Below are 62,877 nucleotides of genomic sequence, written 5' to 3' on the forward strand. Positions count from 1 at the left end.
GGAGGAATCTTGTCGAGAAGAATTAGAAAGGGCCATTTAAATGGCCGAGTGCATATATGACCTAGATGGGCCAGACGACTTACCCGAGAGCCCGGAGCTAGTTGAATTTTTGTGTGTAGAACCTGATAAGCCACCACCAGAGGTCCAAGATCCTTTGGAAGTTATTGAGCTAGGAACAAAAGAGGATCCAAGACCAATAAAAATCAGTGGTTTATTGGAGAGTGAGGATCGGGCAAAAATTATCTGTCTCTTGCAAGAATTCAGAGATTGTTTTGCTTGGCATTACATTGAGATGCCAGGTTTAGATGCAACCTTGGTGGAACACATAATGCCCATCAAGGAAAGATATAAGCCGGTTAAGCAAGCACCACGAAGGATGTCGAAGGAGATAGAAGAGAAGGTCAAATAAGAGATTGAGAGGCTAGTAAAAGCCGGATTTATCAGGCCAGCCAAATATGTGGAGTGGTTAGCCAACATTGTACCCATTTTAAAAGCCATAACAAAAGCAATACGATGTTGTGTTGATTACAGAAATATTAATGGCGCTACACCGAAAGATGAGTATCCCATGCCCATGGGAGATTTATCCATAGATGCAGTAGCAAAACACAAAGTCTTATCTTTTATGGATGGAAATGCCGGGTATAATCAGATAAAGATGGCTCCAGAGGATATACATAAAACAGCTTTTAGGTGCCCTGGGCATGTGGGGGCATATGAATATCTGGTCATGCTATTCGGGCTCAAGAATGTTGGTGCAACCTACCAAAGGGCAATGAATGCCATCTTTCATGATCTGATTGGCCATAATATGGAGGTGTATATTGATGACATCATGGTGAAATCCAAGACAGAAAAGCAGCATCTGATAGACCTCAGGCAGGCATTGACAAGAATGAGGATCCACAAATTGAAGATGAATCCAAAGAAGTGTACGTTTGGAGTGAGAGCATGCAACTTATTGGGATTCCTGGTTCATCAAAGAGGTGTAGAAGTGGACAAAAACAAAGCGCGGGCAATATTGGAGTCGCCTTCACCCACCAACAAAGTGCAACTCCAGAGGCTGCTGTGCCAAATTAATTTCTTGAGAAGATTCATTACTAATCTAGCAGGCAAGATCCAGCCGCTGACTCCTTTACTAAGACTAAAAGATAAGAAGATTTCGAGTGGGGACCACCACACCAAGAGGCTTTCGATAGTATCAAAGCTTATTTGACTTCTCCGCCAGTATTGGTACCACCTCAAAGGGGAAACCCCTTAAAGCTACATATCTCCGCTTCAGATAAATCAATCGGGAGTTTGCTAGCTCAAAATAATGAAGGCGGGAAAGAGCAGGCAGTGTACTACCTCAGTAGAATCCTGACCGAGGTAGAAACAAGGTATTCCCCAGTAGAAAGATTGTGCTTAGCTCTGTATTTTACTGCCAATAAGCTGAGGCATTACATGTTACCTTGTCACGTGCACATCATCGCCAAGACAGATGTGATAAAGTACATGTTGTCAAAGCCAATGTTAACAGGAAGGATTGGGAAGTGGATTATAGCATTATCAGAATTCAGCTTTCAGTATGTCCCTTAAAGGGCAGTAAAAGGCCAAGCAATTGCTGACTTCTTGGCGGAGCATCAAGAATCTCAAGATGAGATAATCAATATACCAGGAACCCTGGAGGTTACTAATGTTTGGATCCCGCCAGGCAAATGGATCTCGGGCAAAGAGGAGTGAATCCAGCAGGAGATAAGAAGAGTGGCTGGTTTGTGGATTACTCTTTGGAAGCTATATTTTGATGGTTCCTATACTCAAAAGGCTTTAGGAGCTGGGATTGTAATTATCAACCTTCAAGGGATTTATCATTATTACTCATTTCTCTTAGATTACCAAGGGAATACCAACAATCGGGCAGAGTATGAGGCTTTAATAATTGGGTTGGAAATCTTGATAGATCTGGAGGCAATAGAGGTAGAGGTGTTTGGTGATTCAGAATTGGTAATAAACCAGCTGAATGGGGAGTTCAAGTGCAGACATATCACCATGGTCGGATATTACTTGGTAGGCCATGCATTTGCTGAGTTATTAGGATTCTGAGATATCAATTAGTCATGTTCCCAAAGGAGCCAACCTAGCAGCCGACGAGATTGCGCAATTAGCCTCAGGCATGCCAATACAGGAAAGAAAATATGGGTTGGATGTGGAGATTCAAAGAAGAAATCTTCCTTCTATCCTGGAAAGAGGATTCAGTCTGGATGTAATGGTTCTAGAAACTGAGATAGAAGATTGGAGGTCACCCATCATCCATCATTTAAAAGATCCCTCTTCGCCCACCAGCAAGAAAAATAGACAGCAAGCAACTAAGTATGTCTTATGGGCAAAAGACCTGCTAAGGAAAACTCCAAACGGGTTATTATTAAAATGCTTAGGCCAAGAGGAATCCATGAGAGTGATGGCCGAAGTACATGAAAGAGTATGTGGAACACATCAGGCTGAAACGAAGATGAGGTGGTTACTTAGGAGGTATGGTTATTTCTAGCCCGACATGGAAAAAGATTGCAATTCCTATGCCCGAGGGTGTGAGGAATGTCAAAGGCACGGTCCTCTCCAACATGTACCCTCAGTACCTTTAAATCCAATAGTCAAGCCTTGGCCCTTCAGAGGATGGGCAATGGACTTCATCGGGCAGATCTACCCAGCTTCTAGCAAGGGCCACACTTTCATAATTGTAGCAACGGATTACTTTACCAAATAGGTAGAGGTCTCGCTGTAAAATCCATAACCTCAGCTGCAGTAAAAAAATTTATTGAGACCAAGATTCTGTATAAATTTGGGGTGCCCGAAACCATAGTGATGGATCGAGGACCATCTTTTATTTCAAAAGAAGTTGAAGAATTTGCAAGCAGATACAAAATAAAGATGATCCAGTCCAGTCCTTACTACCCACAATCAAATGGCCAGGCAGAATCCAGCAACAATATTTTGGCAAACATTATCAAAAGAATGGTGATAAATAGTCCAGAAAAGTGGCATGAAAAGCTGGGGAATACTTTGTGGGCATACAAAACTTCCAAAAGGGCAGGAACATGGACAACTCCTTATGCTTTAACTTTCGGGCAAGATGCAGTGCTTCCCATGGAGATCAATGTAAGTTCTGTCAGAATTCAAAATCAGTTTGGGTTACACAGCGAAGAGTATATCGAAGCCATGTGTCAAGGGATTGAAGACTTAGACGTAGCCCGAATTGAAGCCCTGAACTAGATTCAGGAAGGAAAGAAAGCTGTTGCCCGAGCTTATAACAAAAAGGTGAAAGCAAAGTCTTTCAAGGAAGGAGATTTGGTGTGGAAGACAGTCCTTCCTCTAGGAGCTCAGCTTAGGGGCTTTGGAAAATAGAGCCCGACATGGGAAGGTCCTTTCATGATTAGTTGAGTGTTAGACAAAGGGGGATATTACTTGGCGGACCTCGAAGGGAATTGGCAGAAACATCCCATTAATGTTAAATTCTTGAAAAAGTATTGTCCTACATTATGGGATGTTAGAGATTGTTATATTGAAGAGGATGCAAAGTAAAGCAGGTTTCAGGATGCTAAAGTGCAGTGTATATTCATCAGTCATTTAAGAAGACAGAAAGACATAAGACTGTTAAGATAATGTTTATTTCATTTCGACAAATTGGTGAAATTTACAAGAAATTCAATTCAATTCCGATGTGCTACGTTCGCCTTCTTCGAGGTGCAATGGCGTCTCAGTTGGTTTTCTGATGTCTTCATGGATAGAATCCGATCAGGTGATCAGGTTGTGCGGGCAAGATGAGCTTGGTAGAGGATCATCAGGCAGATTCATCACCATGTATGATGGTGAAGCCTGATTTATCATGACAACGAGCAGGAAGGCAAGTCTTCATAAGGAAACCATCTGACCAAGGGTGTTGGAGATAGCGGGGTGTCTGACCAAAGGTGTTGGGGATAGTGGTTATCTGATGAAAACTTTTTTTTTTCCTCACGAAAAGGGAGTTTTAGGAAACCCCACTTGAATCCTGAAGAACTCATTTCTCAGTTTTGGGAAGAAAACTAATAAGGCAGAAGTACTCAGGGTTAATAAAAGCGAAGGCTGGAGGAGGTTTGTTGGCTGAACAAAAGCAAATTCAAGCCTGAATTTATAGAAACCTCAGAGGATAACCCAAAGGTCGTGAGAAGAGCAAGAGACGCAGGATCGTAGGCATCCTGTCTAAAAAACACAAGTTCCAAGAGCGGGTATACAAGCATGCGGATATTCAATCAATATTGGCGCCTGGAATTCCAGTCTGAATATTGATTGAAGGGGGCATTGTTTGGGTTAAAACTTAAACTTTGGGCTCAGAAGGGAGTTGGCCCAAAAAAAGGAGAAAAGCCCGAAGCACAACCCAAGCCCAGAAGGTAGAAAAAGGCTTTCCCGACTAGGTGCAGATCATTTGCACCACTTGCTCACCTACCCAAGGGCCAAGTGGTATAGACCAGTCAACTAATCAGCCCAAAAGTACTTTACAGTGGCAGTACAAGTAAATAGTTGATTAGTCATTATCATTTAAACTGCATTCGGGCAAGATTGTTGCTACAGGAGGCCAAGCCAAAGTGTCTATTAAAGAAGAAAGAGAAATCAGAGTTAAGGACACTCAAACAAACCAACAAATACAAGCACAAACTCTACTCAAAGCTAGATTTGCCTTCAAAACGAAGCTGTAGTCAGCCCAAGCCTTCATCCCTTTCGGGATAAACCCTTTGTAATAGCTCTGCTACCCTGTTCAACTCTTGCTGTAGTATCGATTTCTTTCTGTAAACTCATCTCCCAACCCCTTTTCTAAGCTTTCAAACCTCCTGATAAACCACAAAGATAGGAAGTTGCAAGACAATCAGCCTTGTCTGACAAGGTTAAACCTTGCCCGACCCTCTTTGTTTTTGTCTTTTCATTCATTAGCCTAGCAATATGTTGCATATTACAAGTTGTATTCAAGTTATTTCTAGTAATATGGCTATTAAAAAACTCTCTCAGCGCTTGAATCCGATTTGAATATGTCTTCACAATTCAAGCCGGATCTAAGTTCTAAGCCCCCGGGCATGTAAGATTTGATCACTCAAAAGTCCTTGGCCTCAAGGCATAAAAAAAGAACCTTATGTGGACTTAACCCATCCACGACAAGCTTTGATAAACAAGAAGTCCGAAGTTACTTGAGGCGCAAGTAATCGACCAGTCACTTAGTTTTATTTCTATTATATTATGATTACCATAAAACGTTTGAGTACGGAATGAATTCTTATTGGAAGCCTCAAGGCCTTTATCTAAGGCCCCACAAAGGCACCTATTTGGATTCATTCTGTTCCTTGGGCTAGAACGTTGAGTATAAAAGGAGTTCTGATGGGAAACCTCAAGGCCTATCTAAGGCCCTACAAAGGCACCTATTTGGATTCATTCTGCTCTTCGGGCTCAGGTAATCAGAAGTATAATAGTTATAAGACTCATATAACCAAGAAAATGAACCTTATATATTCGAGTACTAAAGTTAGTTATTAATGGGAAGCCTCAAGGCCTACACCTAAGGCCCTACAAAGGCACCTGTCATAACTAATATAGTCTCTCGGGTATATATATATATATATAATTAAAACCCAAACATCCGTTTTACATCTGTCATGCTGAAGATGGCAGTGGCACGCCTGAGCACTTAAAAGTTAATCTTGATTGTGAGCCTCAAGGCCTACACATAAGGCCCCACAAAGGCACCTTTCAAAGTTAACTCTGTCCTTCTCTTTCAGCCTTGCCCGACAAGCCCGCCAGTAAAGCAGAAGCCCGGCAGAAAGCATCAACCGACACCGACCTCTCGGGGAGCTGTGTGCTCGTCGGCTAGGAAACATCCCCAATGGAAATTCCTGCCACGAACATATATAATTTGTATTCATTTTATATGATGTGTTCATTTGCATCTGTGTTCATTTAGTTTCTTGGTTGTTTTTGGAAGTTGACAATCTATCTGATCATAATTAACTACCGTTTGGTTCCTGAGAAATCAAAGGAATTTTTTTTTTTTTTTTAAATTCTAACAGGTGGTTCTCTATCTTAGCTAATGGATTCCTTGATTCAGATGTGGAGAAATTAGTCATTACCAATTCTTTTGTTGTTCACAGGTTGCCCTTGTTGCAAATTATCCATGGGATGGCACTCAGGATAAAAGATAATCAATTTACATCCATAAAAGTTCTGCACTGAACTATGCTGTTGTATATATTTCTCGTTCTTCGTTTTTCTTTTGCCTTTTATAAGCTAGAAATCTTGTGCGCTTAATGGAAAAACCTGTCAACCTTTAGCTCTCTTGGAACATCTTTGACAGCAAAGGAAAAAGCAAACGATTAGTTTGTTGAACATTTGTCCAGAATAATTGTCTTCATTCATTTCCATTAGACTTCTTCCTGCTGTACGTTGGCCTCAGTGTGAGTGTAGGTTTTGATCATTATTCAATTTTACCTATGATGCTCAATGTGTTCAGGTTTTTAAATGTTTCTTTTATAGTGTGAAACAAGCATGGTGATGTCAATAGTAGGTCTGAAAGTGTTACTGTAATGTTATGAACAGTGCCGATTACTCCTAATATGATTATGGATTTTCGTATGGTGCCTAACAATATGTGTAAGGTCAAAATAACACTATCCCAGAATTTATATTCTAATGCTTATAAATTTTTATTTTGCACATACTTGGCTTTTGATCTAAATTAAAGTACAGGAAAGATTATTTTGCATGTCCGGATGACGAGACATTCCGGTTCTTAGCAAGCGTATAAAGTCGCTCTCACTACAATATGTCATTGAGCAAGGAAATTGAGGGAGGCATTACAAATGGAGCTTTCTGGTATGATGGCTTGAAACATTACGACTTATTATAGGTATATTTTCTTTGGTTTGATATTCATCTATTGTTTCTTAAGATACCTGTTGTAGGTACCCTATATATGGAGGCATGCAAGACTGTAACTACATAATGGTGGCTGTTTTGAATTGACCTTGGAGATTAGTGATAATAAATGGCCTGCTGCTAATGAGGTCAGGCATCAGTTAGGCGAGTGTTTGCAACCTTGATATAAAATACTATTTTCTTTAGCCAAGTTTATCTTGTATATGGGATACGGTTACGCCCTTGGTGTAGCCATAGGTCTAATGGACCTTAGGGGGGTGGGGACGGAACTTTGCATGGTGCTGGCTGTTCCTAGTCGAGAACTGAAAAGATAAAAGTTTCCATAGGGTTAGAAGTGTTAGTTTAGTTAACCTTGTTCGTGCTCCATTAAAAACAGAATGCAAATAAATCAAGTATATACATCAGCAGAAACCCTCTTCCTCAAATATCATGTTAAGTTTCTTGGTCCTTGCTTCAAGTCGGTATCCTAACATGGCTGATTATTTTCTCTGTCCTTGCTTCAAGTTGGTTAACTTTGGGTTACTCGGTATCCTAACATGTCTAATTATTTTCTCTCTGTCCATGCTACCAGTCTTGATATTATTCTAATATCATGTTAAGTTTCTTGTTCCTCACCTATACACGAGGCACAATGTTAGTTATATGTTTTTTGCCTGTTTCTTGCTTCCTATTAACATAAGCTTTGCATTCTTGCTTGTTTACACGTTCTAGTTGATTTGTGATATGGGAATTTTTGGTAGTTTTATATCCATTTAGTTAATAAGACTCAAGGGCTTTTATTGGATGATCAATTGGCACAAGTGACTTTTATTGGCCTGGGAGATTATTTCCCTTTCATTTTAACTTACTATCATTTAGCTGTTTGACGTGTTGTCTTTAATGCATATAAACATGCAGCTTCTGACTCTTTGGGGATGCAACAAAATGAGCATGCTTAATCTCGTTGCAACTGTAGCCAAGGTATGTTATGGCTGCCTATCAATATGTTATTAGATGGTCTTACCACAGGGACTGAATGTTTACTTATTTTAGCTTGTGGTCTGTTGATTGATTCCATGGTACTTGCTTCACATGTTGTTTTGATCATGAGAAGAGTAATCATAAGTGAATAGCATTTTAAGTATTCTTGAAATAACTTTCTCTGTGTGAAACATTTGAGATTTAGAGCGAAAATTCTCACATGACACCATTTCCAATATTTCAAACGTTTAATTTTAGATGGGTGTGATATCGTTTAATTACACTAAACTTATACCCTCTAGATAGGGAATGCATTGAATTATGCTCCACAAGTTGTTAGGGAAACGAAAGAGAGCAACAGGGTTGTGATTAAGGCTGGTGAGTCCAACGGGTTTGTGGGAGGAGATTTTATACTAATGAAAAGCTTGTGAATGATTTTAGGCAGATTCATGAGAGGGAACGTGTGAAAAGGTTGAATCAGTTTGAGACTGCTAGAGGGAGTTCGGGGGTGAAATTGGTGGGCAAGTATTCAATGAAGATGGACAAGTGAAAGAATGCTTCAAGGGATGTCTTGACACCCAAGATTGGGCGTGGTTTAGCAGACAAGGTGAGGCGGCAGGGGTTTTAGATGTGTTGGATACACCACAGGGGATGGATGTTGCATTGAGAAATCATAGGAGAGTTGAGTGTGTGATGCTTTTGTCGGATAATTAAGGTATTGTGGATGTTGTGATGGAGGCAAAGTTGAGATGTATGTTTGAAGATGGTTGTTGTGGTGGATTCTAGCTTTTATTGGAATGAAATGTTGAGTAGAAAGGTTAAGAAGGAGGCTGATTTCGGTTGTGGGGAAATGGAAAGACCATCACGTGTTGAAGATATTGGACTGGACATACAAGCCAGAGGAAGAACAAAGTTTGCATAACTGGAATGGTGAGGTTGATGCTGCGAGTGAGGACGAGGAAATCAAAGTTTTTGTTGGTGTGTTTTTGCGCGCGTGCGTGCATGTGAATGAAAATTTGCGAAGGATGATACTGGCAGATGGTGGGAGCTTGACTCGGATGCTGAGGCCATTTCACCACAATCATGTCGATGACACGAATCCTTCTGAATCCTGGTTGGCGATCATGTATGCTACTGAGCCTGTGATTTTGGTCAGTCAGGTAAGTTCGCTTTCCTCTCCTTGGCTAGTGTACTAGTGCTTCATGTTAATGTCATCACAACTACTGTCCTTGAAGAAAATGGAGCATGTATATGTTATTTACCTTATTTTGCGCACATTAAAACACAGACGAAAGGCACAAGGAAAATTTACATTATGGAGCTTGCCATTTGCGTTACACGGTAAATATGCACCATATGTTTGTAGAACTTCAAAGTGACAAAGGTTGTGTACTGATCTCATTATATACTTTGATTAATTTCGTGGCATGTTCAGGGCACTAAAATGTTGACAGAACTGAGGAATTCTGTTTAAGAGAGTTGCAGGAAAAAAAAAATGCTCACAAAGATTGTGAGGTAGTTATTTTGCGATCAATTGGTTTACATATGGTTTGTTGGCTTTGTTTTTCTTACGAGACTAAATGGTGACCGCTACATATAGACGTACAAAAGGGAGCACAAGTAGTGCTCTCCTATATTTCTACAAACGTACATAAGGGAGCACGAGTAGTGCTCTACTAAATTTCTGCAATGTTTCTCTGTAGCAGATTATGTCACGTATTGACCCCCTACTTGAGAAGAAATAATTATTTTGCTCTTACTTTCATCCAGGACCAATTGGTTGAGTCGCTGAAGCAATAAATCAAAATCATCTTGGGTCCTTAAGAGGGTGAGACGAACATATCGATCTTCAGCTCCAAATTCAGCACCTGGACGACCATTAACATTCGCTTCTTGTTTCAGAACTTCATAGCAATCTTTATCCTCTTCCCTCTCGCACTTCACCCATGCATAGGCTGCAAATTCATTTGATCGTCAAAACATAATTTTCACTTTTTCTGTCACCAAATTGATAAATCATTACACGCAGACACTTGCGCACTTCTGTACGGTGTTTACAATAAAATATGTCATCATGAACATTAAACTCTCATTAACTTTGAAAGGTGCAACGTCCTATGTTTATACAGGAATTCTTAAATTAAGTAACCTACACACACGTACTCTAGCATGTTTCGAAAATCACAGGATGAGTTATAGTACATTACCTGGTGAAGGCTCTCTAATATTCTTGAAGAAGTTGCAGTATTTGGGTTCAAACTTTTGAAGAGTAAAGCGGTTTGACAGAGACAGGATGTTTGTCAAATTTTACCAGCGTTTCTTCAAAGTGTGGTATCCGAACTAAAGATTTCCCTGCCTCCGGTTTCAAGGACGACATTTAGAAGCTTCAAAGCTCTTAGCTGAGCATCTCGAGAAATACCTAAGCTACTCATGAGTATATGCTGGGTGATCCTTTGGTACACAGACTCATCCTTTACCAATGCCCACCTGCACAAGGCAAAACATTAATATGATTTGCCTAAAGGGGCTTTACTTAGGGTTTAGGGTGATAAAATTCAAGCAGAATATCTCCCTATAAAATTCAATGGATGTGGAAGAATATGTTTTTGTTTTATACAACGATATATTTACATTAAGGGTGGGGAGAATGTGGAAGAAAATGTTGGTTAGTATGTTAAGTACCCGAATCTAGTACCGGCATGGCCAGTGAGTTTAGAAATTGTAAATATCATGAGATCGTCATCTGCTGGAGCAGGAATTGCTGTAAAATGTGGCCAGTAGTATACACGATCATAGATTGCCTTAGCATTCGGGCCTTGAAAAATTGCCTTCTTCAGCTGCCCATCTGGATTGTTTGGTGAGGTTACAAACTCAACAACATTTTTAGTAGCATCCGAAGTATTCTGCAGCAAGGCAGCATCTCCTTGAAACATATAGTCCATTGATCGGAAAAACTCCGTTTGCATTTGGTAAAGCTGTGAAAATTCACATCGAAATCATGTATATCAATATTAAATAGTTTTAGTCATTGCTGTAAAGTCAGAAGTCGGATCTTACACTGTAATAAGGAATTGAAGCTACAACACTTGAAGGTGAAGAGTTGAAGTTATTGGAAGTCGACAGTGCGTTAACTGCAGCTGTTCGTGGCAAGAATTTCTGTCGGGGATGTTTCCTGGCCGACGAGCACACAGCTCCCCGAGAGGTTGGCGCTGGTTGATACTTTCTATCAGGCTTCTGCTTTACTGGCGGGCTTGTCGGGCAAGGCCTGTCGGGCAAGGCTTGTCGGGTAAGGCTGAAAGAGAAGGACAGAATTAACTTTGAAATGTGCCTTTGTGAGGCCTTAGGTGTAGGCCTTGAGGCTCACAATCAAGATTAACTTTTGAGTGCTCAGGCGTGCCACTGCCATCTTCAGCATGGCAGATGTAAAACGGATGTTGAATTTTAATTGTATATATACTCAAGAGACTATTTTAGTTATAACAGGTGCCTTTGTAGGGCCTTAGGTGTAGGCCTTGAGGCTTCCTGTTAATAACTAACTTAATATTTGAATATATACATATAATTCGTTTCATTGGTTATATAAATCTTATAACCATTATACTTCTGATTACCCGAACCCGAAGGACAGAATAAATCCAAATAGGTGCCTTTGTGGTGCCTTAGATAGGCCTTGAGGCTTTCCATCAGAATTCCTTCCATACTCATCGTTCTAGCCCGAATGACAGAATGAATCCAAATAGGTGCCTTTGTGGGGCCTTAGGTGTAGGCCTTGAAGCTTCCCATCAGGATTCATTCTATACTCAACGTTCTATGATAATCATAATATAATAGAAATAAAACTAGGTGATAGATCGATTACTTGCGCCCCAAGTAACTTCGAACTTCTTGTTTATCAAAGCTTGTCGTGGATGGGTTAAGTCCACATAAGGTCTTTTTTTATGCCTTGAGGCCAAGGACTTTTGGATGATCAAATCTTACATGCCCGAGGGTTTAGAACTTAGATCTGGTTTGAACTGTGAAGATATATTCAAACCGGATTCAAGTGCTGATAGAAACTTTTAATAGCCATATTACTATAAATAACTTGAATACAATTTGTAGTATACAACATATTGCTAGGCTAATGAATGAAAAGACAAAAACAAAGAGGGTCGGGCAAGGTTTAACCTTGTCGGGCAAGGCTGATCGGCTTGCAACTTCCTATCTTTGTGGTTTATCAAGGGGGTTGAGAGCATTTTAGAAAAGGGGTAGGGAGATGAGTTTACAAAAGAAATCGATACTACGACGGGTTCTTGACCAGGTAGCAGAGCTATTACAAAGGTTTATCCGGAGAAGGATGAAGGTTTGGGCTGACTACAGATTCGTTTTGAAGGCAAATATGGTTTTGAGCAGAGTTTGTGCTTGTATTTGTTTGGTTGTTTGAGTGTCCTGAGCTTTGATTCCTCTCTCCTCTTTTATAGACATTTTGACTTAGCCTCCTGTAGCGACAACCTTGCCCGAATGTGGTTTGAAGGATAGTGACTCATCAGCTATTTTACTTGTATTGCCACTATAAAATACTTTTGGGCTGATTAGCTGGCAGGTCTATACCACTTGGCCCTTGGGTAGGTGAGCAAGTGGTGCAAATGATCTGCACCTAGTCGGGAAAGACCATTTCTGCCTTCTGGACTTGGGCTGGTCTCCGGGCTTTTCTCTTCTTTGTTGGGCCAACTTCCTTTGGAGCCCAAAGTTTAAGTTTTAACCCAAACAGCAGCATTGAGAAGTTGGGTTGAGCCAGCACCAAAAACAATGTATCTCCCTTCAGTGACCGCATTTCCGACAATGGTATGAATTTCGCGGATGTGCCTCTCAAGCTCTGCTGAGATGCGAGATTGATCAGGGAAGACATAGTTCATTAGATGCCATCCTGCTACTAAAAAATCAGCTTAATGAAATCCCGTAAGAACTGAGCTATTTTGCGTAAATAAAGATTTGATTCACTTGAAAGCCTTTCCCAAATTTCTACTTTGTAGGTGTGATATATGCTTGTGAAAATAAGGCTGGCCAAAGCTCCACACAACACAAAGAAGCCGAATTAGATGATAGAATTGGGAGTTGGGTGCGCGACGCTAATATTAATTAGACCGAACAAGCCTAAGACCATGCACAACCCTTTTCTTTGGTTAAACCTTAAAAAATTAAGCCACAAATTTTAAAGCCATAACCTAGAAACAATTGTTTTTCTTCCATTGATTATGGCTTAAAATTTAAGCCACACATAATTAAAGAATAATTCTAGTCTAATTTTTTTTCGTTAACTTTTAAAAAAATAAGATTTATGTCGATTATTCTAATTTATTTTTATGAACATTTTTACCTAAAAATATTTAAATTCTAAAAAGGTGTATGCTCTATTGATAATCTTCTACCGACCGTAAACACCTTTATAGGGTTGTTTGGTGTTGGAGGTGGAATTAAAATTTTAACAATACGAGCCCGCAACTCCTTAGCATTTTTGTTTGTACTTATAGCATCATCTTTGCTAATAAAAATTCATACCAAATAACAAGCAATATTTTCATCACTTGACCAATCAGGTCCTCTCACATGATCTTTTGGCAATTTGAAAAATTTAGAAATAGGATGAAGTACTTTTGGGAAGTGGGTAGAAAGATAAAAAAAAACCGAAAAAAATGTATGAGGAAAGTGGTATGTGTTTGGATGTTTGACCATATACATATATAATTATAAAGTTTTAAGGTGAAATTTGAGTTAAATATTTTTTAATTGTTTTAACAGTTAAATTTAAAATTAGGCCATCAGAATTATTATTTTTTATTTTTTACTGTTGTATATACTCATATTCAATTACATCTATTGAATTTAATGTAATTATAAATATTTTTTAAATCTAGATGGTTGGATTAATCAACAACCCATTGGTTATAGCTGTTGGATGGCCGAAAGAGTTGTTAGACTCATGATTAGTGGCCGACAAGACTGTAGGACAAAGCTGCAGTGCTGGGTCCCAGTGACGGCTTTGTCGCGTACATTTCAAACTTAGTACTGATTTGGTATTGATGTGCATTGAAAAAAAATTATTTTTGCTGTGCGTGAGAATAAGCAGCTGTGAAATAAAGCTGTAAAGTGTTTGGTAAACTTTTTTGTAAAAATGCTTTTGAAAAAAAAAAACAGTATTATAGTGTTTGGTAAACTTTTATGTTAAATAAATGTGAAAAAAAAACCGACTTTTCAAAGCTGGGTTTTGCAGCTTCTTGTTTTCTGTTTTTTTTCACCCAAAACTGTAAAAAAAAAACTGAAGTTGAATGTTTACCAAAGACAAAAAAACTTCCAACTTTTTTTATACCAACTTTTTTTAATTACCTCAATCTTAAACTGCACCTTAGTCATTACCAATTCTTTTGTTGTTCACAGGTTGCCCTTGTTGCAAATTATCATGGGATGGCACGCAGGATAAAAGGTAATCAATTTACATCCATAAAAGCTCTTCACGGACCAATGCTGATTGATAACTTGATACTGCGGTCTTACCTTTTTGATATGCTGTTGTATATATATTTCTCGTTCTTTGTTTTTCTTTTGCCTTTTATAAGCTGGAAACCTTGTCCTCTTAATGGAAAAACCTGTCAACCTTTAGCTCTCTTGGAACATCTTTGACAGCAATGGAAAAAGCAAACCGATTTGTTTGTTGAACATTTGTCCTGAATAATTGTCATCATTCATTTCCATTACTCTTCTTCAATTTTGTACGTTGACGTCAGTGAGAGTGTAGGTTTTGATCATTATTCAATTTTACCTATGATGCCCAATGTGTTCAGGTTTTTAAATGTTTCTTTTGTAGTGTGAAACAAGCATGGTGATGTAAATAGTAGGTCTTACAGTGTTACCGTAATGTTATGAACATTGCCGATTACTTCTAATTTGATTATGGATTTTCGGATGGTGCCTAACAATATGTGTAAGTTCATAATAACACTATCCCAGAATTTATGCCAATGCTTATTAATTTTTATTTTGCACATATGCTCGTCTTTTGATCTAAATTAAATTACAGGAAAGATTATTTTGCATGTCCAAACAACAAGACATTCCGGTTCTTAGCAAGTGTATATAGTTGCTCTCACTACAATATGTCATTGCGCAAGGAATTTGAGGGAGAGATTACGAATCAAGCTTTCTGGTATGATGGCTTGAAACATTACAAATTATTACAGGTATATTTTTCTTCTGTTTGATATTCATCTATTGTTTCTTAAGACACCTGTTGTAGGTACCCTATATATGGAGGCATGCAAGATTGGAACTACAAAAATGGTGGCTGTCTTGAATTGACCTTGGAGATTAGTGGTAACAAATGGCCTACTGCTAATGAGGTCAGGCATCAGTTAGGGCGAGTGTTTGCAACCTTTAGGTATCGTTTGGTATGCAGACGGGATGGGACGAAACAGAATGGGATGGAACGGGACGGGACGGAACGGAGAGGGAGCAAAGATGCCCTCGGATGGAAACAAGGAAGAAGAAGGAGACGAAGAGTTTATAATTTTGTGTTCCACGGATGTGGAACGAGTCGTTCCAGGGGGTGAGGCGGAATGAAAATTCATCCAAAATTCGTCACATGGAACAACGCGTTCCACTGGTTTTAGGCGTACCAAACGTGGGACAGAACACCTCGTCCCACTCCATTCCGTCCCGTCCCACGTACCAAACGGTACCTTAAATATAAAACGATATTCTTTAGCCAAGTTTATCATGTATATGAGGATACGGTTACGCCCTTGGTGTAGCCATAGGTCCAATGGAACTTAGGGGGGGTGGGGACAGAACTTTGCATGGTACTGGCTGTTCATATTTTGAGTGGCAATATAAAACCACGAATTGTCAATCCATAGCTTGCCTTGCCTTAATTTTTGCACAACAGGACACGTGATTTAAGTCCTTGCTTTCCATATTGTGAATGGCAATATAAAAGCAAGCAGCAGAACACCTGAGAAGTATTTAAGGATATAGAGAATGCCTGATCCATCCAAAATTTATATAACATCTCTAATGTAGCTCTTTAGTTTATACCCTACTTTTCTTTGTAATTTATGGCAATTTTAAGTTACTTCATTCTTAGATTTTGGTCGTTTCCTGTGTTGAATGTTTTCCCTCATTGCCCTTATTTTCATCTATTGTTCCTGTTTTGACATATCCGCTTTGCAAATAAAAGTATGTTCGGACTTGTTAACGGAAAAGAAGAAAACTATTTTCAGACTACTCCTGGAAGTTTTCCTCTGTTTGCTAGTCATTTGTGAATTTTTTACGCTTTGATTGTGATGTGTAAAGGCTTGGTTGTTGTTATAGGATTCACCCCACTTAATGGTGTTCTAGGATGCATACAGCCAACCCTACTTAGTGGGATAAGGCTTGGTTGTTGTTGTTGTTGATTGTGATGTGTGATTTTTAGTGGACTATAGGAAATTTAAAGATGTGTTGCATTCAGTTTGATCCCCCAGAGTGCTTCAGAACTTAGAAGAAACCATCATTTCATGAATGCTTGTGTCTTCTGAAAAAATAAAATTGATATCGTGCCAAATTAATTGTAAATCTTAATAGGGTGGAAGAAAGAATTCCTTTCCGTGAGACATAAGCATCCATCTCCTCCTCTGACCATCTTTTTTAATTTTATTTTCGAATTTACTATTATTAGGGGGAGGGGGGAGATTTTCTGATTTCTTGCTTCAATTGGGATTTCAAGAATCCAAGTGTGATTAAATTTTGTTTGTGTTTAATCAAAGAGGAGTATATCTCATCTTACTAATCTATGTGGATAATAAATCGCTCACAGGAAACAATACTTATCAAATGGCTCAGTTGACAAAGAGATTGGGCACTTTATTTTCCATGAAGGACTTGGGTCGTCTCAACTACTTCCTAGGTGTTGAAGTAACCTGCTCGGGTGATCAAATGCATCTCACAGAGTCCAGGTATGCCCTGGACTTGCTGGAATGTACTAAATTTATCAATGCCAAGCCATTCTCGACTCCAGTTTCTTCTGGACAGAAACTGAGTGCTTTTGGGGGTGAATCATATAGTAACCCTGAATTATACCGAAGTGTTGTAGGCGCCCTACATTATATGACAATTACGAGACCTGATTCTTATGTTGTGAACCAAGTGTGTCAGTTCATGCATTCATCCAACAACACTCATTGGAGGGCAGTTAAAGAGGATCCTACGTTATTTGAAGGCTACCTATGATCAGGGTCTTGTTTATAGACCTCGAGGTGTACAATTGACTGGAGGCTTCTGTATATACTTGGGTAAAAACTTAATATCGTGGAGTTCGAAGAAACAGAAAACAGTTTCTGTTAGTTGATTAAGGTCTAAACTGTATTTTCCTTACTTTAGCAAGTGTAAATAAATCAGTTAGTGATCAAGGGCTGAGATTAGATGATATTGTGCTAGGCTTGGATGTAAACATGTGTCAAGATCTCATAGGGTCTTGTAATGAATGGTATGATGAGCTCATAGGCTATGTAGCTTCTCTCTCCCTAGTAGTCATGTAAATGTTGAGGAAAGAAGGAATATATGCAGCAGAGCATTCTTTGGCTCTCTCTGAGATTTTTGAGAACTCTCTCTGTCTTTTCATTTTCTCTCTAAAAACTTCTTCTTCTTATGCACATTTCTAAATACATCACTACATAACAGGAAAGTCCAACATGGTATCCAGAGCCTAGGTTCGATTTCGGACTGGGCGTTGAATTCTGTGAAATTGTGTGAGAGAATCCAACGTGAAATCTCTCCATTTCATTCCGATTCAAGCTAAATGGCTGGATCTGGAAGCGGTGATTTACGAGCTCCCGTTTTTGATGGAACGGAGTTCGAGTTCTGGAAAGTGAGAATGGTCACCATTTTCAAATCGTATGGGATATGGAAATTGGTTGACAAAGGGATTGTTATTCCAGATTCGAAGAAGAAAGGAGAAAAGAAGAAAACAAAGAAGGAGAAAGACGAGGAAGATTCATCCTCATCGGATGATGATGAAGGAGATGATGACGAGTTGGACGCACACATGGAAGATCAGCTCATGAAAGATGCTAAGGCACTGGGCATTATTCAAAGTGCTGTCTCGAAGGAGATCTTCCCTCGGATTGTGAATCAAGAGACCTCAAAGGGTGCCTGGGATCTACTCCAGGAGGAGTTTCGCGGCGATGAACAGGCAAGATCTGTTAAACTTCAAAGTTTACGTCGTGAATTTGAGTATATGAGAATGAAGGAGAATGAATCTCTATCTGTCTATCTTACTAGACTATTTGAATTAATTAATCAAATGAAATCTTATGGTGAGAACCTCACTCATCAAAGAGAAGTTCAAAAGGTTTTGATTAGTTTGTCCAGTAAATATGATCCAATCTGTGTTGTGATTGAAAGAACTTCTTATTTGAATACTGTGACTGTGCAAGAAGTGGTAGGATCTCTTAAGAGTTATGAGCTTAGATTGAGTAGACATGTTGATGAAATTACAAGCACGGAGCATGCTTTCTCCACTATGGGTCTTGTACCTAAAGCACAGAATAGGCCACTCACACAGGGAAATCACAGTAAGGGAAAGAAGAATTGGAAGTCTATGTCTAGGAAGTGGGAAAACAACACTCGACAGCCTGAAAGACAGGGCGAGATCACTGAGGGTGTTAAACAAAAGTGCAAGATCTGTGATAAGGCTCATCATGGAGAGTGTTGGTTCAAAGGAAAACCTAAGTGTCATAACTGCAACAGATTTGGACATGTAGTGAGAGATTGTCACCAACCAAAGAAAAATCATACTGCAAATTATTTGAATCATGTTCAAGATAATGCAATGATGTTCTATGCCTGTCATAAGGCCTCTGTGCAAGAAAACAATGGTGTTTGGTATTTGGACAGTGGTTGCAGTAACCACATGACCAGTACTGAATCATTGATGATCAATATTGACAGAAGTATAAGGTGTAAGGTGAAAATGGGCACAGGGGAATTGGTTGACTCAGTTGGCAAAGGCACACTGATTGTGGAGACCAAAAGAGGCACTCGGTTCATACCAGAAGTAATGATTGTACCTGGTTTGGATGAAAATCTTCTCAGTGTAGGACAAATGGTTGAACATGGCTATTGGTTGTTGTTTGGTAATTTCATGGCCTGCATATTTGGAGATCGTGAATTGCAAGATCATATAGCCACTGTGAAAATGAAGGGAAATAGATGCTTTCCACTAATGTTTAATCATGTGGATCATATTGTAGCAAATATTGCTACCACTGAAGGTAACACATGGAAATGGCACAGAAGATTTGGGCACCTAAACTATGACAGCCTGAGAATGTTACAAGAAAGGAGTATGGTGTATGGTCTGCCATATCTAAAGGAGTACAATCAGGTATGTGAAGGGTGTGCTACTGGAAAGGCTCACAGAGAGGCTTTTAGCAAAGAACAGAAATGGAGAGCAAAGTTGCCATTAGAACTTGTACACACAGATGTGTGTGGACCCATGAGTGAAACACTTGGAGGTAGCAGGTATTTTCTCACCTTCATAGATGACAAGTCCAGAATGTGTTGGGTCTATTTTCTGAAGTGCAAATCTAAGGTATTCAGAATTTTTAAAATGTTCAAGGCCATGACTGAATTACAAACTGGTTACAAACTGAAGAAAATCAGAAGTGACAGATGAGGAGAGTACACATCTCTAGAATTTGAAAGATTTTGTGAAGATGTTGGTATTGAAAAGCAACTCACTGTTGCTTATTCTCCCCAGCAAAATGGTATTGCTGAAAGGAAGAATCGTACCATAGTTGAGATGGCAAGAACCATGCTCTATGAAAAAAAATTACCACTCAAGTTCTGGGGTGAAGCAGTTCACACTGCTGTCTACTTGCTTAACAGGTGTCCTACCAAAGCACTAGAGAACAAGACTCCTTTTGAAGAATTCTGTGGTAGAAAACCAGGGGTAAAACACTTGAGAATCTTTGGTTCTGTTTGCTACACTCATGTGCCAACCCAGTTAAGACAAAAACTGGACAGAAATGTGTATTTGTTGGATATGGGACAAGAGAAAAGGGTTACAGGGTGTATGATCTGAAACACAACAACATCATTGTCTCAAGGAGTGTTATTTTTGATGAAGATGCTGCTCTTAATTGGGAGAATATGGAAACTGTGCATTTCTCGGTACCTTTCTCAGAAGCTAATGAGGGTATAAGCATAACTGAGATAGAAAATGGCGTGTGTGAAGAAACTAATATTAGTTCCTCTGGTTTATCTTGCCCAAATACAAGAAGTGAGTATGTTTCCAGTGTACACAATGATGCTCCTAACACTGTGAATATGGAGAGTGAAATTCCACTCACAGAAACCTATGACAACACACCAAAGAAGTGGAGAGATCTGAATGAAGTGTTTGCTCAGTGTAGACTCAGTGTCATTGAACCTGAGAATTACATTGAAGCTTCTCAAGATGAAGCTTGGAAGAAAGCAATGGATGAGGAGATTACTATGATTGAGAAGAATGACACTTGGAGATTGGTTGATAGACCAAGTGACAAACCAATTGTTGGGGTAAAATGGATCTTCAAAACCAAATTGAATTTGGATGGCACTGTACAAAAACACAAGGCAAGATTAGTTGCCAAAGGATACACTCAAAAGCCCGGAATTGATTTTAATGAGACGTTTGCACCTGTGGCTAGATTGGATACTATAAGAACACTCATTGCTTTGGCAGCACAGAAAGGGTGGAAACTGTACCAGTTAGATGTAAAGTCTGCTTTCCTGAATGGGATCCTTGAAGAGGAAGTGTATACAGATCAGCCAGATGGATATATTGTCAAGGGAGAAGAACACAGAGTATATAAGTTAAAAAAGGCCCTGTACGGTCTAAAACAAGCTCCCAGAGCTTGGTACAGCAATATTGATACTCATTTGCTGCAGAGTGGATTTAAAAAAAGTCCAAGTGAGGCCACCTTATATGTGAAACATGTGGATGGACAGGGAACTCTGATTGTCTCTATATATGTGGATGACATAGTTTATACTGGAAGCTGTTTAGAAATGATTGAAGATTTCAAATGTGATATGATGAACAAGTATGAGATGTCTGACTTAGGCTTGTTACATCATTTTCTTGGAATTGGAGTAATCCAACAAGAAGGGAGTATCTTTATTCACCAGAAAAAGTATGCACTGAGTTTACTGGACAAGTTTGGTTTGAAGAGCTGCAAGTCTGTCTCAATACCTTTACCTCCCACGGATAAGCTAAGGAAAGGTGATGGGAGTGAAGCTGCAGATGAAGAATTGTATAGGAAAATTGTTGGCAGCCTTCTATACTTAACTGCAACAAGGCCTGATATCTTGTACTCAGCATGTGTACTTGCCAGGTACATGCACTGTCCTTCCATCAAACATCTTGGCACTGCAAGGAGGATCCTCAGATATGTGCAAGGAACTGTTGACTATGGAATTAAGTATGAAAAGGGAAATGCAGCTCTACTCATAGGATTTTGTGACAGTTATTGGAGTGGAGATGAAGATGACATGAAGTCCACATCAGGGTATGCTTTCAGCTTTGGCAGTGGTGCATTTTCTTGGGCTTCTGTAAAGCAACAGAGTGTTGCACTCTCAACTGCTGAAGCCGAGTATATGAGTGCCTCAAAAGCCACCACTCAAGCTACATGGCTGAGATTTGTGCTGCATGATTTTGGTGAAGAATTGATCGAACCAACTCCTTTGATGTGTGATAACACATCAGCAATTGCAATGTCAAAGAATCCGGTATTCCATCAGAGGTCTAAACATATCAAGAGGAAGTTTCATTTCATCAGAGATGCAATTCAAGAAGGAACAATTGACCTGCAATACTGCAAAAGTGAGGAGCAACTAGCTGACATTTTCACCAAAGCACTTGCTAAAGACAGATTCTGTGCTTTGAAGGATAAGCTTGGGGTAATCTCAGTTAAGACCTTAGAAGGGAGTGTTAGTTGATTAAGGTCTAAACTGTATTTTCCTTACTTTAGCAAGTGTAAATAAATCAGTTAGTGATCAAGGGCTGAGATTAGATGATATTGTGCTAGGCTTGGATGTAAACATGTGTCAAGATCTCATAGGGTCTTGTAATGAATGGTATGATGAGCTCATAGGCTCACGTAGCTTCTCTCTCCCTAGTAGTCATGTAAATGTTGAGGAAAGAAGGAATATATGCAGCAGAGCATTCTTTGGCTCTCTCTGAGATTTTTGAGAACTCTCTCTGTCTTTTCATTTTCTCTCTAAAAACTTCTTCTTCTTATGCACATTTCTAAATACATCACTGCATAACAGGAAAGTCCAACAGTTTCCAGGTCTTGCACTGAAGCTGAATATAGGCAGCTTGCATACACTGCCGCTGAGTTGCCTTGGTTATGTTCGTGTTTTAGGGACGTACATTAGAATCTTCTAAGATAACAGATTTGGTGTGATCATTTGTCTTCCATTGCCTCAGCATCCAATCCAGTTTTCCACTCAAGAACCAAGCACTTAGAAGTTGATTATCATTATGTCAGGGAGAAGGTGATTAGAGGTGAGCTACTAGTGAATTTTATTTGTTCACAAGATCAAATTGCTGATTTGTTCACGAAGGGTTATCTTCATCTTGATTTAAACTGCTGGTGTCACAAGATCAAGTCAGACTTCTAGTTTCCAATCATACTCTCGGGTTTGTTATCTGTGTGATTCATCCTTATTTCAACAGAAGTCTGTTAGTTCTAAGTTTTACAACAACCTTTCCAATGATCTCCGGAAAAATAGTCTCAATGCTTATTTCTGTTCTAATCAAACCAAAGTTGTTGAGCAAAAAGTGTTGTTTCCTTAGCAACGTTTCTGTTTCTGGACTACTAGTTTGCATTAGTTGCAAAATCAGACAGAAACAAATCAATTTCTGCCAGAGTACAGAAATTTGAATTCAACCCCTAGTGTACATGTTAACGCTAATGGCGTCGCGAGTTTCCAAGGTACCCACTTGCTGCATTGGGCAAGATGATCAGATTGTTAATCAATCTTCTTAATGCCCAAGTAATCTGCAAAAGTGTTTATACATCAACATTCTTATCCACTTTGCCTTTCAGTAAATATAGCCATCTTAATATATAGCTCGAAAGATTGATTACATTGACTAAGATATCGAAACAAAAAATAATTTTGATGACAATTAAGCTAATGTGATAAATCGATGGTTACTTACTTGCATTTTTGTGACATGGCGACTAGTTACAACGCCTTTTGCGAATTTTTTCTGTATTGTTGAAGCTAGCACTTCCAGGTCCACTTGGAGCTGCCTTGTCATGATATATGCTATGTTTGTTTCAGTAGTTTTTGGTTGAGTTCTTTCAAATCTTGCTCGTACACCAAACGAGCCCCACACTTCTTCACCATATTCAAGTCTGCCTTTAGTTGTCCCTTGATATCAAAAAAATAAGTTTCGAATAAACACTGTTCCTGAAGACAATTTTCACGACGTTGATTTCTATAACGACGCAGATAAAATAGGCAAAGGTGTTCTGACACAACAGACCCTATGCGGTTGATCAAAACTCTATGGCTAAAATGTGCATCTAAATACCAAATTTCGAATCTATCATAATGACGAAGGGCAGCTGGATTTGCCAAGTTTTTCTTAAGGTCTTGAAAAACAACACAGAAGGCAATCCCAAGCCAGTTGGTACATGATGGTGGAGGAAGCTCCACATTTATTGAATGTCCCACATTCTGATTATTGAACCACTTTGGAATTTCACTTCCAGGGATTACAATTTTCAATCTCTGTAGCAGAAGAAAGATCAATTATTTAGAGAGAGAGAGAGAGAAGGAGAGAGAGAGAGCGAGAGAGAGAGAGAGTACCTGAATGACAAATTTTGGAATCTTATTAATCAAGTCTTCATCTTGAACCAATGCAATGCAATTCCGGCAAGTGACATAATCACCATAAAAACTGGATGGACCTGACAACCTTTGTAAGGAAGTGCAATTGTCCAGATTTACTCTTAATCCTCTGTTTGATGGAAGAGGTGGCAATTTTTGAAGGCTTTTCCACCCCTCCAGATCAAGACTGAAAACTTTAGAAAGGTGTCTAAAGCTTTGAGGTAGACTGATGAAATTATTTCTACTAAGATACAATACTCCCAGTAAGGACAAGCAGCCAATATCATCGGGGATATCCCCCTCCCGAAGATTACAATTCGCTAGAGATAACTCTGTCAAAGAGCATAAACGATTTAGAGAAGATAACACCAAACCCCAACAAAAAGGAGGATCAGGGCGACTCTTTTCAAGTCCAAATAAGCGGCAAAGGACCCACCCATCCCTTGCTTTACCATCCGATCCACAAGTGGCTATGTCAAAATTTGTCTTAAATACTAGACGTTTGAGATTTTTCATGCTCACAAGCGGCTCTGTCATAGTGGGTCCCCAGCAAAACGCCTCTAAGTGATCCATGTCTCCTGGGAGTTTGTCAATCTTTAAGCATCCACTCGCACTGAGATATCCAAGAGACTTCAAATTACAAATCACCCTTGGAAGGTTCAAGAGATTTTTGCAATTCCTTACATGCAATTCCTTGAGGCCAACCAGATGTTCATTTGTTTCTCGATCGTAGTCCCATCTAAGTGAATCCGCAATACATTCTTCATCTGCTCCCCAAATTCTGGAATCTTTTTCACATTTGAGCAGCCATCAAGATCGAAAGTCTCAAGAGAATCCATTTCAACCTCACTTGGGAGGCTATTAATGCTTTCACAGCCATTAAGAAGCAAATGTTTAAGCCTTTTGAGAACTGCAATAGACGGGTGAATCTCAACTAAATTCTTACAATTCCAAAGAATCAACTCCTCAAGATTTGGAATACCATTGAAATCTGGGGTACTCTTCAATTTATTGGAGTAGCTAAGATCGATATATTTCAAGTTGGGCAAGTCCTATACAACACCACCGATAACGTTCAGATCATATACTTAACTTCCACAACCTTAAAGTTTATTCAAAATAATAAATAAATAAATATATGATTATTTTGTAAATTAAATAGCATTTATTCTCAATGAATATTGAAAAAAATTAGGACCTTCGAGATTGTACAATAAAAAAATGTCAAGCGTTCCTTATTTTTAAAACTCAAGAAAAATTAAATAACACGCCTATTACTTTTTAAAATAATGTGTTAAAATATCATTGGACAAAATCAAAAATTGAGTATTGACTAGTGAGTAACCAGTATTATCTTTTGTTCATAACTACTCTTACCACTTTTCCCTCCCAAACACGAACAAGATTGCTATTACACATCTTTAGTTGAGCAAGCAAGTGCGGGCGAAAGCTAGTTGGAAGAAAATTAGAAGGATACCAACTCCAATTTATAATTCTCAAGGAACATGGAAGAAATTTGGGACCTGAAGAAAAGATCAAATTATCGAATTCCAAAAACCTCAGTCCATCCATCTTAGAGAAGGCTTTGCAATTCCACTGGCGCACCTCTTCTACTTTGAGCAGGCGTAAGGATACGGCTTCAATTGCTCTTGTTCCCTAACAATTAAGGAAAAAAAGGACGAATTAATTTTATATAATAATATAGTGTCAAAAGATATCATATCTTCTTCTAAACTGAGTATTTAACTTCTTACCGTATTCGTCGTGAATACATGATAAATATCATTGTAAAGCCACAACCTACTGCGTTGACCAGGCTCTTTAGACTCGTGAGCAATAACTGTCCATGCCATTTCTTGAATCAAATCATGCATCCATATGCATTTTTCATGATCTTGATAGATGAGAGATCTCTCAATTAGTACATCTATCATAATACTACTAGATAATCCAAAAGAATCATCTAGCATTTCAATTACTCGCTTTGTGTACTTCCCTTTGTGAAAACATGCAACATCGAGAAAAATTCTCTTCTCCCACTCTTCTAGTCCATCATAACTTATTTTAAGTTTATAAAAAATTGTTGGATTAGGAATTTTTGACAGATTATCCCACACACTATTCCAAGTGTCTAGCCTTCTCTTAAACAATGCCGACCCCAAAGTTTCAAGAGCTAATGGAAGGCCTCCAGCATAATTCATGAAATATGTTGATAGTTCCCAAAACCCATCCTCAGGCAGATTTTTCTTAAAGGCATGTAGGCTAAACAGTTCAAGAGCTGCGCCTTCATCCAACACTTTGACATTATGACATAATGTTACGTCATGCTGGACTAGCAGACGTTCATTTCTAGTTGTAATGATAATTCGACTTTCCATGCCAAACCAATCTTCCTTTCCAGCTAGTACTTGTAGCTGGTTTATGTGATCCACATCATCGAGTACAAGAAGAACCTTTTTGTTGCGTAAGCACTTTTTAATGAAAATGATTCCGCGCTCTTCATCCCAAATTTCTTCAATCTTTTCCTTCAACATAGGGTGCAAAAGTCTTTTTTGAAGATCAACGTTAGAAACCTCTCTAATGTTGCCAAGAAAGCAGGGAACTTCAAAATGATGAAAGATTCTATCATACACAAGCTTAGCAAGGGTGGTCTTACCTATGCCACCCATCCCCGTTATCCCTATAAAGCGAACATCATTGACATCATGAGCTAACAACGAACTTAGTTGCTCAAGCCCAAAATTAACCCCAACTAATTCCTGTGAGGGATCTAACAACGGGAATGTAGCTTGCACTTTCTTCCACACACTTTTGACGAGTTGTTGTATAATCTCACTTTCACTCCTACATGGTATGAAATAACCAATCAAAAAAACATAAACGAAGCATTCAATTTTGACTCTACTAAGACATGGGAAATTAAAGTTGTTCATGCTTACTTAGATTCCTTAGAATGCCACCCAGAAATTTTGGATACTTTTTTCAGAGCCTCTCTCCACTGGGTCACCTTCATCTTGTCTTCGGTACTAATGAACTTTTCTTCATGCTCATCGAAGGCTTTGGCAAAAGACCCCTTCTGATTTCCAACGTCAGATGGATCTGTCTCATAAAAGACCGGTAGAATAGAGTTCCTGGCTTCCATGCGCTTAAGGATGGTTGTAAGTTCCTTCAAGCACCATTTGGAAGAAGCATAGTCTGGTGAGAGAACGACGATTGCAATTTGCGATTCTTCGATCGCTCTTGGGAGCTCAGAAGGTGTTAGGGTAATATTGGCAATCCCTGACAAAATGCCTGAGTCTGTAATAGCTTAGACTTGTTACATATTTACAATTGTAATAGTTTTAGTCTAGGGAGGTTTCTCACACTTTCAATGCGAAGATGTTACTAAAACACGATACTCATCCAGGTACGTTTGCATGCATGCATCCAACTACATTCATCTGATATCTCATGTTATTGTATTTGGGTTAGGACTCTTACCCTTTGTGGGTTTTATCTCTTTAGAATGACTTATCCTTTCTACATTAATTATTAAAACATGATTTCAAAATAATCTGATTGCATGGGAGTTATCTAAATGGTTTTCCATCCTTATCAATTTAATTGGTGAGGTGCCGTGAGGTATACAGGAGGTTAGGGTTTTGTTTTGTTTAAAAGGCAGCCACACATGCATATATTTGGGCGTTCTTTGACAAACAAAAGATAGGCAGCAGCTTGGCGTTTTTGGGAATAAGGAAAAAAATATTTTTGATATTGCTGCTGTCTTGTGGTTTCAATAGCATGTGTTTTTAAAGAGAAAATATTATTTTCATGCTGATTTTCATTTGGTTTTTTATTGAATGTCAATTATGGAAATGTGCCTTGTGATTTTCGTAATTGATTGTTTTTCAAACAAACACTTCATCATATAAACATTCTGCATGATCGAGTTAGCATCCTGCAAAGTTTGAGGGAAAGGTGATTGACGGCTGCGTTAGTGTCGTGCCACTTCAACTCGAAGACTGAAGAAAGATCGAGTAGCAAAGCGCGGAGACAAAGCTGCCAACTGGTATGAGTGTCTAGTTGATGAGTTTTGTAAGTCTTTATGTATTCTTTCTTTCTTAGTGCTTCCTGGCTTGGTAGCCCGAGGATTTTCCCAGTGGTGGGTTTTGCCTCGTAAAATCCTACATCATGTGTGTACTTTTTATTTATCGTTTTAATTCCATATGAGTATGATAGTTTGATATGTGATATGAATATGGATTTAATTTGAGAACTGAAAATTAAATTGAAAATTGAATTGGATTTTTAAATTGGAACCTATTCACCCCCTCTAGGTTAAACTAGTACCCATCCTAGAACTTTCAATTGGCACCAGAGCAGGTCACTAAAAATACCTAGTGAGATCCGTGGGTAGTCTAGGATGAATCGTGCTATGGGTTCAGTTTCTCATCCACCACATTTTGATGGTGACAACTATGCTGCGTGGAAGTAAAAAATGAAATCGTTTTTATGGGCGCAAGATGACAAGGTGTGGCTTGCTGTTGAAGAAGGTTGGGAACCTCCAACGATTGAAGAAACTAAAGATAAAGGAGAATCCTCTGTGTCGATATCTAAGCTTAAGCCTAGGAAAGAATGGAGCAATGATGAGCGTAGCTCTAGCACTTTTAACCAAAGGGCTTTGAATTCTTTATTCACAGCCGTTTCGCCTGAACAATTCAATTACATAAGTAAGTGTACAACGGCAAAAGAAGCTTGGGACATTCTTGAAGTTACTCATGAGGGTAACTCAACTGTTAAAGAATCCAAACTTCAACATCTCATCACAAAATTCGAAAATATCACAATGTCTGATGATGAAAGTTTCTCTGACTTTTATGCTAAGCTTAGCGTAATTGTCAATGGCTGTCACAATCTTGGTGACAGTATTCCTGAGCATAGGATTGTGAAAAAGATCTTAAGATCACTTCCTATGAGGTTTCATGCTAAGAGGACAGCGATTGAGGAATCGAAAGATCTAAACACCTACAAGCTTGAGCAATTAATTGGGTCTCTGCAAACGTACGAGTTAGAGCTTCCTGATTCTAAGAAGATGAAAAGCATTGCTCTCAAAGCTGTCAAAGAAGAAGAAAGTGATGGCTCAATTGAAGACTTGTCCGAAGATGAATTGGTTGAATTAACCATGCAAATTAGAAGGTTTCTCAAGTCTCAAAAATCCAAGGGTCGTGAGCAACGAACCAACTCAGGTTCGAACTCAAAAAACTTTCGTTCTCTAGATGTCTCACATGACAAAGCCTCTAGATCATCTAGAACTAGTGAACATAGGAGTTCTAACAATAGGGTTCAATGTCATGAGTGTCAAGGCTATGGACACATTGCTTCTGAGTGTGCAAACACTATCAAGAGAAAAGAGAAGAAGAATAGGGCAATGAAGGTCACTTGGAGCGATAGTGATTCAGGGGAGGCATCTACGTCGGAATCTGAGAAGGATACGATTGCGTTTATAGGAACTGTTGATGGATATGACACAGAAGGTTCATTTGTTGAAGAACCTGACTTGGAAGAAGTCTTGAGAAAATATTCTGATCTCTATGACATCAGTGTGCAAGTAAAGAAGGATAACTCTAACTTGAAGAAGAAACTTGCACTTGTAGAAAGTGAAAAGAAAGAAGCTGAAGTTGAGCATCAATCTCAGTTGGACAATGGAGAGAAACTGCGAGAGTCATTGTTAGAGAAGATACATATTCTTCAAACCACAATAAGCACTCTCACGTCTAATAAGAAAGCTCTTGAGGATGAATTGGTTGAGATGAAAAACAAAGTTCAGGAATTAAGCATAGGTTCGGGAAAAATTGACAAGATGCTTAGCTATGGAAAGAATTTTGGAGATAAAAGAGGTCTAGGATTTGAGTCTGAAAAGACTATTAGTTCTTCTTCCATCACAAGATTTGTCAAAGCATCTGATATTCCTAGCTCAAGAGTAGGTGCTGATCAAGGTGTAGGTCTTACTTCTGAAACATCTACAATCTTTGCAAATGTGTCAAATCCTACCAAGACTTCAATTAATCCTAATAAACCCAAACAATCTAGGAAGTTCATTCCTATATGTCATTTTTGTGGGATCCCTGGTCACATCCGGCCTAAGTGCAATAAGCTTAGAAAGAAAAATTCTTCTCAAGAAAAAGTTTCAAGGAACTTTGAAAAAGAAAATCTTAAGGAACAATTTGTGACTTATTTGAAAGAGATTAATCGGATTGCAAGAATTATATCTATTCCAAGTACGGTAGTTCCAAAAGTAAGACAAGTTTGGAGAAGAAAAGAGAATCAAAGTGGTGTACTTGTCAATTTATCTCCACTTTCAAGTTGTTTATATTGACTAAGCTCTCTCTTTGCAAATGTTTTCATTAATGCATGCTTGCATGTTCATATAGCATAAATACTGCATTTTTTGTCCTTCTTCTTGTTAAAAAATAAAAATAAAAATAAAAATAAAAATTTTAAAAATGTATGAGGAAAAATGGAAAAGTATGATTTCATATGAATTCTAGCTTTGTTCACTTGATAACATGACCCTAGCATGATATGTTTGACTCTGTTGTGGACAATAGCCTATTGTTGATAATATATCAATGTTAATGAGTTGAACATGTTTAACTTGAGTAAAACCCGCACCCATGTGAGCTTTTGTGCCTAAATATAGTGTGTGCATTTTTCATACACTCTTATTTTTTTCATGTGTGTGATCTTATGTGTTTTGCTTCTCTAGAACTTGCTTTGAGACCTCTCAAAACTTTGTATCACATATTATTCTATTTTGGAGACGATAGTAGGCATTAGGACTTACCATCATTGCCATATATGCCAGTGCCTTATATGTTTTCCCCCAGTTAACCCTTTTGAGCCTATATGTAAGCCTTTTGTTCTTAAACCTACATTTTCCTTACCTAGCCTCTTACATTAAAAATTCCCTACCCTACTAAGAAGCTAGTAGAGTACGTTTTTCAAAGGAGAGAGTTCAATGTTATTTAAAAGTTGAAGATGCAAAATTTTGTGAAGAAAGCCAACAACACATGAAAAGCAAAAGAAGAAAAGAGGAAAATAAGTCACTATGAATCATAAGTGAGCTGCCAGCATTATAAGAAATCAAGTGTGTTGGTCTAAATGAAGAGCAAGAATCATCTGAAATGAATTGTGCGGTTGTATGTCGTTCATGTCTTAAATCCAACCGCTCAATTGAGTGCTAAGTTACCTGGTTCGTTGTTATATTTCTCTCTTGGTTTCATTTCCAACTACTCTATTAGTTTCTTAGACTTTGTGTTTCCTATATCCTTCATTTCTTTAACCGAGTACCTGAAGCCGCATTACAACCCTTCACAAAGACCTACTTGATCCAAAGAAGGTAATTTTTGATGTGTGGAGATGAGATCAATCTGCAAGCCTATGGTAGAACATTCATGTAATGATCTTTTGAGCGTATACACTTACCCCCAAACACTTTGAATGAAAATTCGAGCGTATATCTTGTGAGCTTAAGGGTTAAAGTTAAGTTGGTCCTGTAAGACTTAATTACATTTGTGTAGTATCAACTTTCGGCTATACTTGCAACTACACTCATACATGTTATATTTTAGGGACAATGTTAGCTTGTGAATGAGGATTCATAACTACATGTGTCTTTGCACTCTTTCATTCTTGTTGGAACAATTATATGCTTCTCATAAAAATAAAAAAAAAAATTAAAAAAAAAAATATATATATATATATATACATATATATATATATATATATATATATATATATATCATATCATTTGCGTGCTGCATTTCATTATATTTTTTAAAGCATTTGTTTAGGGGGAGCTTAACAATATGAAAGATGTTCGTTTCTTTCCATGTTTATTCTTTTGATCATTACTTTGATATTCTTTTCCTCCCAATTTCGTCCCCACTTTTATTTTATCACATTTTGTTTTGTTCCACTTATCTTCCGCTGACTGCACCTGATGGTTAACTCTAAGGCCTTTGACCTTTCTAGACAAAAAGGGGGAGAAGTAGGAAGCCTATATTTAGGGGGAGAAGTAGAATTTCGAAAGCCTAGTTGTTTTTGGTTGCTTGCTATTATAGATAAATGCTTTCATTTACAGCAGCATATATCTTTTGTACGTCACAGGTTTTCTTGTTTGAGTGTGTGCAGGTTACAGACTTCAATGTTATGCATGGTCGTTAAGTTTATTAGTTGTCTGTAATACTGTGATAGAGGATTTTGTCTAGGAAATGCCAAAGGGGGAGATTGTTAGGGTAATATTGGCAATCCCTGACAAAATGCCTGAGTCTGTAATAGCTTAGACTTGTTACATATTTACAATTGTAATAGTTTTAGTCTAGGGAGGTTTCTCACACTTTCAATGCGAAGATGTTACTAAAACACGATACTCATCCAGGTACGTTTGCATGCATGCATCCAACTACATTCATCTGATATCTCATGTTATTGTATTTGGGTTAGGACTCTTACCCTTTGTGGGTTTTATCTCTTTAGAATGACTTATCCTTTCTACATTAATTATTAAAACATGATTTCAAAATAATCTGATTGCATGGGAGTTATCTAAATGGTTTTCCATCCTTATCAATTTAATTGGTGAGGTGCCGTGAGGTATACAGGAGGTTAGGGTTTTGTTTTGTTTAAAAGGCAGCCACACATGCATATATTTGGGCGTTCTTTGACAAACAAAAGATAGGCAGCAGCTTGGCGTTTTTGGGAATAAGGAAAAAAATATTTTTGATATTGCTGCTGTCTTGTGGTTTCAATAGCATGTGTTTTTAAAGAGAAAATATTATTTTCATGCTGATTTTCATTTGGTTTTTTATTGAATGTCAATTATGGAAATGTGCCTTGTGATTTTCGTAATTGATTGTTTTTCAAACAAACACTTCATCATATAAACATTCTGCATGATCGAGTTAGCATCCTGCAAAGTTCGAGGGAAAGGTGATTGACGGCTGCGTTAGTGTCGTGCCACTTCAACTCGAAGACTGAAGAAAGATCGAGTAGCAAAGCGCGGAGACAAAGCTGCCAACTGGTATGAGTGTCTAGTTGATGAGTTTTGTAAGTCTTTATGTATTCTTTCTTTCTTAGTGCTTCCTGGCTTGGTAGCCCGAGGATTTTCCTAGTGGTGGGTTTTGCCTCGTAAAATCCTACATCATGTGTGTACTTTTTATTTATCGTTTTAATTTCATATGAGTATGATAGTTTGATATGTGATATGAATATGGATTTAATTTGAGAACTGAAAATTAAATTGAAAATTGAATTGGATTTTTAAATTGGAACCTATTCACCCCCTCTAGGTTAAACTAGTACCCATCCTAGAACTTTCAGAAGGAATACTTGTTCCTCCTTCAAGCTCTCGATCGTCCATGAAAGTCGTAATTCCTTGGCAATTGCACAATTCATGGTATAAATGGGATACAAAACCCTTGCGGGTGTCTACACCCCTGAAACTCAAAAGCACATCATACTTCCATCGAGGAGCTGATTCATTCAAAACACAGGATGTCGAGGCTCTTTGGGTGCTTAATGCCATCGAAAAAAGGTAGTTGATGTAAACAGGTACTGCAAACATGAAACAATAATTGAATGAACAAGTAAAAAGATAGCAGATCAATGCCGAGGCTTTTGGATGTGATATTCACACATCTTTTTTTATTTCTCTCGTATCTTTTTAATTTTCGATCGTCGGATTAGATGAATTAAAGAAGATCAATGACATAAATTAATAAAAAATGCGAAAAAAGTAAAAAAATGTGTATGGATAGCACATCTGTATAATATATTTTCATGTCTCTTTAATTGTCCGTTAATTCGTTTGTTACCAATGTACAAGGCAGTGGATGGTTTTCTTTTGGTTCCCATCAGCAGATTCAGCACAGAGACAAAGAATGGCAGCCTATGCCTTTCGGTTCCTAAAAAACAGACAAAGATGGACACTTGGACAGCCCGAGTTCATCTGTTGGTAGTAGTGGTGATGGTGGTGACCAGACAGTCTAGGGTGGGTCATAGTGTCAGCTAATGAATTATTTTTATAACAAAAAACAAAAAAAGTTAATATGATTGTTAGGATGGGAAAAGGATTTCCGGATCTATTATTCTCACATTTCAATCATTATCGTTTATCTTACGATCATTTTTCATCCGATGTTATTTAAGTTTAATTTAAAATAATAAAAATTAAATAATTTTTTACTATACAATATACTATGAATAGCTGAATTATGAAGATTCCTGAGATCCCCACGTAATGGATCTAGAGGGATCCTTTTTCGTTTGGATGACCTAAACTAAGAGTAAAAGAATAAAAAATTTAGGGTGGTTTGTAGGGTGTTATATCTGTTATATTTTGGTATTTGTATTTCTAAACAAAGATTCAATTGTTAAAATATTCAGCGTATCTCATATTCTCAAGTATCGTAAAAATTTCGTATAAAAAACAATTGGTAATGGTCCAAAAAAAGAAAGAGAAGTTATGGTTAAACGTCACTCAATCTTTTTTCTTTATGTGAAATGTGAGCATTAAGACAATGGTGTAATTAATCTATTACGTGTTATCATGTCACAATGTTAAAACACGGAGGTAAATTTGAGTCACACCTAACGTTTTGGTGCAAGGTAAATCCGTCTGAAAGAAGCAACAGGGAAATCTCCATACAAGAGCTGTCCACTTCCCAATACTCGTTCAAGAGAAAAACCGAAGTTGAAGGACAATTATTTTCCACCAAAAAAGTGGCAGACCGACCATGGCATATTTCCATTCCTTGTTGGGACATGTTATCTTTCTTCTGAGAAAGGATTTCATGTCTCTGTTTTTTTCAAGAGGAAGATAATTATGTCACCCACTATAAAACTTTTCTCATCATTTTGGGTGCGTTTGGTACGCAGACAGAACGGAACGGAACGGGACGGGACGGGACGGGACGGAACGAAGGTGTAATTTTTGAAAAAGACATGGGGTATATTTGTCTTAAAATGGTAAAACATTGTGTTCCACAAACGTGGAACAAACCCGTTCCAGGGGGGAGGTGGAACGCAAAAACACTCAAAATCTGTCCCGTGGAACAGCCCGTTCCACCCATTTTTGGCGCACCAAACGCGGGACGGAACGCCTCGTCCCGTTCCGTCCCGTCCCGTCCCACGTACCAAACGCACCCTTTAGGAACCAGTCTGCAGTGCATGAAACATGTTTCTCCAAAGACACTGACTACAACAATATCAATTAAACTCTACCAAAACAATTGAGGCTAAAATGATCAATTACCCGTTTCTGCCCATAATAGGCAGAAAAATAATTGGATCATATGGTTCTACAAAAGAACTCTTCTTTACTGTCAATCACAACACATAAATAAATTAAAGACATCACTTTGTTAATGTGATAATTTTCTCAAACTCAATCAGACACCCGTTAATAAATAATACAGTGACGGTATGTACGATGAAAAGTATGAGCCACAATATGATCTTTGATATATTTGTATTGAGTGAATTATGTTAATGATAATGTATCTATATAAAAGCACAACAATTTGTTTATACAAGTGTATATATACACAACAACTACATCGTTTTGAGTGTTACTGCATTGTCCTCCTGTAAAAGACAAAATTACAAAAACTACATCGTTTGAAGTGGTACTTTAGTTCGGTTCGGTTTTTGAACCATAAAGCTAAAACCAAACTAACCAATTTCTATTTAGTTCGGTTTTGTATCGATTCGGTTTTTTTCGATTTTCGAATTTTTTAACCAGCCCTATTTTAATCTAGTGTAGCCCTGACTCAAGGGCTCACCAAATTTGTTCCCAGTCAGATGCAATTGATAAGGGTTTTCGATTTTTGTATGAAATCTGAATCCTAAGTAGTATTTGAAACATTAAAACATTAAAACATTGGATCCATATCAATTAATTCAATGTTTACTTATTAGGAATAAGAAAATGAAGGAATGAGAGAACTTAGAAGTATGAAAATGTAAGAGAAGGGAATCGGCTCAACTAGCCGTCCTAGTCGATATGCTTCCTGATATTTTGATATTTGATAACAAATATTAAAGAAAGTTAACATTTTTTCAATTCCTTACGAATTAGTAAATACAAGAGAAAATTTACATAATTACATTCGAAATAGACAACTACTTCCAAAATCAATTTTTTCAATACCAAACCAATATAGTTAGTGATATTTATCTTTTATTTAACTCAAGCCCTATAATGTAAAATATTGTTGTTTATTAAAAAATAAAATAAAAATCAACCTATAGAATTTAGTTTGGTTCGGGCTGTTTGAAAAATGGGCCGAGATCCATTTGCAACCCATATCTCGAACTCCAAGTCCCCGTTACTTCGCTTCCAACGGAATTTGCAGCCCATTTTCCCGCGAGATCCCGCGTCTCCAATCTTCGTCGTTACGTTTTCATCTTCTTTTACTCCTTGGCTTCCTGAATCCGATTCTGGAGCTCCATCGCCACCATCGTCAATCCAAAGATCACATCATGAAGCTTGCTCTTTCCATCCTCTTCCTCTCTCTCAGGCTTCTCCTCTTTTCTTCGTCCTGCCACCGCTAGAGGCGGCCTTCACAGTTCCTACCCTCCAGGTCCCCGTCTCCTCATCTGTCATACACACACACACACACACACACACACACACACATACATATTTGAATACATTCTATATTCATGTGTGTGCGTTTAGTTCTTTGGGAGTTGAAAAACTGAGATTACAAGAACAAGAAGTAAATTGAAAAATTTTCCTTTGATATTTCAGCTACCAAACGGTAGTTAATTATGATCAGATAGATTATCATGCCTATTGCTTCCTTAAATTCTTTACATTTTAGGTGGATTAGCGCTACTAGAAAAGGAAACTAAATCTTTAAGCATTAAGAATTTAGCTAATTGTAAATTAAATGTTGATAGGTTTCGAATTTGGTCCTCGCGCTGGTTCCGGCAGGCAATTGTTTGAAGATAAGGAGTCTCAGACGCGGTATTTATCACTAAAGTTGAAGCTTAGCAGCTTAACAAGAATTATATAGTCTAATTTGATATAATTATGTGTTTACTGAAAATGTGAAAAAAATTGGTGACACAGTGTTGATGTAGCTCAGGGGTACATGACTAACTCTGACCTGGGACAGGCCATTAAGGCGTTCGGCCAAAGATGCAGTAACATTTCTACGGCTTACAGGTGATTACTTGGGCTTGTGCATTTTTAACATTTGCCAGATTATAATTTTACCACTTGTTAGTCGAAATAAAACAATCATATTTGTTAGTGGTAGTTTTAGCTGGATAAATACAGGTTTTAATTGTAGGATTTTGTTTAGGCATCTCATGATGATTATGCTGATTTATTCTTTTTATTCTCCTGTTGAGGGATTTCTCGAATGGATTATCAGTATTGGGAAGAGTTTTATTTATTAGAATAACATCTTGACACACATCTTATGAAGTTGGTAATGTTTGATGTATTATTGCTTGTAGTGGGTAGTAGCAATTTCTGCTAAGCCCGGGGTGGAAGAGCCTGAAGCTGCATTTAAGGTGAATGTTCTGTTACATACAAAAGCATAAACAAAACAATCTTATTTTTTAATATTAATTTATCCAAATTATATCCAAGCCGCCATTTGGTAGAAACTTTTGAATCCTGAAATTTTAATCCTTCCTGTATACAATCAATTTTTTGAAACATGGCAGGATTTTTGAAGGAAAATGCGTTAGCGTCCCCCCTCCCTTCTGTAAATAATAATAACGTAGAAATTATATTTGTTCCATAACCCAGAAAAAGTTATGATTCAAAAGAACAGGAACCTGCTTTGATTCCTTCAAGATTAGCACAAATTAGTCCTTGCAGCTGCTTGAAACTTACCATAGAGCTGTGTAATAAGGATTCAGGCACCAGTAGCTGAAATCTTTTTGCAACAATAACGCAGTATAAGGGTCAGAAACTTAATTACATTGATTGCTTATTAGTGGAAGTTAAAAAAGTGCGATATAGCTTCTAGCTTATTGCACCTTTGAATCCAGAAGGGTGCAATACCTGTTTACCACCGAATTGAGTTGATTCTGGTGTTGGAGAATATCCATCTTCACTCTTTAGAAAAGTTTTATTCATTCCGCTAGTTCAATTATGTTACTTGTCCCTGAGAAAGGACAGACTCTATCAATTGTATGTGTTTTGAGGGCAGTTTTAGTCACAATTTTTTGTTACTTTTTCTCTGATCTTGTGTGGAAAGAAATAAGGGAAATTGCTACGAGCCACTTATGACCACAAGAAATATATAATGAAACTGAGAAGCTGTAATATGACAAAGATTATAATTTATAAGTACATGCCGAAAAATCACGTGCAATTGGATATTTTCATTTCCCTCTTCTTCCTTAAAAAGTTCATTGTTTCTGAATTCGACTGCAACTAATAATATATTATTAATATTTTGTTTTATTGTTAGTCTTTCATTTTCCACCTGCCATATTTCGCGTTTACTGTCGAAAACTGAAGTCATGAATTTCACTTTTTGTCGAAAAAGTTTTGCATACTACGCCGATTTCAATTTATTGAGTGTGTACATACACTGACAGTGTAGTATTTTTGTATTCTGTGTGCTACTTGAAAACTTTATTTTGTTCCTTTTCCATTCCCCAGAATGTAAATCGATTGTTACTCGTTCATGCAATTTCAAGTGATAGTTTGAGCATTTTTTTTAAAATATGCTGGGTGCCTTGTGGATCGTCGTGGTGGGTTTACATCTCGTCCTCCATCATTTGATCCAGATCTTTGAACATAGAAAGTTTCGTTCTTCGAGGTTTCCGAGTCCCTTGCCATTGTACTTTTCTTTTACGTTTTACCAAAGAATCTTTAGAAATAAAAATTCTAAGAATAAGAATGTACGAAAAATCTACAAATGAACAAGAAAACAAAAAACCTTAGATGCGAGAGTCTTCTACGAGTGTGTGACTCAGCTCTCAATTAAAGCACCAATTTGTGGATGCAAATTTCTTCCTCCTTGTTCTTGGACAAAATTGTACCTACAAAACAAATAACATCTTAGGTCAAGGCCAATAGCCTTATGCGTTCACGATGAAGTTAGGGGGGGGTTTGGCCGAAGAGCCTCTGATGCCAAAGTTAGAATTTTGAGGGAAAAGTGCTTGGAGAATTTAGAGAATTTTGCAAGAGAGTTGAATGTTTCATTTATACCTATGATGCCCAATGTTTCTTTCAGAGAATTTTGCAAGAGAGTTGAATGTTTCTTTTGTACGTTGGCCTCAGTGAGAGTGTAGGTTTTGATCATTATTTAATTTTACCTATGATGCCCAATGTGTTCAGGTTTTTAAATGTTTCTTTTATAGTGTGAAACAAGCATGGTGATGTCAATAGTACGTCTTAAAGTGTGTTACTGTAATGTTATGAACATTGCCGATTACTTCTAATATGATTATAGATTTTCGGATGGTGCCTAACAATATGTGTAAGTTCTAAATAACAATATCCCAGAATTTATGCTAACGCTTATTAATTTTTATTTTGCACATATGCTCTTGTCTTTTGCTCTCACTACAATATGTCATTGCGCAAGGAATTTGAGGGAGGGATTACGAATCGAGCTTTCTAGTATGATGGCTTGAAACATTACAACTTATTATAGGTATATTTTCCTTCTGTTTGATATTCATCTATTGTTTCTTAAGACACCTGTTGTAGGTACCCTATAAATGGAGGCATGCAAGATTGGAACTACAAAAATGGTGGCTGTTTTGAATTGACATTGGAGGTTAGTGATAACAAATGGCCTACTGCTAATGAGGTCAGGCATCAGTTAGGGCGGGTGTTTGCAACCTTTAAATATAAAACCATATTCTTTAGCCAAGTATATATGGGGATACGGTTACGCCCTTGGTGTAGCCATTTGTCCAATGGACCTTAGGGGGGTGGGGACGGAACTTTGCATGGTACTGGCTGTTCATATTGTGAATGGTAATATAAAACCACTAATTGTCAATCCATAGTTTGCCTTGCCTTAATTTTTGCACAACAGCACACGTGATTTAATTCCTTGCTTTCCATATTGTGAATGGCAATATAAAAGCAAGCAGCAGAACACCTGAGAAGTATTCAAGGATACAGAGAATGCCTGATCCATCCAAAATTTATATAACATATCTAATGTAGCTCTTTAGTGTTATACTTTTCTTTGTAATTTATGGCAATTTTAAGTTACTTCATTCTTAGATTTTGGTCTTTTCCTGTGTTGAATGTTTTCCTTCATTGCCCTTATTTTCATCTATTGTTCCAGTTTTGACATATCTGCTTTGCAAATAAAAGTATGTTCGGACTTGTTAACGGAAAAGAAGAAAACTATTTTCAGACTACTCCTGGAAGTTTTCCTCTCTTTGCTAGTCATTTGTGAATTTTTTTCGCTTTGATTGTGATTATGTAGAGAACCTAGACACACGCCATTCAACTGGAGGCTTCTGTGTATACTTGGGTGAAAACTTAATATCGTGGAGGCTTCTGTGTATACTTTGATTATGATTTGCTGTTTTAAAGTTTAAACTTCAAAACTACCGTGTAAAAAGGGTTTTAAAAAAATTAGTATGATTTTCTGTTCTAAGTTTTACAACAACCTTTCCAATGATCTCAGGAAAAATACTCTCAATGCTTATTTTTTGCATCACCAAAGCCAAGTTTTAATCAAACCAAAGTTGTTGAGCAAAAAGTGTTGTTTCCTTAGCAACGTTTCTGTTTCTGGACTACAAGTTTGCATTAGTTACAAAATCAGACAGAAACAAATCAATTTCTGCCAGAGTACAGAAATTTGAATTCAACCCTTGGTGTACATGTTAACGCTAATGGCTTCATCAGAAAATGAACCTTAAGATCAGGACTGACAGAGCAGCCCCCATGGCGTAGCGCGTTTCCAAGGTACCCACTTGCTGCATTGGGCAAGATGATCAGATTGTTAATCAATCTTCTTAATGCCCAAGTAATCTGCAAAAGTGTTTATACATCAACATTCTTATCCACTCTGCATTTCAGTAAATATAGCCATCTTAATATATAGCTCGAGAGATTGATTACATTAACTAAGATGTCGAAACAAAAAATAATTTTGATGACAATTAAGCTAATGTGATAAATCGATGGTTACTTGCATTTTTTGTGACATGGTGACTAGTTACAACGCCTTTTGCAAATTTTTTCTGTGTCGTTGAAGCTAACACTTCCAGGTCCACTTGGAGCTGCCTTGTCACGATATTCGCGTGTTCGTTTCAGTAGTTTTTGGTTGAGTTCTTTCAAATCTTGCTCGTACACCAAACGAGCCCCACACTTCTTCACCATATTCAAGTCTGCCTTTAGTTGTCCCTCGATATCAAAAAAATAAGTTTCGAATAAACACTGTTCCTGAAGACAATCTTCACGACGTTGATTTCTATAACGACGCAGATAAAATACCCACAGGTGTTCTGACGCAACAGACCCTATGCGGTTGATCAAAACTCTATGGCTAAAATGTGCATCTGAATACCAAATTTCGAATCTATCATAATGACAAAGGGCAGCTGGATTTGCCAAGTTTTGCTTAGGGTCTTGAAAAACAACACAGAAGGCAATCCCAAGCCAGTTGGTACATGATGGTGGAGGAAGCTCCACATTTATTGAATGTCCCACACTTTGATTACTGAACCACTCTGGAATTTCACTTCCAGGGATTACAACTTTCAATCCCTGTAGCAGAAGAAAGATCAATTATTTAGAGAGAGAGAGAGTACCTGAATGACAAATATTAGAATCCTATTAATAGAGAGAGAGAGAGAGAGAGAGAGAGAGAGAGAGAGAGAGAGAGAGAGAGAGAGAGAGAGAGAGAGAGAGAGAGAGAGAGAGAGAGAGAGAGAGAGTACCTCAATGACAAATATTAGAATCCTATTAATCAAGTCTTCATCTTGAACCAATGCAATGCAATTCCGGCAAGTGACATAATCACCATAAAAACTGGATGGACCTGACAACCTTCGTAAGGAAGTGCAATTGTCCAGATTTACTCTTAGTCCTCTGTTTGATGGAAGAGGAGGCAATTTTTGAAGGCTTATACACCCCTCCAGATCAAGACTGAAAAGTTTAGAAAGGCGTCTAAAGCTTTCAGGTAGACTGACGAAATTATTTCTACTAAGATACAATACTCCCAGTAAGGACAAGCAGCCAATATCATCGGGGATATCCCCCTCCCGGAGATTACAATTCTCTAGAGATAACTCTGTCAAAGAGCATAAATGACTTAGAGAAGACAACACCAAACGCCAACAAGGAGGAGGATCAGGGTGACTCTTTTCAAGTCCAAATAAGCGGCGAAGGCCCCACCCATCCCTTGCTTTACCATCCGATCCACAAGCGGCTATGTCAGAATTTGTCTTAAATACTAGACGTTTGAGATTTTTCATGCTCACAAGCGGCTCTGTCATAGTGGGTCCCCAGCAAAGCGCCTCTAAGTGATCCATGTCTCCTGGGAGTTGGTCAATCTTTGAGCATCCACTCGCACTGAGATATCTAAGAGACTTCAAATTACAAATCGCCCTTGGAAGGTTCAAGAGATTTTTGCAATTCCTTACATGCAATTCCTTGAGGCCAACCAGATGTCCAATTGATGAAGGTATTTTCTCAATCGCAGTCCCATCTAAGTGAATCCGCAATACATTCTTCATCTGCTCCCCAAATTCTGGAATCTTTTTCACATTTGAGCAGCCATCAAGATCGAAAGTCTCAAGAGAATCCATTTCAACCTCACTTGGAAGGCTATTAATGCTTTCACAGCCATTAAGAAGCAAATGTTTAAGTCTTTTGAGGATTGCAATAGACGGGTGTATCTCAACTAAATTTTTACAATCCCGAAGGATCAACCTCTCAAGATTTGGAATACCACTGAAATCTGAGATACTCTTCAATTTATAGGAATTGCTAATATCAATATGTTTTAAGTTGGGTAAGTCCTGCACAACATCACCGACAAGGTTCAGATCATATACTTAGCTTCCACAACCTTAAAGTTTATTCAAAATAATAAATAAATATATGATTATTTTGTAAATTAAATAGCATTTATTCTCAATGAATATGGAAGAAATTTGGAACCTTCGGAATTGTACAATAAAAAAATATCAAGCGTTCCTTAATTTTAAAACTCCAGAAAAATTAAATAACACGTCTATTATTTTTTAAAATAATATATGTGTTAAAATATCATTTGACAAAATCAAAAAGTGAGTATTGACTAGTGAGTAACCAATATTATCTTTTGTTCATAACTACTCTTACCATTTTTCCCTCCCATAGACGAACAAGATTGCTATTACGCATCTCAAGTTTAGCAAGCAAGTGCGGGCGAAAGTTGGTTGGAAGAAAATTAGAAGGATACCAACTCCAATTTATAATTCTCAAGGAACATGGAAGAAATTTGGGGCCTGAAGAAAATATCAAATTATCGAATTCCAAAAACCTCAGTCCATCCATCTTTGAGAAGGCTTCGCAATTCCACTGGCGTACCTCTTCTACTTTGAGCAGGCGTAAGGATATGGCTTCAATTGCTCCTGTTCCCTAACATTTAAAGGAAAAAAGGACGAATTAATTTCATATAATAATATAGTGTCAAAAGAAATCATATCTTCTTCCAAACTTAGTATTTAACTTCTTACCGTATTCGTCGTAAATATATGATCAATGTCATTGTAAAGCCACAACCTACTACGTTGACCAGGCTCTTTAGACTCTTGAACAATAACTGTCCATGCCATTTCTTGAATCAAATCATGCATTCGTATGCATTTTTCATGATCTTGATAGATGAGAGATCTCTCAATTAGTACATCTATCATACTACTACTAGAGATTCCAAAAGAATTATCTAGCATTTTAATTACTTCATTCGTGTACTTCCCTTTGTGGAAACATGCAACGTCGAGAAAAATTCTCTTCTCCCACTCTTCTAGTCCATCATAACTTATTTTAAGTTTATCAAAAATTGCTGGATTAGGAATTTTTGACAGATTATCCCACACACTATTCCAAGTATCTAGCCTTCTCTTAAACAATGCTAACCCCAAGGTTTCAAGAGCTAATGGAAGGCCTCCAGCATAATTAATGAAATACGTTGACAGTTCCCAAAACCCATCCTTAGGCAGATTTTTCTTAAAGGCATGAAGGCTAAACAGTGCAAGAGCTGCGCCTTTATCTAACACTTTGACATTATGACATAATGTTATGTCATGCTGGACTAGCAGACGTTCATTTCTAGTTGTAATGATAATTCTACTTCCCATGCCAAACCAATCTTCCTTTCCAGCTAGTACTTGTAGCTGGTTTATGTGATCCACATCATCAAGTACAAGAAGAACTTTTTTGTTGCGCAAGCACTTCTTAGTGAAAATGATTCCGCGCTCTTCATCCCAAATTTCTTCAATCTTTTCCCTCAACACCGGGAAAAGAAGTCTTTTTTGAAGATCAACATTAGAAACCTCTCTAAGGTTGCCGAGAAAGCAGTGAACTTCAAAATGATGAAAGATTCTATCATAAACAAGCTTAGCAAGGGTTGTCTTACCTATGCCACCCATCCCCGTTATCCCTATAAAGCGTACATCATTGACATCATGAGCTAATAGAGAACTTAGTTGCCCAAGCCCAAAATTAACCCCAACTAATTTTTGTGAGGAATCTAACAACGGGAGTGTAGCTTGCACTTTCCTCCACACACTTTTGACGATTTTTTGTATAAGCTCACTTTCACACCTACATGGTATAAAATAACCATTGAAAAAACATAAACGAAGCATTCAATTTTGACTCTACTAAGACATGGGAAATTAAAGTTGTTCATGCTTACTTAGATTCCTTCGAAGTCCAACCACAAATTTTGGACACTCGCTTTAGATCAGCTTTCCATTGGAGCACCTTCTTTTTGCCTTCGATACTGATCAACTTTTCTTCATGCTCCGCGAAGGCTTCGGCAAAACATCCCCGTTGATTTCCGACGTCAGATGGATCTGTCTGATAAAAGACCGGCAGAACTGAGTTCCTGGCTTCCATGCATTGAAGAATGGTTGTAAGTTCATCCAAGCACCATTTGGAAGAAGCATAGTTTGGTGAGAGAACAGCAATTGCAATATGCGATTCTTTGATCGCACTTGGTAGCGCAAGATGAATACTTGTTCCTCCTTGAAGCTCTCGATCGTCCATGAAAGTCGTAATTCCTTGGCACTTGGACAATTCATGGTGTAAGTGGGATACAAAACCCTTGCGTGTGTCTACACCCCTGAAACTCAAAAACACATCATACTTCCATCGAGGAGCTGATTCATTGAAAAGAAAAGATGCCGAGGCTCTATTGGTGCTCAAAGTCAATGCCATCGAAGAAAACAGTTGTTGTAATCGGGTATTGCAGACAGTAACTGAATGAACAAGTAAAAAGATAGAAGATCAATGTTTTAGATTTATAAAAAGAATTTGAAACTTTAAATCTTCTTTTGGTAGTGGATGTACTTGCAGTCGCAGGGTGGAGAGATACTAGGGGATCTAAAGGTGAATTATTAGCTGGAGGATTGAAGGAGGACGGCGTGGGGTTGGCAGAAGGGACGGGTGGAGTGGGAAGTGTTTTGGCAGGAAGATGTGATGGAGGTGAAATAGGGGTGGCAGAAATGGGTATAGGTGATGGAAGTGGGGTAGGTGTAGGACATGGGGTAGCATTAGGGATGGAAGAGATAGGTGTAGGTAATGTCGGGGAAATGGGTTGAAAAGTAGGCATGGTGGGGGTCAATATTAATTATGATGTTAGGTGAGGAGGGAGAAGAAGAAAACGGAGTAGAGATGGTTTCTTTATAGGGAAAAGTAGTTTCATCAAAAACAACATAACGTCACAAGAAGACGCGACATAGGTTGAAAAGTGGGCATGGGGGGGTCAATATTAATTATGATGTTAAGTGAGGAGGGAGAAGAAGAAAACAGAGTAGAGGTGGTTTCTTTATAGGGAAAAGTAGTTTCATCAAAGACAACATGACGTGACAAGAAGACGCGACCGGTAAACATATCTAGACACCTATAAGAGCAAGTCCACCCTTGTGGATTGCTCGGGGGACAGGCACCAGGAAAGGGCCTGAGGCCCGGTGGACAACCCTCTAGCCTTGGAAAGCCCGAGTGAAGGTGGGAGCTCGAGCACAAGGGGGGTGGGGAATTGACAGGCCTGCAGCCCGAGGGCCAAGAATTTTTTTATTTTTTTTGTGTCAGCCCGAGGGCCTGCAGCCCCATTTCCATTTTTTTATATTTTATATTATTTAAACAAACAAAAAAAACTAATATTTTATTACTTATTACCAGGGGGAGGGCTCCAAGGGTGGAGATGTAAAAGGTAATTACTGTTCATTAAAGACAGTTACTATTTATTAAAGGCAGTTACTGTTCAATAGGATGGATTCAATAGTGGATTGCCAGGGGGGAGGGCTCTAAGGGTGAAGTTGCTCTAACCTTGTTGATTTAATGAGTAACCAAGAAAGACACAACGGGTAGAACGAAACTGTAATTTATTGGAGTTGTATGGCTTAAGATATGGGAAACATGCACAACCAAATATTTTAAGAATATTATAATGAGGAGTTTTGAGAAAGGTTTTTGAAATGGGGACTCATCATTCAAGACCTTAGTGGGTAATTGATTGATTAAATAAGTTGCAGTATGAAAAGCATCATCCCAAAAGGAAGTGGGTAATGATGCGTGAGCAAGAAGAGTAAGACCGGTTTCAACAATATGACGATGTTTACGTTCTGAAATACCATTTTGTTCGGAATGATGAGGACATGTGAAACGATGATATATACCATGATAAGTAAAAAAAGTTTTGAAATTATTATTAATATATTCACTGCCACCATCGGTTTGAAAGGATTTGATTGTGGTGCTAAACATGTTTTCAACTAATTTTTTAAAATTTACAAAGGTAGAAAAAACATCTGATTTTAGTTTTAATGGATATAGCCAGGAGTATCTAGAAAAGTCATCAATAAATACTACATAATACTTAAATCCATTGATTGAAACAGAAGGAGAAGTCTGTAGACATCGGAATTTAGGTAAAATAAATGTTGATCAATAATTAAAATTTCAACGTTTATGTGTCACATGAATTTTACACATAGCATGTGACTAAACGAAAAATCAAAATAAATCGGAAAAGTCATCAAACGGGACACATGTCAACACCTGGCAGAAATGATTTATTTCATCTGATTATTTAAATAAAAAAAAATCAAGTTTTGAAATTCTATAAATAGAAGGCCAAGGCATTCATTTTTAGAGACCAATTCACCTCACACCACAACCTTGAAGCTTTGAAACTCCAAGGCTCCCAAGCAAATCCCAAAGGATCAAGAAAGCTTTATTCGTTCTTCATCAAATCCTCATTCAAAAGTAAGCCCCAACGGTCCTTGAAGAACTTCCACTAATTCAAGATCAAGCCTTCCCCCCCACGGCCCTTGAAGAAAGTGTTCATCATTCATCATTCATTCATCCCTAGATCAAGCCCCGACGGCCCTTTGGATCAACAACATCAAATCCACCCATTACAAAGATAGAATCAGAGGCTAAATTTGTAGAAGAGATTGTAACCCCTAAATCATCAATACAAATATTATTTTGTACACGTGTTTCTTGTCTCGTTCATCGCAGGAATTTCCGTGTTTACAAATTTGTCACGCTCGATGGGACAATCTCTACCTCTCATCTCTATCTTTGAATCCGCAAAAAGCACAAATGGCATCAAAGAAGGCTCAAGTTGTTCTCGCAGCCAATGCAAGGAACAAGAGCGTCATCACCGCAGGCGGTGTCACTTCGGGCATCACAACTCGAAGCAAGGCAAGAGCTCTTTCTGCCGCCTCTTCCACCCCTGCATCAACTCCGTCGAAGGAACAAGAGCACCTGAGGCACGAGCCTGTGATCACCCTGGCCTCGCTAAGGGCGCCAAAGAAGGAAAGCCCAATAAAGTACTCCGGTTGCATGCTTTCCGATGCCGACTCAAGCAGTAACTCAGCCATGCAAGTCATGACTACTGGAGTGACTTCAATCGATGAACAGCTGGCTCATATGAATGAAGCGATCGCAAGGCTAACACGGATTGTGGAAGAAAAGGACCAGCAAATCGCCGCACTCGTCAATCAACTAGACGTAAAGCCCGACGTGAAAATCAAGCAAGGGGATGATTCAGTAAAGAAGGAAAACGACGAGGATGAAGAGCCTCCGGTGGAGAAAATCGATGTGAAGCTGGAGTCAGGCCAAGCAACGGCACTCATGGGATCTCTTTCTATCCAACAGCTGCAAGAGATGATCGCCAGCACCATCAAGGCACAGTATGAAGGAAGTTCACATGACTCCGTACTAAACTTAAAACCCTACTCCAAGAAAATCGACGCTTTGAAAATGCCAAGGGGTTATCAGCCACCAAAGTTCATGCAGTTCGATGGAAAGGGAAACCCAAAGCAACACGTCGCCCATTTCATTGAGACTTACAACAACGCATTACCTCGCTAAGTAGTTTGTACGCTCACTGAAAGGAAACGCCTTTGAGTGGTACACGGACCTAGAGCCTGAATCCATCAACAGTTGGGAGCAATTGGAAAAGGAATTCCTCAACCGCTTCTACAGCACCCGCCGCACCGTGAGCATGCTAGAGCTGACAAGCACGAAACAATGGAGGGATGAGCCAGTCGTGGACTACATCAACCGATGGCACAATTTGAGCCTTGACTACAAGGACAAGCTCTCGGAGATCTCTTCGATCGAGATGTGCGTCCAAGGCATGCAATGGGGGTTACACTATATCCTTCAAGGCATCAAACCACGGACATTTGAAGAGTTAGCCACCCGTGCCCACGACATGGAGCTAAGCATTGCCCATCTTGGGAAGAAAGAGCCGATCACCGACTTCAAGAATGATAAGGTGTTCTCCCCAAATGTAGACAAGACTGGGAAGAAACCCCCTAAAGAAGCGTTCACCGTCAGCACTACGCCCGTCAAGATCGCCTATGCGCCTATCAAGATCTCCTCCAAAACCAAAGCAAAGGAGATAAAGAAAAGTGAGCCTCCTCGCACCCAAGAAAGGTACAAAAGCACATTGAGGGAATTGGAGCAGAAGGTATACCCTTTTCCTGACTCAAACATGGATGCAATGTTAGACGACTTGCTAGAAAAGAAGGTAATCGAGCTACCCGAATGCAAGCGGCCTGAAGAAATGAATCGCATAAACGATCCTAAATACTGCAAGTACCATCGAATCATGAGCCATCATGTGGGTAAATGCTTTGTCCTCAAAGAGCTCATCATGAAGCTAGCACAACAAGGGCGAATCGAGCTCGACCTCGAAGACACGGCCGCAACACATACTACTACAATTGCATTTGGATCTTTCGATCCCGTGCCTCTCCAAGCAGTACCTGACCATTCCTATCAATGCTCAAGTTGCACGATACCTTCTGCGCAACCATCGCTGGGGGCAAACGAACAAGATACACATACCGATGATGAAGAAGGATGGACATTGGTGACCTACAAAAAAACAAGGAAACCAAAACCACAAGCCACAAGACAAAAGGTGGAACAAGTGAGAAAGCACCGTCGCCGCAACAGTAGGAAGCCCAAAAGAAACGTAAAAGTTGATAAGCCAACGTATGCTGGGGAACCTATGGAGCAAGAGCCACGTATTCCTGTCTCCTTGCACGAGTACTTCCCGAATGACTTCTTCCAACAGTGCACTATCGCTGCATCCCACATGGTCGAAGTAGAAATAGAAGAACCTTCAAAAGGCAAAGATATCACCACTGAGGGAGAAAAAACTCTCACGCTCGAAGAAGGTCTGCCAACACACTTTAGCATTGAGGAAGCGCTACGATTACTAAAGAAGATGCGAATAGCATTAGCAGCGGTCTTGGAAAGTCCCAATGACCACGAAGTGCAAGAAAGCAAGAACGAAGGCTTGAAGCTTCGACCACATGAATGTGCCACATGCTGTGCCATCGAGGACGCAATCCATTTCACCGACGAAGACTTGCTGCTAGGATCCAAGCCTCACAACCGTCCTCTCTTCGTCTCTGGGTACGTAAGGGAGCACAAAGTCAACCACATGCTTGTGGATGGTGGATCAGCCATAAACATCATGCCAAAGTCAACAATGACTACAATCGACATCAAGGCGGATGAACTGTCCCTAAGTCGTCTACTAATCTAAGGTTTTAATCAAGAAGGACAAAGAGCGATGGGCATGATCCGAGTGGAGATGACTATTGGTGAACTCAAGTCAAGCACGATATTCCACGTGATTGATGCAAGAACTTCCTACGGCTTGCTCTTAGGAAGGCCTTGGATCCATGCAAATTGAGTAGTACCGTCCACCCTTCACCAATGCTTAAAATTCTACCGAGAAGGAGCGAAGGTGATCTATGGCGACACCAAACCATTCACCAAAGCCGAATCACATTTCGCAGATGCCAAGTTCTACATGGATGAAGACATGGTGCCTGAAGCTCTTCCAAAAGAGATCAAATCCACGGGCAAAACAACACCTAAAAAGCAAGAGTGGCAAGCCATGCCCAAGAAGCAAGAAGAAGAAGCCATGTCGTCTTCAAGAAAGAACGATGATGAGCTTGCTAAACCTGCAACAACCAAAGGGAATAGGACGCCCTCAAATGGACTAAACACACCTGTTTTCCGATACATCCCGATGTCAAGAAGAAATAATGGTCAATCCCTATTCAAAACTGAAGCAAGCAAAACCGATGCACAACGGTACATGGATAATGTAAAGTTCCTCAAGACGAATGCAGTTTTACCTCTGACACAGCTAAGCAATGCTAAGGTTGCAAGATTACCACAAGGCTTCGTAAAAGCTCTACCAAAGGGGGTGGAACCAAGCTTTCTCCCAACCAAGAGGACCGAAGAAGGTTTTGATCTAAATGCCTACAAACTCATGTCAAAAGCTGGGTACGACTTCGCTTCTTCTTCGAATCTTGGAAAGAAGGTTTCAAACACCGTCAACAATAAAGAACGTGACCTCACTGAGACTCAAAAGAAGTTGAAGAAGCATGGTTACGGAGTTAACAACAACAAACCTGGACTTGGCTTCACACCAAATGCACCCGTGAAGATTTCAAGCAAAGCGAAAAATGCTAGCACTCAACACATTAGCGTGAGCATTGAACAAGATCGAGAGGAGCCTAAATCTGCCCCTCAAACGCCAATCTTCGATAGGATGAATCGTTCAAGACCCAGAACGTCAGCCCTTGATCACATTGGTGGTCAAAATCGAACCTCCGTCTTCAAGAGGCTTAACATGCCAACATCTCAAAGCTCTATTTTTGAAAGGTTGTCAAAACCTAGGAAGCAAAGCAACACGGCTAGCTCTCCTCCTCGTCAGTTTGCTTTGGAAAGACTTGAAGAAAACATGAAGTTTTCTGGAAATAGGGAAACAACGTCAAAGGAAGAAAAGCTCGACAGGCTAGCAGAAAAAGGCGATATTCGAAGCTCAATTCCTTCAAGGATGAAGGGTCAAGCAATCTTGGAGGTTGACGCAAATGGACCACTGATAGTAAGAAGGCGCATCATCATCCACACGAGACAATCTTCATACCAACAAGCCCAAGAGGATGACACTGAAGGGGAGATCCAAGACATCTTCCCCGTCACAATCTAAAAAGGCAAAAGAGACGAAATCCCTAAGGAAGACGTCACTTCTATTTCTTTCGACTCAAAGTCGCCACCTCGATCGCTGGGGGCATGCTCCAAGTCAAACGAAGTTGAAGGAGGGACTTATGTTGCTTCAAAGAAATTACACATGAAGCCTACGTCGCATTCACAAGTGCACCAATCGAAAAAAGGGCAAAGCAGCTTTCGCCAACCTCTAAAGCAATGTGAAAGTGTTGAAGATGAGGAAATTTCGACACAAAGGTCGACCATGCGCGATCTCTTATTCCTCAGAAAATTATTCAGCTACTCGGTCAAGGCTCCTTGCTATAAAGATGGCAAGGAACTCCTCTCTAGGCAGCAACCGTCTCTTCCACAAGTTCACCAATGGGAAAAGGGGTAAAGCAGCTCATGTCAACCTCCAGAACAATGTGAAAGTGTTGGAGATAATGAAACTTTGACACAAAGATCATCCATCCCCGTCGTGATACGTGACCTCTTCCCAGAAGACTTCTTCAACTACTCAGTCGAGGCTCTTTGCTATGAAGATTGCGAGGAACGACTCTCCCGGATCGCTTAACAAACCAGTACAAGCTCCTCGCCTGCATGAGCCTAAACTGTTCATGGCACCAACATAAAAGGCGACAACAAACGCTCCTTGCCTGCACGAGCTGAAACTGCAAACGGCACCAAATGCTCATTGTTCGCACGAGCCTAAACTGCATAAACTAAAGCTCCTGGCTCGCAAGAGCATAAACTGTGTACGGCACAATCATCATAAAATAAATAAATAAATAAATAAAAAATAAATAAAAAAATGCATTTGAACTACGTTATGACTTGATCTCTTCTTTGGAAGGGTACGTAGGCGGCTTGAACATTTAATTTCGAGTTCAGTCATATCAAAATAAAAAAATAAATGTTTTATTCAAGGTGACTAATGATAGTGAATTTTATTACAAAGGCAACAATTTCTTTGTACAAAAAAATAAAATAAAATTATTACAGTTTGTTTTTAAAAAAAAAAAAAATATACAGGTTAAAGGGTCTTTCTACATTTAAGACCCGGACCAAATCAAAGAAGACAGAAGTTGAGACCCATCAAAAGGAGGTCATCCATGCCCAAGTAACAGCCTCCAAGCCCAAATTCCCTCCCACTTCCTGCAAGTTCTCGATTCGTCCAGGCTCGTCTCTCCAAAGCTAGCGAGCCCAACCACATCCAGGCCCAATCTCCACGCGTCTCCCTTCAGCTCTTCTCTACCGACAGAAAAAGAGTCAAAGCCCAGGCCTCTCTCCAATTTACTGGCCCAGAAGCCCAGAGACCGGCTGATGCCATAGGCCACGCAAGAGGCCCATTCTGCTTCTTCTTCATCGATAGGATCATGTTGATGACCTTCAACGTGCCGGATTCGTCAAGGTCGACCTAGCCGCACTCTCTGATTTCACCCAGCTGCAAATCCAAATGACTCGGACACCAACCATCATCTTCACCTCTCTCTTCTCCACCTGCGTTGCTCTCTTCCCCACTTCTCTCTCCTCAAGCAGCACCCAACCAAGTGGACAATGCGAAGTTAGACGAAACGAAGAGATCGAGTCGGACCCCAACCTGTCATTCGAGTGACCCAGGACCCAAGTTCATTTTTTTTTCTCGAGCATTTTCATTCTCGAGACATCAAACAGCGCTGACTAGAAGTGATTTTCAAGATCTCTCTGCAGGTCACCATTCACACCGCTACGAAGCTTCCCAGTCGTCTGACTGGTCGTGACGTTGTTGCACCAACCTCTCTTCTCTCTATCTTTCTCACACCCAAGAGGAAGATCCGCCTCCCTCGCTGCTTAATGTACCCAATCAATCTCACTAGGTATAGAATCGGCGGTGAAGAATTGGAAGAAAGACGACATATTTCAGCTACGTTGAGAAATTGGGAAGAACCCATTTTCTCAATTCGCGAGATTATGCAGCAACCAGCAGTTGGATGAGCTGGAGGATCCCTCTCCAAGTTATTCTTCTCCTCCGCTTTCATCTTCAACCACTTCCTCGTCATCAATATCCTCGCCGCTTATCTATCGCTCCGCCGACACACCCAATCGCAGCAAGACTTGCGAATCTCCTCCATCTTCTTCCCGGTCGTCTGCCTGGCCATGATGTCGCTCAGCGCAACAACCATCAAACCCCTATCAACAAATTGATGACAATGATGATGAAATCGAAGTTGTGAAGTCCCTGCCAGAGCCACTTCGTGAATTTGCTTCGAAGTTTCCTATTGAATTGGCTTCAAAAGCTGCATCATCCAATCTGGTGTTTACAGAGCTTGTTAATTGCTTCTCGAAGATGGGCTTGTCGTACTTGATTCCAGATGCCCAAGTTCAGACCGCTGGAGATTCGGGCAAGCAAAGCGGTGCTTCTAAGAGTCGTGTGGATCCCTTAGCTGCTTCTAAGTCAAACGATCTGAAAAGTCGTGGCAGCGCAGTGGTCGAAGACGCGGAGGGGTTGTAGAGGCAATGGATGGAGAACACGAATGAAAGACTCGTCAGGAATCTTCCCCGACAGGATCACGACAACGTCGTCGCAGGGGTGCACCACCTTGCGGGTGGCAGAGTTGCTGGTGTCAAGGCTTGGGACAGAGACATCTTTCCAGGTAGAGTGGCAGCAGACGGTGCGACAACATCTGATCTAACGACAAAAGGCTGAAGTGTCTGAGTTTGTGCGACTCGGTCGAGTTCCTGAATGCATTGAAGCTTGAGGAATGACGTGAATGATATGGGCATGTTTCTTGTTTCTAAGGGCTGCAAAGGTCTACAGTCAGTAAGACTCTATGGGTTCTCCAAAGTCAGTGACCGCCGTCAAACGACTAGCCGGTCATGAGCTCGACGACTTACACTCTGCCTTAAGCTCTAGCTGCTTCTGCACCTCCGTCATGGCTGCTGCCTTTGAATGTGATTGACAAAACCAAAGTTTGTCAACTGACACCCAAAGACCTCCTCCATCTTCTTGCCTCTGCTGCTGCATTTGAAACCGGAAAAAAAAAAAAAAAAAAAAACTTCAACGACCACTGTCAAACGACTAGCCGATCATGAAGCTCGACGCTTTGCACCGCTTCAGTACCTCCAACTTCTCCTTTCCCGCTACAGGTGGCCGCTTTTCGTCCGATGCTGCGCACATATATATACATATATAAATCATAAAAAAATAAAAAAAAATAAAAATAAAAAGGAAAAAAAAAATTGGTGCAGTGGCGATGCAAGGCGATGCAAGGCAACAAGCAACGCAGTGGCTGAAGCTGTGTAATGAGTGTACAAGCAAAGGAGCAATCCCATATATGTATAATAATGGTCTCCTGAGAAGCAAATGAAATGCAGTGACTATTCAAATGCAGGTCCATGACTGTGCAGTCCATGATGATCTCTCAAGCGTCACTGACCCACATAAGCAAAAGAATGTGATAAGGTGACTGTGCAAACGACCACCTGTGCCTGGAAAAGAAAAACCAAAATGAGAGGTGATGGGATGGTGCATTGGGAAAATATGATTGTGTACAAAAAGAAAGTGCCAACTAAAAGAAAGTGCTAGCTATTGTTAAGTAAAATGGTGCACTGGGAAAATATGATTGTGTACAAAAAAGAAAGTGCCAACTAAAAGAAAGTGCCAGCTATAGCTACTGTTAAGTAAAATGGTGCACTAGGAAAAAAAAAGGGTGAAAGAATAATGCATTAGTCACCATCTAAAAATGGGTGTGTTAGGCACCATCTAAAAAAAAAAAAAAAAAAAAAAGAAAAAAAAAGAAGAAGGAAGTAACGCATTTTAGTCAGATATACGTTTTATTTGTATTTAGCACAACATACTGAATAAAATAAAGCATATCCATTGATATCTAAAATGCATTAAGAGAAATAAAGTCCATTTTATTTATTTTTCTGGAAATTTACATAAATTTGCATTATACATAAAAAAAAAGTCAAATCAAATTTACAGGAAGGGATCTTCGAGGATGATTAGGTGGCGCCTCATCACTCGGCGGAGCTCCAGAAAGACGAAGCACAAGAGATTGATTATCTGGAGCTTCAACACTTGGTGAAGCGCCAGAGGACGAAGGCAGAAGTTGCCGCTGGAGTAACGCCACAAACATCTGATGATCACTCTGAATCCGAACTTTGGACTCCTGCAGCTGGTCAAGCTTCATCTTCATGCTTGTTAAATTAGTTGCGAGCATGTGCAACTCTTTATTCTCATGCCTAAGCACTCTGACCTCTTGCCGAAGACTGGCCATCTCAGCCATCAATGACTCAACCTGACGAGATCGAGCAAGAAGGCGTTGGCCCATGTTTGAAACTGAGCCTGCACATCGGACGCTGTAGGCCAGAGAGTCCTGAACAGCCAGTTCGTCGGACCGCCTGGAAAGTATCCTAGTGTCTCTAGGAGTGAGAAGATTTATGGCCACCACCGAAGCGGTTGTATCGTTCATCATCATAGAATCCCCAACTGTAAGAGGACCATTGGGAGATACGAAGGATGGCTGCCAAATGTTGTTTGAAGAAGATATGTCATTATCTTCCCCGACATTCAAGTTAAGACGACGGTCAGAAGGGCAAGACATTTTCGAATGTGTGAAGAAAAATAAGAGGTCGGACATATCAAGTTCTTAGAAGTGCAAGTAAGGAGCTTCTACATGCGGAAAATTCAAGTGTGCTTTGGAATATGATGCGTGCCTCTCGTTAAAAATCAGCACTCGACGAAGCTTCAGAAATTGAAGAGGCGAGTTCAGAAATCGAAGAGGCAAGCTCAAAGATCGAAGAGAAGTCTGTTTTCTCAAAAGCTGGGCTGCTCAGAAACCACGGGCCGATCTCAGAAATTGAAGAGGCACTTGCTTTTTTCAGACGTGTCATCACCTGTCACATGCACACTCAGCTTTGCGAAAATCATGGATAATTTGTCGAAGCGCCAATTTCAGATATCGAAGAGGCGCCAGTCTTTTTCAGCCTCGTCAGCACCTGTCACATGCACACTCAGCTTTGCGGAAATTACGGGCAATTTGTCGAAGATTTCTGATGAAGAAGAAAGCACGTGAAGCCATACTGATCAATCACTCAATGGTTGCCGACACGAGTGAAAGAATAGTACCTCTACAGGTATTAAAGAACTTCCTATAATTGTCCACCTTCACCATCCATAGCAAGGCAGACCTGCAAAAATGCCCAATCCTTCCTCATTTCCGAAAGTACACTCTCAGTAGAGCCGCTCGAAATACCCAGTTTTCTTCCTCTCCTGGAATACCTCTACAAACAAATGACACCAAAACAAAAGTATCTCATATCACCAGGGTAGAAAGCAAGAGTATCTCATATCATGCTTTCTCCCTGTCATTTCCTTTGTCCTTGTTCTTACCTGCAAAGACAAGGATAAAGAAAGCAATATGTCGGAACCTCCACTCAAACTCCGGGTAAGGAATCGACTACCTGGAACCTTTGCCTGGTTGCTTACCTGGTTTTGCTCTTGAGTACTCGTCTTCAGTTGCTGATGTACTTCCGAAGAAGATGCCATATTTGCCCGGAGAACAGATAAGGCAAGTGAAAATGATACCTTGAAGCATGTGGAAACAACGTGCTGATTTCATTCAAGATCAAGTCTCCCATTCCTTGCACAATCAACCAACCCAGCAGAAGGAGTCTGAGTTGAATCCAAGAGCTCGAGAAGTTTCAACAAACATATGGACAACACCATCGTCGAAGAGCAAAGCCTCGCTGTGCAACGCTGTCAAATCGCCACCACTTCTTCGAAAGCAAGAGTATTTCATATCATGCTTTCTCCCTATTCTTTTCTTTGTCCTTATTCTTACCTGCGGGACAAGGAGAAAGAAAGCAATCAGACAGCACTTGGTATCAATCTTCCGATCTAGAACCAACTGCTTGGAACCCTTCCCTGATTGCTTACCTAGCACTGCTCTCGAAGTACCTATTGTTTCAACATCTTATGCTTCTAGAGAAAATACCACATCTGCCTGAAGAACAGATAAGGCAAGGGAAAATGATACATTGAAGCATGTAGATACAAGCACAACAAAGCACGTGCCGATTCATCCGCTACTTCTTCAAAATCAAAATTATCTCATATCATTAGGGTTGCAATCACTCTGGGTTTGGTGGACCTGTTTCGACCCTCAAATTCTTAGGTCAGCTCGCTAGGCGTTATGAGCTGCACGTGCCGATTTACCACCCTTGAATCAAATCCTTAAAGATCAAGTCACCAACTGGAAGAAGCGTCCATCACTCTTGAAGATCATACCGTTGACCAAACTGCTCAGGTGTGAATTAGAAAGATTGAACAAAGAAACAGGCCATCACCTACACCTTATGACTGCTTGCCATGTGTTCGAGTCAACCTTCAAGAATCAAGTCTCAACGGCCCTTGAAGAAGCTTCCAGCCAAAGTCAAGATCAAGCCTCGACGGCCCTTAAAGAAATCACAAGTCCAATTCAAGATCAAGTGTCCACCACCCTTGAATCAAATCCAGTTCAAGAATAAGCCTGTGGAAAGTCAACAATTGGAGGAAACCAGAAAATCCTCCAACCCAGTTCAAGAATAAGCCTGTGGAAAGTCAACAATTTGAGGAAACCAGAAACTCCTCTGAACCAGTTCAAGATCAAAGCTATGGAAAGTCAACAAGTGCAACAAAATACGTGCTGATTCACCCACTATCAAAGCAAAAGATCATCTACCACATGAAGCTCTTTGTGGTCTAATTTCAACCTTCAAGATCAAGCCTCAACGACCTTTGAAGAAATTTCAAACAAAGTTCAAGATCAAGCCCCAACGGCCCTTGAAGAAATTACCAACCCAGTTCAAGATCAAGCCTCAACGGCCCTTGGATCAACATCTGCAGTAAGGGACTTCAAAACGCATCTTCTACACGTGACAAGCACATGTATACGACGCGCCTTGAAGTGGGGGCATTTGTAGACATCGAAATTTCAGTAAAATAAATGTTGATCAATAATTAAAATTTCAACGTTTATGTGTCACATAAATTTTACACATAGCATGTGACTAAACGAAAAATCAAAATAAATCGGAAAAGTCATCAAACGGGACACATGTCAACACCTGGCAGAAATGATTTATTTCATCTGATTATTTAAATCCAAAAAAAATCAAGTTTTGGAATTCTATAAATAGAAGGCCAAGGCATTCATTTTTAGAAACCAATTCATCACCAATTCACCTCACACCACAACCTTGAAGCTTTGAAACTCCAAGGCCAAGCAAATCCCGAAGGATCAAGAAAGCTTTCTTCGTTCTTCGTCAAATCCTCATTCAAAAGCAAGCCCCAACGGTCCTTGAAGAACTTCCACTAATTCAAGATCAAGCCTCCCCCCTCACGGCCCTTGAAGAAAGTGTTCATCATTCATCATTCATTCATCCCTAGATCAAAGCCCCGACGGCCCTTTGGATCAACGACGTCAACAAATCCGCACAACTGTTTATCCTAAGATCAAGCCCCGACGGCCCTTTGGATCAACAACATCAAATCCACCCATTACAAAGATAGAATCAGAGGCTAAATTTGTAGAAGAGATTGTAACCCCTAAATCATCAATACAAATATTATTTTGTACACGTGTTTCTTGTCTCGTTCATTGCAGGAATTTCTATGTATACAAAGTCCATACATCCGAATGAATTAATTGTAAAGGAAAAGTTGACCTAGAACTAGACAAAGTAAAGGGTAACTTGTGACTCTTGCCGAGTGGACAGGAGTGACAAAAGTCACTAGTTACAACACCATTCACGGGTAATTTATTCTTGAAAATTAAAGAATTCAAAACATGAGTTGATGGATGACCTAATCTAGAGTGCCAAACATGATTGGACACCCTAGCACCTATGAATGCAGAGACTCCTTTATTGCATGATGAAATACTCGAAAAAGGGTAGAAACCATCTCTACTCAGGCCTTGGAAAAGCGTCTTCCCCGTGTGAAGATCCTGAACACCATAGGAATTTGGATATAAGGTTAGGGAACAGTTGTTGTCAGTTGTACATTTATGAATGGAGATGACGTTGGTGGATGCAGTAGGGCAAAATAGTGTGTTGGGTAATTTAAAAATGGCTTTGGGTGTGCGAATGCAAGAGTTTCCAATATGAGAGATGTGCAAACCTGTTCCACCTACTACATCATTGACTTGGTCAGTACCATGGTAAGGACAAAGATTAAACACCTGAGCTGGATCATTGGTGATGTGGGCATTGGCACCAGAGTCGAAAAGCCAATTCTGGAGAGCTGGAGCACTGGCAGAGGCAAGGGGAACACCAGCAGTATAGGCTTGAAGTTTTGGCGCTGGAACACGCCCTTCATAAGACAAGTTGAGACGGTTGAAACAACCGATTGCCGAATGACCATGTATATTACAAATTTGGCATTGGATCCGACCAGTAGGAAAAGAACTTGGAGACTGACCAAGAAGACCATCAGGTTGGCGAGAGTGAGAATGTTGGTGAGATCCATGATGAGAACCTGGGGAGTTGCATGGCCGAGAAGAGGACCCACAACCACCAGTGGGACTGTTGCGACCTCAGAATGTAGAAGATGAGCCACGACCGCGAAAACTGGGAGATGAACGACCACCATTGCGAACTGCAGCAAAGGCAGTTGGGTCGGTGTCAGTGGTAAAAGCAGAACGCAATTTCTGTCTTCTTTCAGCGCCAAGGAAGAGTGCTTCCAAAGCACTGTAGGTGATGGCCTCGTCACGAGCTTGAGCGGAGGCAACCGTGCTCTCATAAATAGGACCAACATTGTTAAGGATGATGGCGACAATGTCGGAGTCTGAAACAGGAGCACCAAAGAGAGAGAGTCTCTGCTAGACAATTGATTTTATCTAAAAATTCAGAAATGGAGGAATCACCTCTGTGAGTATTCATCAACTCACTGTGAAGCTAAAGAAGATGGCCGGTTGACTGAGAGGCATAGCGGTCACGGAGGGTTGTCCAAGCAGAGTGAGAACTGGTTTTCCTAATTAAACCAGCAAGGACAGTGGGGTGAACAGAAAAATTAATCCAGGACAGAACTGTAGCATCCTGTTGAATCCAGGTTTCGAAGTCAGGATTGACTTTGTCAGTGATGTTGCCATCTGCATCTTGCAGAAATGCTGGGGGGCATTGACTGGTGCCATCGACAAAAGAGACAAGATTGCGACTGCGGAGAAGAGGAAGCATCTGAACTTGCCAGAGAGGGTAGTTGGTACGATCAAGTTTAAGGGTGAGAAAATTGGAGGCATTAGGTAAGGGAGAAGAAGAGGACGCATGAAGAAAAAAAATTTGTTTTGTCGTGAGACTTTAGCTCTGAGATACCATGAAAGAATTCAAGCTAGGGTTGAAATAATCAATTGCATAAGCTCAACTCAATTAATTATGAGCGAGTCATGTACTTCATTATATAGGCTTTACAAGATTACAATGAATCTGTTATCAGAATTACAATCGAATTCAAATTACAAAAATACATAACAGAAAGCTAAGGTACACTGTGATGATAGAGTCATGTTGAAGGAGGACTATGATCCTTCTCAATCTGTTGAGGACATCGTGTGTTATCCAAACTCTGTGTTGGAGTAGTTGAGTGAGAACCATATACTACGGACTGTGGTTGCTGAGTTGACAAGGATTGCTGACATGGAGAACCTGTAGAATTATTAGGTTTATCAATTACAAGATACAATTTTTATTCGTAACTACATGGACTCACTGCGGTCAAATATATGACTCAGTGTCAACACATATTTGACAATTTGATTTGATCTTACAGTCCCCATTAACTCAGTTTAAGTTGTTGAGTCATATTCATTTACTGAAAAATGGGTTCTGCAAACAAAAACAGTAGTCAATGAACAAGAAAAACAAAAAATGAGCAATGAAAAAAATTTAGAAACTTTAAATCTTGTTATGCCAATTGAAGCCCTATAATGTAAAATATTGTTGTTTATTAAAAAAAAAAAAAAAATTTCATGTGTGTGCATTTAGTTCTTTGGGAGTTGAAAAACTGAGATTACAAGAACAAGAAGTAAATTGAAAAATTTTCCTTTGATATTTCAGGTACCAAACGGTAGTTAATTATGATCAGATAGATTATCATGCCTATTGCTTCCTTAAATTCTTTACATTTTAGGTGGATTAGCGCTACTAGAAAAGGAAACTAAATCTTTAAGCATTAAGAATTTAGCTAATTGTAAATTAAATGTTGATAGGTTTCGAATTTGGTCCTCGCTCTGGTTCCGGCAGGCAATTGTTTGAAGATAAGGAGTCTCAGACGCGGTATTTATCACTAAAGTTGAAGCTTAGTAGCTTAACAAGAATTTTTTGGAACATGGCAGGATTTTTGAAGGAAAATGCGTTAGCGTCCCCCCTTCCCTTCTGTAAATAATAATAACGTAGAAATTATATTTGTTCCATAACCCAGAAAAAGTTATGATTCAAAAGAACAGGAACATGCTTTGATTCCTTCAAGATTAGCACAAATTAGTCCTTGCAGCTGCTTGAAACTGAAATTAACCATAGAGCTGTGTAATAAGGATTCAGGCACCAGTACCAGAAAATCTTTTTGCAATAATAACGCTGAATAAGGGTCAGAAACTTAATTACACTGATTGCTTATTAGTGGAAGTTAAAAAAGTGCGATGTAGCTTCTAGCTTATTGCACCTTTGAATCCAGAAGGGTGCAATACCTGTTTACCACCGAATTGAGTTGATTCTGGTGTTGGAGAATATCCATCTGCACTCTTTAGAAAAGTTTTATTCATTCCGCTAGTTCAATTATGTTACTTGTCCCTGAGAAAGGACAGACTCTATCAATTGTATGTGTTTTGAGGGCAGTTTTAGTCACAATTTTTTGTTACTTTTTCTCTGGTCTTGTATGGAAAGAATAAAGGAAACTGCTACGAGCCACTTATGAGTTATGACCACAAGAAACTTATAATGAAACTGAGAAGCTGTAATATGACAAAGATTATAATTTATAAGTTCATTGTTTCTGAATTCCACTGCAACTAATAATATATTATTAATATTTTGTTTTATTGTTAGTCTTTCATTTTCCACCTGCCATATTTCGCGTTTACCGTCGAAAACTGAAGTCATGAATTTCACTTTTTGTCGAAAAAGTTTTGCATACTACTCCGATTTCAATTTATTGAGTGTGTGCATACACTGACAGTGTAGTATTTTTGTATTCTGTGTGCTACTTGAAAACTTTCTTTTCTTCCTTTTCCATTCCCCAGAATGTAAATCGATTGTTACTCGTTCATGCAATTTCAAGTGATAGTTTGAGCATTTTTTGATAAATATGCTGGGTGCCTTGTGGATCGTCGTGGTGGGTT

General features: G+C 39.3%; 2 protein-coding genes, 3 long non-coding RNA genes and 2 pseudogenes across 9 annotated transcripts; 3 read left to right on the top strand and 4 right to left on the bottom strand.

The window, feature by feature from the left end:
* Positions 1–7,398: 7,398 nt before the first annotated feature.
* LOC114827347 (uncharacterized) lies at positions 7,399–9,361 on the top strand (annotated as a pseudogene).
* Positions 9,362–9,464: 103 nt separating this feature from the next.
* Positions 9,465–12,803, bottom strand: LOC103454504 (tryptophan aminotransferase-related protein 3-like; annotated as a pseudogene).
* Positions 12,804–14,267: 1,464 nt separating this feature from the next.
* LOC139189062 (uncharacterized) lies at positions 14,268–16,004 on the top strand. Of its 3 annotated transcripts, none has more exons than XR_011572552.1 (3): positions 14,268–14,347; positions 14,729–14,845; positions 14,942–16,004. It is a non-coding gene; the product is annotated as an uncharacterized lncRNA (long non-coding RNA). The 3 variants fall into 3 exon arrangements; XR_011572551.1 differs by lacking the exon at positions 14,268–14,347 and having other exon boundaries at positions 14,375–14,845; positions 14,942–15,067; positions 15,145–16,004; XR_011572550.1 differs by lacking the exon at positions 14,268–14,347 and having other exon boundaries at positions 14,375–14,845.
* Positions 16,005–22,712: 6,708 nt separating this feature from the next.
* LOC139189029 (uncharacterized) lies at positions 22,713–23,245 on the bottom strand. The gene is made up of 2 exons (XR_011572496.1): positions 23,111–23,245; positions 22,713–22,946 (listed from the first exon to the last, which is right to left on the bottom strand). It is a non-coding gene; the product is annotated as an uncharacterized lncRNA (long non-coding RNA).
* A 1,087-nt stretch (positions 23,246–24,332) lies between these two features.
* On the bottom strand, positions 24,333–27,037 carry LOC103408171 (disease resistance protein Roq1-like). Its single transcript, XM_070807237.1, has 4 exons — positions 26,727–27,037; positions 25,542–26,631; positions 25,165–25,443; positions 24,333–24,839 (listed from the first exon to the last, which is right to left on the bottom strand). The coding sequence occupies exons 1-4, from the start codon at positions 26,927–26,929 to the stop codon at positions 24,468–24,470; spliced, it is 1,944 nt and encodes a 647-aa protein (XP_070663338.1). The 5' UTR covers positions 26,930–27,037; the 3' UTR covers positions 24,333–24,467.
* Positions 27,038–36,170: 9,133 nt separating this feature from the next.
* Positions 36,171–40,320, top strand: LOC103444730 (uncharacterized). Of its 3 annotated transcripts, XR_001791087.3 has the most exons (6): positions 36,171–36,410; positions 36,733–36,799; positions 36,905–37,000; positions 37,297–37,353; positions 39,502–39,617; positions 40,251–40,320. It is a non-coding gene; the product is annotated as an uncharacterized lncRNA (long non-coding RNA). The 3 variants fall into 3 exon arrangements; XR_530683.4 differs by lacking the exon at positions 40,251–40,320 and having other exon boundaries at positions 36,175–36,410; positions 39,515–39,816; XR_530682.4 differs by lacking the exon at positions 40,251–40,320 and having other exon boundaries at positions 36,176–36,410; positions 39,502–39,816.
* Positions 40,321–40,843: 523 nt separating this feature from the next.
* Positions 40,844–45,355, bottom strand: LOC103411952 (TMV resistance protein N). The gene is made up of 5 exons (XM_029109385.2): positions 44,682–45,355; positions 43,498–44,587; positions 43,121–43,399; positions 41,713–42,795; positions 40,844–41,539 (listed from the first exon to the last, which is right to left on the bottom strand). The coding sequence occupies exons 1-5, from the start codon at positions 45,203–45,205 to the stop codon at positions 40,985–40,987; spliced, it is 3,531 nt and encodes a 1,176-aa protein (XP_028965218.1). The 5' UTR covers positions 45,206–45,355; the 3' UTR covers positions 40,844–40,984.
* Between the last annotated feature and the right edge of the window lie 17,522 nt (positions 45,356–62,877).

Source organism: Malus domestica, chromosome 10, assembly GCF_042453785.1.
Source record: "Malus domestica chromosome 10, GDT2T_hap1".
NCBI classification, from domain to species: domain Eukaryota; kingdom Viridiplantae; phylum Streptophyta; class Magnoliopsida; order Rosales; family Rosaceae; genus Malus; species Malus domestica.

Coding starts and splice junctions, on each gene's coding strand:
- LOC103408171 (XM_070807237.1), bottom strand. CDS start 26,929: ATGGAAGCCAGGAACTCTATTCTACCGGTCTTTTATGAGACAGATCCA. Junction 25,444..25,541: donor ATGTATTCACGACGAATACG/GTAAGAAGTTAA, acceptor CTTAATTGTTAG/GGAACAAGAGCAATTGAAGC. Junction 24,840..25,164: donor GTGTTTGGGAGGGAAAAGTG/GTAAGAGTAGTT, acceptor GGTGTTGTATAG/GACTTGCCCAACTTGAAATA.
- LOC103411952 (XM_029109385.2), bottom strand. CDS start 45,205: ATGGCATTGACTTTGAGCACCAATAGAGCCTCGGCATCTTTTCTTTTC. Junction 42,796..43,120: donor GTCTATGGGAGGGAAAAATG/GTAAGAGTAGTT, acceptor GATGTTGTGCAG/GACTTACCCAACTTAAAACA. Junction 41,540..41,712: donor TTCTAATATTTGTCATTGAG/GTACTCTCTCTC, acceptor CTTCTGCTACAG/GGATTGAAAGTTGTAATCCC.